A 72,089-nucleotide genomic window follows, 5' to 3' on the forward strand; every position below is an offset into this window, starting at 1 on the left:
ACTTACAACAGCGGCTTTGACTGGTGTAGTCATGCCCTTCGTCTTGCTGGTGTGACAGTCCTTGAAGATTTCCACAGCATTTGGTTCAGGTACTTTTTGGTGCTTGCGGGCTTTCCTCTGCATTTGGAACAAGTCAATATAGATCTGATAATATGGTACAATGAAAAGAGTGAAACAGCAGCTAATTACAAGAGCCTCGCAGTGTGCAATATAGCTACGAGATCCTGTCGTCTGTTGGAATTTCACTTTCGTACGGTTGGCCTTGTTCTTTGAACAGTTCACCTACAAGAAGATAGATTTGTGTGGCACATGCGTAAATAGGACTTCAACATGTGATCTGATCACATATATATAATGTACCTGATACTTCGGATCAGACCAGTGTTTAACGAGGCCTCTCCAGTCTTCATCCAATATATTTTCCACTGGAGATGTTTGGGCAAGTTCACTGTTAGCCTTGCCTTCAAAGTGAGTTTTCCTCAAGTTATACTGATACTGTCACAGAGCAGACTTGAAAACATGGGTGCAAGCTTGTCTGGTTGCATCATCTTGGCTATCCAACTTGAACCTCATCTATTGAAAATTATGGGAGTCTCATTAACAGCAACCTAGAAAGTATTGGACAGAGCAAGACGATATTACTAGTTTCCATACATAACCATACTTACAGATAAATGGTCGAGGAAGGTATTGAACTGGGTTTCGTCTTTGTCATTCCTGTACTGAATCCATGTTGGGAGGATACGTACATGACACCTAACGGCAACCGCTGCCTCTGATACTAACTTGGCTGACTCTGTAGCATCACGCGGCCTTTTTAAACCTGCCTCAAAACGAATCTCCATTCTTCCTCCTCTAGATTTAGTTAACCTATCGAGCATTATCCCTGATGTTTGTTTCCTCTTGCGCCTAGGTGCTAGTCCAACAACGAAAATAGGAAGTGTTAGTGTACATCAAACTGTGAGACTACATATAAAGAAGCACGCAACTGTAACTTGACTCCAGCAACTACCTTCTTGCTATTGAAGCTCACAAAGTTCATCTGATCTGACCAACTCATCTTGTGTCAAGAGTGCTTCGGAAGTAGTGTTAGGTGGCAAGGGAGCTTGGGAACGTGCTGCTAGCTGAGTTGACCAACGAGTAAATCATGCAGCTGGTGGTACTGTGGAAGGTGTTGCAACAACTAGGGCTGTCTCTGCTTGTTTGGTGGCAGCTATTTGTTTCTGTTTGGCTTGTTCTGCAGCTTGTGTAGCACGGGATACCCTCTCGGTACAATTTTCCGCTGGACTTTGACCTTCTATTGCACCATCAGTACTAGCAGAATCTGCAGGATTGTTCCGTTTCCCTTTCCCTATCGTTCTGTGTTGCTTCCTCTTTCTCTATGCCATGTTAAGTCAAGCCGGCAAGAAAAACGAATAACAATTTAGTTCTTCAGAACATATGTACTTTGATGTAACAACATGGTGTGATAGACAGATATAGTATGTTCTAGAAACAGGAACACGTGTCTTAGTCACAAGTATAATGTGTAAAGTAAGCAGATGAAATTCAACAAAATTAGAAGCAATACAAGCTAGACATCATACATAACATGCAACCACGTATAACAGTGCCATGTTAGAGGGAGCACCTGTGATGGTGCACTAGGGGAGACGTGCTCATCACCAACACAGCTATGTTGAGTGTCTATTCATGTGTCTTGGAAATCATCTTGGGGGGATGGAGGAGTAGAATCTATAGAGGCCCTCCGTTTGGAAGGAACACCTTCATCCGCTGCCTTGCTAACTTCCTTCCGCTTTATTGATTTTGAATTGTCAAGTAAAACCGACAAGAAAAAGCAATAAAATTCACTCTTCAGAACTCATTCGTGCATGATACTGACAATCACTACTTTGATGTAAGGCAAACACATGATTCCAGGACGGAATAATACGAAAAACAGGACGGCATGGCATATTCACAACTGTTTGTGTAAACTAAGCAGAAACCATTTCAACAAATAAGAAGCAATGCAAGCTAGACACCACATGAAAGATGCAACCAATATGACTCTGCCAAGTTAAAAGCGTCCCATCATAAATGGCACTTCAACAAATTAGAAGCAGCGCATGCTATAAATCATATGAAAGATGCAACTAATATCACACTGCATATACTGAAGGTGTCTCGTCATATTGATTTATGCGGGATACAAAAAAACAATAGTTTTATGTGAGGACATGCTTAATAGACAGATGTACTATGTACTAAAAACAGGAAGGCATGTCACATTAACAGGTATAATGTATAAACTAAGCAGAATAGCACATGCAATTTAACCAGATTAGAAGAATTACAATCTAGACACCATATGCAACATGCAACCACATATCACGCTGCCAAGTTAGAGCAAGCACCTGCGATGCTAGTGTAGGGGAAATGCGGTAATCAACTATAGAGCTACGTTCACTATCTTCATCTAGCCTTGCTGTTTCTTGAGAATCGTGTGGGGAGGCTGGCGCTGCATTCTTTAAATGAGAATCTTTTATCACAGTAGTCCACTGGCCTGACTGCCTCATCATAAGTGATTGATGAGGGATACACAAGAATATTAGTTTGATGTAAGAACATGGTTAATAGACAGATGTACTAGTATGTACCAAAACTAGGAAGGCGTGTCATATTCAAAGGTATAGTGTGTAAGCTAAGCAGATGCACTTTAACCAAATTGGAAGCAATACAAGCTAGACATCCGGCTGGAGTGGTGAGCATGATCATCTAGGACATGAGAGCCTAGTGGGAGGTGGGCTGCTTTGCCACCATCGTGGCTTTTTAGTTGGCTTCCAGATGATGCATCTCTGTGCTGGGCTTGTCACTGGCTCGGCCAGTGCCCTGACTAGCTATTTGTCTTCTGGTGCTCCTGGGATGGTGGTTCATGTAAAAAAATATCTTTCCTTATCTTGATAAAGACCGACTTCGGCCTTTCGAATACAAGCTAGACACCATATGCAACATGCAACCACATATGACACCGTGAAGTTAAAGCAAGAACCTGGGATGGTGGTTCACGGCGAGTGAGATCATCAACTCCAGAGCTACGTTCCCCGTCTCCATCTGCTGACACTACACCCTTTAAAGTCTTGAAACGTGTCTGGCATAGCCGCGTACCACTCTGGAGCGACTTCTCTCTTCTCTTTTCTGCTTCTGTCAAGGCAGGGTCTGAAATACCCTTCCATAAAAACACAATAGTGAGAGTATGGGTGAAGTGTGTGCAGAACTAGTGCACTGTAAAAGTAGCAGATAGCAGGTGGTTGAAAAATAAATGACAGGAGACTTATGATAGCTCTACAACATTGCATGGCAAGAAAAATTAGATTCTACTCCGTATGATTTTGTAATATATGAGCATAGGAAATGCAGGTACTCCTCCAGCACACCACCACTTGTGGTCCTATCAAGATAGCAGTCGACTGAAAATAAATAGGTCAGTCGATATTTTTTATGAACCGTCCGATCTATAAGGAACGGGCAGATGGCCTTCGTCTACCTCCCGCCAGTCACTGTTGACGATCTTTCTCGAACCGGCAGCGACCATCGGCCCAGACCCCTGCCTCCGCCGCCCCGCCCTCCCCTCGACCTCACACCACCGCTGTGCTTGGTAGCGCCCCCAGGCCATCCCTTTAATCCTGGCCGACCTCCAGATCGGGCGCCAGCAGCTCTAGGCCCCACACGCCCCTAAGATAAACACCGAGGCGCTGCTTCCCCGGCGTAATAGGCGGACTAGCGCCTGTTATGCCAGGGAATGCTTCCGTTAATTGGGAATCGACTGACCAGGAATTGAAATCCAGGGGGGCGACGGACCTCTAGATAAGATGAAATAGTATATGAGGAGAAACCTTGTGCATCGCGAGTAACTAGGAACATCTAGTATTAAGAAGAAGCGGTCAACTAGTGTCTTCTGTGGGATGAATACCGTGCAAGCAGACACATAAGATTTGCACGAATAAGGGAAGAGGAGTACCATTTTCGGTTGCCGGTGTGGTTGCCTCCACATGTCGCGCCGATCTTCTTCTTTTTGCCGGGGAAACCGATGTTTTGGAGGAGGGTGCAGGCTTGGACGAACCCATGACCAAATTGTTGATTGTGTTGCCGTGGCCGTATGTCGGCGGAGGGGAAGAAGATCCGAGGCGGCGAAGGACGGCGTAGCAGGAACAACTCCGGTGCGGTGGACGGTGGCGAAGTTGGAGCGGCAGCGGTGAGGCGCAGGACAGCGTGGTTGAACTGGCTCGGGTACGGATGGCTCAGCCTCGGCTTCAACTACTAGCCGTGGAGGGCGTTGCGGTTGAGGTTGCGGTGGACGACGACGTCAGGGTATCGGCTCCGGCGTGATGGAGGAGGGCGGCGGTTGATGGGTGGGATGGGGTGGCGGACGGAGGACGCCGGGGTTTCACGGCTGGTGGAGAGGTAGTTTTGGCGCCCACGGAGTACGAATGGGGAATCGGACGGGGGGCGGGGGAGCTAAGGGAGAACCATGTTTTGGTCTGGGACGCGCTTGTTTTTGGCTTTTTTGAACAGATGGGACACGCTTGTTTGAAATTTGGGGAAAGAACAAACTTTACCCCCCTCTTAAATTTCGGACCTACTGCGGGTCGGGGTAGGATGGTAATCCCAGGTGTCCCAAATAGTGGGCGGGAGTGATTTCGGCCGCGCGCATCTGTGCTTAGGCGGCCATTGTGTATGAATGTTTTTCAGAAGCGGTTGCGTGGCGTCTAGATGAAGCTACAAACCTACCCCGGTTTAGACCTTTGGACATCGGGCCGGTAGGTTTCACGGGTCGGAGTTAGAAAAGTAATTTCCTTCTACTACCAAACATTGGTCTCACGCGGTTTTGGGCGAGTAGATGCTCTTTTGGCGCTTCGTTTGAAATTTTTAAACAGAAGCATTCACGTTTAGAGTACTCTTGAACTTTGAGGATTGACCTAAATAGACAACGTTAAATTTGACCTTGTATGTTTGAAAACCTCATTAAACTATACACTTCTTTTTGAAATTTTGACACTTGAAAATCCTATAACTACAATTATTTTGGAATGGAGGAGCTAAATTTGAATCTATTTTGTACACGACTATATATGCTATTATGTACAAAATCAGAGCAAAGATTGGTGCCCCCATAACTTAGGTATGATTTAGAAATTCCATGATATCGAATTCGAATAATTGAATGGACTTCATGTTGAATTCGATTTTTATAAACCACCTTAAGTTGAACTCAAATGTATGCTAGTTCATAGCTAGCTATTTATAATGTTCATTGTGTAACTTTGGTATGTATAATGTGCTTTACACACTCAACATGAACTATACTCATGTTTATATTTGATTGCTAAAGCGATGCATTGTCTGGAGTTCAAAATACTAACTATGTGGATCAATTATGTCAAATAATAACATAGACATGCTCAAATTCGATAGAATCTAGATGTCTAATGGATCAATGACCGTTCCTTACACGAATTGCAAATATCATGATCCCATCCTAATATTTGGATACAATTTATATCTTAAATCAATTTGTACATCAGTCTTTTACGTGTAGTTTCACTCTCCATCGGTGGTCTCTCACACATGCTCACACACTCTCTCCTGAGGTGTCTTTCTCGCAGACATCCTCTCGATATAACCCTCCCTCCCTCTCGTAACCATTTACGACTATTTTCACTAACCTTCATCACAAGCACTCTTCCTCTCACAAGCATACACACACACAATCCCCATCGACCCTTTCTATATACATATACCTGCCTACGTGTCTCCTGTACGCACATTATCTTTAGGCCTGTCTCTCATGCATTGTCTCACACCTCCCTTCCTAATCGACGACTATGATTCTAGCAGAGCATTCTGTAGAATGCCCCTTAAAGTTAGGTTGGATGAATAGTAATATCAGAGATAGGGGGTTACCATAGTCCGATAACCCAGGGTTACAAATCCTACCTGGCTTTGTCAGTGGACACAGAGTCCTTCACAATTCTGCTATCATTGTCTTGTACGACAAGTCATCCATGGGTCTCCCTAAATGTGTCACGGGCCGACCAATGTGGCGCAGGACGGAACCGAACCAAGGGCCTCACCAATGCCCCTAGGTCTCGTTATCTTCTCACACCCACACATACCAACACAGACACCACACAAAAAAAATCTCCTCGTGCCTCTATACCCTCCCCCCTTGCATATACAAACTCAACGGAATCTCTCACCGTGACATCATATTAGTCTCTCTCTCTAGACCTCTCTCATTTCTCGTGCTATCTCTCCCACGCCCCCTCCCCTCGTCGGCCCCTCTATACATGCCCCTCTCTAATACGTAATACACACACATACCTCTCTAGGCCCTGCCAAATACATCAACTACACATTCACACATGTTACATCACGTACCCCATTGATCTAAAAAGCCCTCTCTTCACGTTTATTTCGCATACAACATTCCTTTTGAATAAAGTGTGGCCAAAAAATTATTTTAGAATTTCTACATATATACAACATTACAAAGTTATATGGAGGAGTATGAACGTTAATTTGCATTGTATGGTGCCCACAATGATTTTTATTCCGCACTGTGAATTTTTATATGTTTATACTATATATGAAGTTAGTCATAATAAAGAGAAATGAAGAGCATATCTCTCCGCATCGCATACACCCCCTCTACACCCCTTTCACGTACGCACACAAACTATCTCCACATCCTCTAAAAGAAAGCCCCCAGCACATTCACGCATGTTTCATCTTTCTCTCGCGATATATACAGTGACGATCATTGTATTTGGAGGAAAGCACGATACGTACATTGGACTTCAGAATCCACCCATTACGGTCACCATTTACGTTTTGTGGTTATTATACAGTCACGGGCTCACCGTACAGCTCTGTATTTGCTCAAGACACGACTAGTTGACCAGTTAAACGCTCCACGTTGCACCTCTAGTGTTGCATCACATTATCTCACTACCATTGGGCCCACCTGTCGGCTTGTATCTTCTCTTCTACACTCTTATAAAAGACAGAGTTGGTGATGATGGTGTGCCTGCCATCCTGCAACATAGGCCGTCCGATTTATATCTGGCGGATAGGAAGGAAACTATGGCAATTTTGCAAAAAAGGTACCCACACACCTCTCCACATTTGCAAATAAGGCCTTCCCTCATTCATCCTTTTCTCTCACAAGATAAACTAGTCATACAAATGCATCTTGATGTTACGTGAAACGCACGGGCATCTTGCTAGTAAGAATGAAAACAAATGACAAAAAAATATTGGACGGTGGTTCGAAGTCATGACCGCAGGCACAGCGGACAAGCTGGCCTTGTATTGGTATGTTGAGCCGTCTGTTTTAAGACACAGGAGCTGGTGTGGTGATTATACACACACGCATGCATGCACACAAACTGCATGCACGCAACACTCACACGAACACATGCAGCCACGCACGCACGCAACACTCACACGTACACACGCAGCCACGCACACACGCAACACTCACACGCACACATGCACGCATGCATGCACACACCACACGACCAACACACACTCTCACGCTCAAGTGCTCAACCTACACGTGCATGCGCACACATCAGGCCCTGACAGACACATACACAACCAGGTGATTCCCGCGCACGGGTTGGAGTCTTGTCGCGCCTGGGTAAATTTGTGTTTATCTGACCTTTTTCCTATGTGAACTAACATGTGGGACCCACAAGTTACATGGTCAGTTTAACTAGTCAACATGGTGCCACGCAGACTATTTGGCCGGTCAACAGAGTGCAATCCGATGTTGAACGGTGAGCAAGTGACCGTATAATCACCGCAAAATGTATATAGTGGCCGTAATGAGCGTATTCTGAAGTTCGGTGACCGTATTACGCTTTTCTCTCTTTAGGCCCTCCAAAACTACATCTCTACACATTCTCGCATGTTACATCTAACAACTATGCAATACAGCACTACTACTACACTCTAACATAATAAATCATATGTGTTTTTAGTTTTACTAGATATCATATTGTTACTTAATTATCCAGTTTGCATACATTAAAATTGCCTTTGAAATGTATGGCCAGTATCATCTACCGCGCGGGAAAAATCCCGCCCTTTCCTATTTAATCGGGTTTGTATCGATGGATAGTGCGAAACAGCAAAACTATAGTACTATACAGTACAAGTGATAGTTCACGGGGCCGCCGTGTCGTGTACTCCTCCATCGTAAGAGTGGAGCGCTCGCTTTCATAAATGTTCTAGTCCCGTTCGCCGACATGTGGGACATCATGCTACCGGGTCCACATGCCATACCGAAATACAGTGCAGAGCAGCAGGGGTGAAGCACCTTAGTCATGGCGCCGGTGTAGTAATGAGCAATGAGGCGTCAAATCACAAAGTTGCACCTTTCCCGCAGTTAAGTTGGAGGGACGAAGTAATAATGCTAAAAAAAGAAGTTGGAGGGACGAAGCAACCATCATTTCACTCGTTGCTGAATCCGCTTCTCCCTCATCTTCTTCAAGTTTTTTTTATAAGATCTTCTTCAAGTTAACCACGTGTTGCTTCTGCCGTTGTTCTGCCTCATGTGGGACGTGGATCGGCTTGGTAAAGCACTGACACATGGGACCTCATGTTAGCAAACCGCCAGGCCAACGTCCTCTAAAAATAAGAAACCTCCCCCGCCATCCGCGCGGCAAAATCACCTCCTTTTTACTAATCTTGATTCTATAATTTTTTAGATCAATATAACTGAGATTTGTATAGATAGCACACACGAGAAAAACCAAGTGGTACGGTTAAGGGCATCCACAATGTGTAGCCAAATGTGAAAATAGCTTTTGGCATCAATGGGAACCATTGTGGACGATGCTACCAAAGCCAAAAAGATGGAACCGAAGCTCCCTGATTGATTGATTGATTGATTGATTGATTGAAGGAATAGAAAAATGCAACGTCTCTCCTCTTACTCCCGTGCTTGGACACATGTACAGTATAGAGCACAGAGTCTACTCCCCTGTCCCTTCTATCACAAATCACAAAGCATTGAGGCGTCAAATCACAAAGCACGGACGAAGCAACCATCATTTCACTCTTCGCTGACTCCGCTTCTCCATCATCTTCTTCGAGAAACCACCTCACCGCACTAACCTGGACGGACGACGCTATTGTGTACTAGTAGAACTAGTACATTTACGCATCCTTTGATTCAATGGACTTCCTGGATGCAAATAAGGCGGTTGTTTCAGCTTGTAGGCGGCACTTGCGTCTGGTGGTCTCCCTCAACGGTGTTCTCCGTCGAATGCACTTCGCCAAACCACAACGTTCGAGATATCATGGACGTCACCGCAATGGGGAAGGAAGTCAAATAGTTACTACCTCCATCTTTTTGTACACAATGCCAGTATATCGAAATTACAATTTGCAAAAGGCCACTAACACTAATCGAGGCAAAATTGATGGGGCTTGCCTCGTACTAGGAACCAAGGACATTAATATACCCTTGCATGCATGCGGAAGTAAGAAGGTTGCTTTGCATGGCGCTGCATTAATCAAGCGATGAGGAGTGAGATGGTTAGCTCTTTGGGCTTTCGAGAAAAAATATGCATTAATTGACACGTCAAACGAGGATTTGTATCGATTAATCCCGCAAAGGAAAACCCCGCCTTTCTTTATTAACACCAGTACTCCTAGTACGTACGTACTTATCCTGTTTGGATCTAGGCCTTGCATTGCCATACTTCGCCACACATTTTTGCCAAGCTTGCCTAAAGTTTTCAAAATGAAAAGGAGGTACACTTGCGCACGGCTGTCACGGTCGCATCGCACCCTCACACGGTCGCTCCGCACCCTCACACAGTCGCTCCTGCACGCCGCAAACCCAACCAAGGGAACACACCCTCACTGACACGTGCTACCGCATGTGAACAAACCAAACTCAGCCATCCTACCGCTGAAACATAATTTTCGTTCATACAGTATGTTTATCCAACCGCATGTTTGGGAGGATCCATACGGCCCGTGCGGTGGTCTGTTGGGGAAGAAGAATAGGTGAGGAAGAAGGGTTAGGAGATGTAGGATATTCATCCAACAGCCTGAAATGGTAGACTGGCCCAAATGATGAAAGTCAGGCGACTTGCATAACAATATATGTTTTTACACAGCAAAAGATCCCTAAAAACAACAACATAAAGAAAAACTATCACTGCTCGCGGAACGAGAAGGCCTCGTCTTTTTTGGCTGCCGGCGCGAACCAGCCGTAGCTGCCGACGTGTGTCTCCGCACCGTGGTTGTCCTCGGCCTCCATCTACTCGTTCAAGCGGTGTGTGCAGGCGCTTTGCACGGACGAGAGCACCGCCCGGATCAAGTCGAGGACGCCCGGTTCCGCCTGCAGGAGGGTCTCGATGGCAGCGGCATCCGCGCGCTCCGCGTCGAGTTAAGCCTCCGTCGCCCGGTTCAAGTCGAGGACGTCCGATTCTGCCTGTAGGAGGGCTTTGATGGCAGCGGCATCTGCGCGCTCCGCGTCGAGTTGAGCCTCCGCCGCCCGGTTCAAGTCGAGGACGTCTGGTTCCGCCTACAGGAGGGCCTCCATGGCAGCGGCATCCGCGCGCTCCACCTCAAGTTGAGCCTCCGCCGCCCGGTTCACGTCCATGACATTCGGTTCCACCTGCAGGAGAGCCTCGATGGCAGCGGCATGCGCGCACTCCGCGTCGAGTTGAGCCTCTGCCTCCCAGTCCTCCTTTAGTATCGCCAGGTTGAACCGTTGGTCCGCCTGCACCATGGGGGACCCGGACGCTGGCACGAAGTCGATGTCCATCGTCTGATAGCCATTGGGGGCCTTCTGTGTCGCGACCTCCGCCATGAACATTGGATCGGCTTCGTCCTCCTCATAGCTTGGCTCCAGAGAACTCGGGGATTGGCCCGCCGCAAAGCGAGCTTGGGAACGGAGGTATGTGGCGCCGACCGCCGCCGCGATTTCTGCGCGACGCTCCAGCGTCAGCATCTTGTAGTACGTGATCTTGCGGCGCACCATGGCTTTCCAACCAACTAGGGGACGCTTGATGCGGGCTATGGGATCGAAAGGTGGGGGATGGGCTGGAGAGGAGCTGTGGTTTTGGGGCAGTGGCTGGCGTAGGCCGAGCAGCGAAGGCTCTGGTGTGAATAGTGGTTCCGGTGACGACCGGTCAATCGGTTTTGACTGTACATCGCCCTTGTCGCGTTCGCGTTGCACCCCGGCACGCTGGACCCTCCACGTCGCTCACCGAATGGAACACGCTTCATCTTGCGTTTTCGCTCGCTTGTGGGACCACAGTTGTGAGCAAACCGACGTCACTCCCCCTCCCCCGCCCGCTTTATGCGGAGTAAATAAAAACAGAGGGAGTATACTACGGATGAGGATCCCCTAACGTGGCCGAACCCATTGAGTAACTGACATGCGGGGCCTAGCAAGCATGGGGTCTGCCAATAAGTGAACGAAAGGGAGGGTAAGGCAGGGATACCTACGTCAGAGGATCCTCTTCCACTACTACTCCCTCCTTCCATCTACAGGGCCTAATGCGTTTTTCGAGGCTAACTTTGACCAAATGTTAGAGTAATAATATATGACATGCAACTTACACAAAGCATACGGTCAAATTCGTATATGAAAGGAGCTTCCAATGATATAATTTTCACATTATACATCTCATGTACTATTAATCTTGTCAATAGTCAAAGGCGGTTTTGAAAAAGGCATTAGAGCATGGTTAATAATATAACCAGCCGATGGCTATAAGGAACTGCCATGTCATCTATAGCCATCATCTATATGCACTCATACAGTAGTGGGGGCTATTTCCCACAAAAATATAAGGTTGGCTACTGTATTAGTACTTTTTTCCATCTCCTCTCTATCTCTTTCTTCATATTTATTGTATTTAACTAGGAATGCGTATATAGCTAGGCCCTTGCATGAGAGCTCACTCCCTTTACTTTTTCACCTCTCTCTCCTCCACATAGGCCCTATATAAATGGAAGGAGGGAGTACGATGAGCACTGCATACTCTACTAGAGATGTTGTCAGTACTCCACTAGTACTATTGGACAGGGAGCTTAAAAAAGTTACTATTGGACTGGCTATACGTGGCGAAATCCTAGTAGGAAGAGCATGCGCGAGAACAAGCACATTCACATGGTTGAAAACAATTTGGAAACCATGTCTGTTTGAATACAAATCTAGGAGTACGTAGGAATCTAACAATATTGTTTGGGCGTTGTTGAATGTTGATACTTTTTTCTGTAAGTTTGATCAAAGTAGAGATACTTTGACTACACATAAAACTTATATGTAAACTACTAGAAAGGATCGGAGGGAGTATATTGTACGTTCAAGAGCGAAACGAACATTGAATACCCTTTATATATGATTTGTGGATGCTATGATCACCGGTTCAAAATTTTGAATCTGCCTTATGTATCACACATGCACCCACTCGTTCTCTCTCGATTTCATCTTGGGGTCCGGAGATCGATTGTAAGAGGACTAGGGTGGGTACAATACATTCATTTCGCTTATGAACGTATAATATAATCCCTCTGATCCCCACAGACCCCCCTGCCGGTCATTTCTATCATAGAAACAGACCAAACCTTTATCTCCTTGCACGACATGCAAATTGATCTCTCGACATCAATCGATCTCGTCAAGATGTGTCGGGGCATGAACCGAATGGGATGTCAAAACTAAGACGGGAAGTGACACGTAGTGGAGGCAAAGTGAAACTTTAAACGAACCGTTTGTTTGTATGCATGTCGGACAAATTACAACATTGGTAATACAAGCATGGTCTAGGCCCACATCCGAATGATATTCAACGGAATGTTCAAATGAGGCATGCGGGAGCGACACACTCATTGTCGCTTTACACGGTGGGTTTCAGTGTGCCGAGGGTGGCCTTAGCGCTATGGCACAACCAGCGGATCAACACCCGGCTTGTCGAGGATGCACGGGGCACCGAAGTGCGCGCGTGCCGCGACACGTCCATGGAGTGGTGTAGCGCGGCCAACTGCATCCCCAGGACCTGAGGCCATGTCGGGTCGTCTTGCTTTTTCGATGACATGTGCGGTCGCATGTGAGCAAAGGGCATCTCCAACGTTGCCACGACCGTAGCTGACTACCCTGGCACACCAAAAACCCTCGTCCCTCGCGCCGTCGCGCGGTGCGTTCGCAGTTGGCGCCAGCTGCCCGCATTCATGTCGTCCGTCCGGATGCCGTCGTTAAGAGGCTCGGTGCCCGAGGAACCAACTCCGGCGACTTAATGACGCACTCGGACGCTTGGCCTCACCGGAATGCGCTACTTAAAGCGGCAACGCCCAGCTAACCTCCACACCATAGCGCATCGTCCTGCTACCTGGCACCACATCCGCCATGACCGCGAGCACGAACGCTCTGCGGGAGAGCTTGTCTTCGGGGATGAAGCTCGAGGTCGCCACCCTCGCTCAAGTCGCCGCTCGCGACGCAATAGCGGCGTAGCCGGACGCGGGCGCGACCGCACAAGCGGTGCCCACGCTGGCGGCCGACGACGGGAGCACCGTCAGCCACGCGTCCTACTTGCCGCCGTCCAACATCCGGCACCGCCGAGGTCGGGGACTCCTCCGAGGATGAGTAGGGCATGGGAGGCGGCGAGGCATGGTGTGCCAACTGGCCAGTCCATCTCCCGTGCTCTACTCTTCCTCGCCGGAGACCGCACCTTCACTTCACGGGTCTTGAACCCCGCCCCCGTACATGGAGATCGCAGATGGAGGACGTCGGTCGCCGTAGTAGAATAGGTTTAGGGTCGGGTTTCTTTTATTTTTCTATCCTATAAAAGTTCGAAATGTAATGAAAATCTGCCGTGTTTGCATTAATCTCGGCCGGTGTATACAAACATTCACAATAATATAGTATATTGTAGGAGTACTAGCAAGATGCCCGTGCATTGCACGGAACATCAAGATCTTGTGGGAGAAAAGGATGAACGAGGGAAGGCCTTATCTGCAAATGTGGAGAGGAGTGCGGGTAAATCGTCATAGTTTCCTTCCTATCCGTTAGATATAGATCGGACGGCCTATGTTGCAGGATGGCATGCACACCATCATCACCAACTCTGCTTTTTATTGAACCGAGACAAAGCTAACATGCGAAGTAAAATAAACATATAGTCTACATACACAATTTAGCTTAGGCACTCCAATAGTACGTCCACTACACATTCGCGCATTTCACATCTTTCTACATCTACGGGAACCTACAAAAGGGTTAACGTAAATTGCCTATCTCTCTCCTCCTTGATTTTCATGGTGGTGGGCCCCTCCCTCCCCCCAATCTACAATCAACAGCTCACACGTTTCACATTACGTTAATTACGTAACTGGGATTACGTAGGTGTAGCATTACTCGTTCTAAAAAACCAAACTAAGCCAACCGCCCAGCATATCGCGCGGGAAAAGACTCGGCCGCGCCGTTTTAGTCGAGATTACCGGATTACTAGTAGTAGTATCGATGGATCGCGTGAAGCACCAAGTTTTTTCTTATTTAGGGGGCGAAGCACCTAGTTTATTAAAAGGAAAAAAGGTGGTACACTCACAGCACCCCTGTCGCGATCACATTGCACCCCACACACGTTCGGTCCTGCACACGGCTCACGCAAACGGAACGCGCTTCGGCTTGCCTCTTAACTGACACGTGGGACTGCACTTGGAGAACCTGACCATGCGCCAAACTCCCCCCGCCCCCCGCCCACCGCGCGAACCCCCCCCCCCCCCCAATAAAATTCCCCCAAATCCCAAATTCAACCGCCCTTCGGCCAACTAGCCAATAATATTCCCCAAACCCCCCTCCCCCACGCCCCCTCCACTCCATTCGCTCCGCCAAAGCCGCCCTCCCCGCCGCACCGATACGTCGGCACCACGGTTCGTCGAGGGGACGCACGGCGATCCTCTCGCTCCCATAGTACGCTCTCGTAGACTGTCGTCCTGTGGCCGCGCCACCACAGGTGGCGACATTCTTGTGGAGGCGCACGGTGGTCAGCGCCGCCACCACTGGCGACGTTCATGTGGAGACGCACGGCGGTCAGCTTCTCCCATGGTACGCGCATTCTAGACTAAGGCCCCGTGCATGTCGGTGTAGCGCTGAATGTTAGCTGATAGACGCTGTTAATCTCACAGTTTGCCGAAGTAGTTTACAGTCAATATGCTCTGCTTAAGAGGCTTCCTTGCCCTGTTCTGCACTCAATCTGCTTAGCTAGGATGGCATGCCAAGCCCGATTAGTTGCTAAAATATCCTGCCATATATTTATTGTGACGTAGATTGCCATGGTCTAGTACCCAATCTGTTAGGTGAAATAGCTGTACACCGTTTTATACTCGATCTTTGTTGCTGGGATGGCCTTCGATAGTTTGATGGCTGTGTGCTTGGCCTCATTGACTGCTGAAACAGCCTGCCATAATTTAGCACTCAAATTTGTTTGCTGAATTAGCTTTACATATATCTCGTTACTTAGATCTGCTTGTCCAAATATCTTGCCATAGCTTTAGACATCGACCTAGGTATTTTTTTCTGGACTTCATAAAAAAGCATATATGTTTTTCCTGTAATATCTAGTAGAAGAACTAATTTGTATGTCTAATGGATGGAAAGGACTTGGATAACTTCTGCTCGAAGATTCTCCGCTGCATATGTCGAGGGGGTTGAAAACTTCATGAACTTTATCAGAGCTGAGTACGATGGTCCAAAATCAGATGTGCTCTACCCGTGTAGCAGTTGTATGAATTCGGTTACAAGACCCCAGTCAACTATGCAAAATCATCTACACTTGTATGGGATGTCGGTCACATATACTAGGTGGGTTCATCATGGTGAAGCTGTGAACGTCAATGTTACTGACTACGTGGAAGCAGCAGATCACCATCTTGATCTGCCTGATGCTCAGGTGGAAGAGGAGGAGGAGGTGGTGGTGGTGGCGGAGCCAGTGAGTTTGACCAACATTGAAACAATGCTACGAAATGCTCGTGCATTTCGTGAACTTTAACCTGCAGAAGAAAAACGATGGGCCCGCATATTGGAACAATGCAACGTGGCTGTCACCCCAGGAAATAAGCTGTCAGTATTCTCAGCTATGGTCACCTTTCTTCAGGTGAAGACATCTGAGCGGATGACCAACAAATCATTCGATGCGATGTGGGCTGCTTTCAGCAAATCTTTCCCAGATGCGTCTGAGCTGCCACACACCTACAGTAAAATGAAGAATTTCCTCCGTGCAGTTGGAATTGGATATGATATGATCCATGTTTGTAAGAATAATTTTGTTCTGTTCTGGAAGGATTACGCCAACTTAAGTGAATGCCCGAAATGCAAATCATCAAGATGGAAAGATGGCGATGCTGTGAAGAGGGTTCCTCATAATGTTCTGAGACATTTTCCAATTACACCAAGATTGCAGAGGTTGTTTCATGATGCTGAAACAAGAGAGGATGTACTGTGGCATTCTAGGAACCAGGAGTATAGAGATCAGAATGTAAAGAGCCGTCCATCTCATGGTAGTGAGTGGAAAAGCTTCAATCAGAAACACAAAAAGTTTGCTGCTGGCCTGAGAAACATTAGACTGGCTTAGCTTCAAATGGATTTAACCCATTTGGCCACCAGAGCGCCACATATAGCATGTGGCCAGTGCTTGTTATCCCTTACAACATGCCTCCAAATGTCTGCACCAAAGAATCAAACTACATGATAGCCTTGCTCATCCCAGGTCCAAAATGTCCTGGAAAGGATTTTGATTTATTCATGGAGCCTCTTGTGGAGGAACTTCAACAGCTATGGAAGGGTATGCTCACTCGAGACCTATATAGCAGCCCACCAGCTGATTTCTTTCTGCGTACTGTTATAATTTGGTGCATCCATGATTATCTGGCTTTGAGCACTATGTCAGGGCGAACGACACATGGTTACAATGCATGTGTTCACTGTGACAGGAATCCGCTGTCATACGCAATACTTAGCAAGATCTGTTACATTGGACACCGCCACTTCCTTGCCAAGGACAAGCCGCGTCCTACAAAATACCGAAGATATGTGTTCAATGCAAAGCATGAAAACCATGATGCGCCAAAGAGGCTCACCGCCGATGAGTTGCAAGTGGAATTAGAGAAGGTCAGGCATATTACACCAGGAAACCATCCTGGTAATGGTAGCGTGAAAAGGAAGCGTGGCAAGGCAGATGAGAGATTATTGTTTACCCGCAGGTCCACTTTGTGGGACTTGGAGTATTGGAAAGATTTGGATCTGCGGCATAATCTTGATGTGATGCACATCGAGAAAAATATATGTGACAACATTGTCGGCACACTACTTTGTTGGAAATATGCCCTAGAGGCAATAATAAAATGGTTATTATTATATTTCCTTGTTCATGATAATTGTCTATTGTTCATGCTATAATTGTATTAACCGGAAACCGTAATACATGTGTGAATACATAGACCACAACATGTCCCTAGTGAGCCTCTAGTTGACTAGCTCATTAATCAATAGATGGTTACGGTTTCCTGACCATGGACATTGGATGTCATTGATAACGGGATCACATCATTAGGAGAATGATGTGATGGACAAGACCCAATCCTAAGCATAGCACAAGATCGTGTAGTTCGTTTGCTAGAGCTTTTCTAATTTCATGTATCATTTCCTTAGACCGTGAGATTGTGCAACTCCCGGATACCGTAGGAGTGATTTGGGTGTATCAAACGTCACAACGTAACTGGGTGACTATAAAGGTGCACTACAGGTATCTCCGAAAGTGTCTGTTGGGTTGGCACGAATTGACACTGGGATTTGTCACTCCGTATGATGGAGAGGTATCTCTGGGCCCACTCGGTAATGCATCATCATAATGAGCTCAATGTGACTAAGGAGTTAGCCACGGGATCATGCGTTACGGAACGAGTAAAGAGACTTGCCGGTAACGAGATTGAACGAGGTATGGGGATACCGACGATCAAATCTCGGGCAAGTAACATACCGATAGACAAACGGAATTGAATACGGGATTGATTGAATCCCCGACATCGTGGTTCATCCGATGAGATCATCGTGGAACATGTGGGAGCCAACATGGGTATCTAGATCCAGCTGTTGGTTATTGGCCGAAGAACGTCTCGGTCATGTCTGCATGGTTCCCGAACCCGTAGGGTCTACACACTTAAGGTTCGGTGACGCTAGAGTTGTTATGGGAAATAGTATGTGGTTACCGACGGTTGTTCGGAGTCCCGGATGAGATCCCGGACATGACGAGGAACTCCGGAATGGTCTGGAGGTGAAGATCGATATATTGGGCGATGGGTATTGGAGTCCGGAATTGTTCTGGGAGTACCGGGTGACGACCAGCGTGACCGAAAGGTGTTTCGGAGGCCCCGGCAAGCGTTGGGGGGCCTTATGGGCCAAGGGGAGGGGCCCATCAGCCCACTAAAGGGCTGTGCACCCCTCCCACCCCATGTCACGTAACGTGGAGAGGTGGGGGCGCCTCCCCTAGGGCAGCCACCCCTCCCAGCTTGGGGGCAGGTTTCCTAGGGGTGGGGGCGCCCAAACCCATCTAGGGTTTCCCTGTGGCCGCCACCCCTCCCCTAGGGAACCCTAGGGCACCTCCTCCACCCCCCTTACCCCTATATATAGTGAGGGAGAGAGAGGGCAGCCGCACCCCTTCCCCTTGCGCAGCCCTCTCCTCCTCCAACTCCTCCTCCTCCGTAGTGCTTAGCGAAGCTCTGCCGGAGAACCACGAGCTCCATCGCCACCACGTCGTCGTGCTACTGGAGTTCTCCCTCAACTTCTCCTCTCCCCTTGCTGGATCAAGAAGGAGGAGATGTCCCCGGGCTGTACGTGTGTTGAACGCGGAGGCGCCGTCCGTTCGGCGCTAGATCGGATCTTCCGCGATTTGAATCGCCGCGAGTAGGACTCCATCAACTGCGTTCTTGTAACGCTTCCGCTTAGCAATCTTCAAGGGTATGAAGATGCACTCCCTCACTCTCGTTGCTAGAATCTCCTAGATTGATCTTGGTGACACGTAGGAAAATTTTGAATTATTACTACGTTCCCCAACAGTGGCATCATGAGCTAGGTCTATGGTAGTTTCTATGCACGAGTAGAACACAAGTTGTTGTGGGCGTCGATTTTGTAAATTTACTCGCCGTTACTAGTTTTATATTGATTCGGCGGCATCATGGGATGAAGCGGCCCGGACGAACCTTACACGTACGCTTACAAGAGACAGGTTCCACCGACTAACATGCACTAGTTGCATAAGGTGGCTAGCGGGTGTCTGTCTCTCCCACTTTAGTCGGATCGGATTCAATGAAAAGGGTCCTTATGAAGGGTAAATAGAAATTGGCATATCACGTTGTGGTTTTGGCGTAGGTAAGAAACGTTCTTGCTAGAAACCCATAGCAGCCACGTAAAACATGCAACAACAATTAGAGGACGTCTAACTTGTTTTTGCAGGGTATGCTATGTGATGTGATATGGCCAAAAGGATGTGATGAATGATATATGTGATGTATGAGATTGATCATGTTCTTGTAATAGGAATCACGACTTGCATGTCGATGAGGATGACAACCGGCAGGAGCCATAGGAGTTGTCTTAATTTATTGTATGACCTGCGTGTCACTGAAAACGCCATGTAATTACTTTACTTTATTGCTAACCGTTAGCCATAGTAGTAGAAGTAAACAGTTGGCGAGACAACTTCATGAAGACACGATGATGGAGATCATGGTGTCATGCCGGTAACGAAGGTGATCATGCCGCGCCTCGAAGATGGAGATCAAAGGCGCAAGATGATATTGGCCATATCATGTCACTTTATGATTTGCATGTGATGTTTTTCATGTTTAAATCTTATTTGCTTAGAATGATGGTAGCATAAATAAAATGATCCCTCACTAAAATTTCAAGAAAAGTGTTCCCCCTAATTGTGCACCGTTGCGAAGGTTCGTTGTTTCGAAGCACCACGTGATGATCGGGTGTGATAGATTCTAACGTTCGCATACAACGGGTGTAAGCCAGATTTACACATGCGAAACACTTAGGTTGACTTGACGAGCCTAGCATGTACAGACATGGCCTCGGAACACAAGAGACCGAAAGGTCAAACATGAGTCGTATAGTAGATGCGATCAACATGGAGATGTTCACCGTTGATGACTAGTCCGTCTCACGTGATGATCGGACATGGCCTAGTCGATTCGGATCTTGTATCACTTAGATGACTGGAGGGATGTCTATCTGAGTGGGAGTTCATTAAATAATTTGATTAGATGAAGTTAATTATCATGAACCTAGTCTAAATTGTCTTTGCAAATTGTGTTGTGGATTAATAGCTCGCGCTTTAGCTCCTTATTTTTAATACGTTCCTAGAGAAAGACTAAGTTGAAAGATATTGTAAGCAATTGTGCGGATTAGGGTCGTAGTCCGAGGATTGTCCTCACTGCTACACAGAAGGCTTCTGTCCTTGATGCACCGCTCGGTGTGCCAACCCCTCTAGCGTCGTCTGTGGATGTTGTGAACATCTGGCAGACATGTTCTGATGACTACTTGATAGTTTGGTGCGCCATGCTTTACGGCTTAGAATCAGGGCTCCAAAGGCGTTTTGAATGCCAAGGAACATATGAGATGTTCCAAGATCTGAAATTGGTATTTCAAGCTCATGCCCGTGTTGAGAGGTTTGAGACCTCTGACAAGATCTTTGCCTACAAGATGGAGGAGAATAGCTCAACCAGTGAGCATGTGCTCAGAATGTCTGGGTACTTCAATCGCTTGAATCAAGTGGGAGATGATCTTCCAGATAAGAGAGTGATTGACAAAGTTCTCCAGTCACTATCACCAAGCTACTAGAGTTTCGTGATGAACTATGACATGCAAGGGAAGATGATCCCGGAGCTGTTCGTCATGCTTAAGGCCATGAAGGTAGAAATCAAGAAGGAGCATCAAGTGTTGATGGTTAACAAGACCACTGGTTTCAAGAAGGGCAAGGGCAACAAGGGAAACTTCATGAATGGCAAGCCAGTTGCCGCTCCAGTGAAGAAACCCAAGAACCCAAACCCGAGACGAAGTGCTTCTATTCGGGGGAACGGTCACTGGTAGCGGAACTGCCTCAAATACTTGGTAGATAAGAAGGCTGGCAACTTCAACAAAAGTATATTTGATATATGTGTTATTGATGTGTACCTTAATAGTATTCCTAGTAGCACATGGGTATTAGATACCGGTTCAGTTGCTAATATTGGTAACATGAAACAAAAGCTACGGAATAAACAGAGACTAGCTAAGGGCGAGGTGACGATGTGTGTTGGAAGTGTTTCCAAGGATGATATGATCACCATCGCACGCTCCCTCTACCTTCGGAATTAGTATTGAACCCAGATAAATGTTGTTTGCATTGGTGTCTGCGTTGAGCATGAACATGATTAGATCATGTTTATTGCAATACGGTTATTCATTTAAGTCAGAGAATAATGGTTATTCTGTTTACATGAATAATACCTTCTATGGTCATGCACCCAATGTGAATGGTTTATTGAATCTCGGTCGTAGTGATACACATGTTCATAACATTGATGCCAAAAGATGTAGAGTTGATAATGATAGTACCACTTTCTTGTGGCACTGCCGCTTAGGTCATATTGGTGTAAAGCGCATGAAGAACCTCCATGCTAATGGACTTTTGAAGTCACTTGATTTTGAATCACCTCACACATGCGAACCATGCCTCATAGGCAAGATGACTAAAACCCTGTTTTCTGGAACAATGGAACGGGGAAGTGACTTGTTGGAAATCACACATGCTGATGTGTGCGGTCTGATGAGTGTTGACGCACGCAGTGGATATCGTTATTTTATCACCTTCATCGATGAATTGAGTAGATATGGGTATATTTACTTAATGAAGCATAAGTCTGAAACGTTTGGAAAGTTCAAGCAATTTCAGAGTGAAGTTGAGAATCATCATAACAAGAAGATCAAGTTCCTATGATCTGATCTAGGGAAAAGTATCTGAGTTATGAGTTTGGCAATCACTAAAGACTAGGTGGAATAGTTTCACAGTTGACACCACCTGAAACACCATAGCGTAATGGTGTGTCCGAGCATCGTAATCGCACCCTATTGGATATGGTGCGATCTAAGATGTCTCTTACCGATCTACCGCTATCATTTTGGGGTTATGCATTAGAGACAATTACATTCACTTTAAATAGGGCACCATCTAAGTCCGTGGAGACGACACCGTATGAACTATGGTTTGGAAAGAAACCTAAGTTGTTGTTTCTTAAGGTTTGGGGCTACGAAGCTTATGTCGATAGGCTTTGGCCAGAAAAGCTCGAACCCAAAGCGGAAAATTGTGTCTTCATAGAATACCCAAACAAGACGATTGGGTATACCTTCTATCTCAGATCTGAGGGCAAATTGTTTGTCGCTATGAATAGGTCCTTTCTCGAGAAAGAGTTTCTCTCGAAAGAATTGAGTGGGAGGGAGATAGAACTTGATGAGGTTGTTGAACCTTCACTTCAATCAGAGAGTAGCGTAGCACAGAAAGATGTTTCTGTGGCACTTGCCTCGGTTGAAGAGAAAGCTAATGATGATGATCATGGAGCTTCAGATCAAGTTACTATCAAACCTCGTAGGTCGACAAGGGTGTGTACAACTTCTGAGTGGAAACCCTGTCTTAAAGGTCATGTTGTTGGACAACGATGAACCTATGAGCTATGGAGAAGCGATGGTGGGCCTAAACTCCAACAAATGGCTGAAAGCCATGAAATCCGAGATAGAATCCATGTATGAGAACAAAGTATGGACTTTGGTGGACTTGCCCGATGATCGGCAAGCCATTGAGAATAAATGGATCTTTAAGAAGAAGATAGACGCTGATGGTAATGTCACCATTTATGAAGCTCGACTTGTCTCAAAGAAGTTTCCGACAAGTTCAAGGAGTTGACTGTGATGAGACTTTCTCAATCATAGTGATACTAAAGTCTATTAAAATCATGTTAGCAGTTGCTGCATTTTCATTTACGAAATCTGGCGGATGGATGTCAAAACAAAGTTTCCTTGACAGTTTCCATAAGGAAAGGATGTATGTGATACAACCAGAAGGTTTTGTCAATCCTAAGGATGCTAAAAGGTATGCAAACTCCAGCGATCCTTCTATGTACTGGAGCAAGCATCTCGGAGTTGGAACATACGCTTTGATGAGGTGATCAAAGTTTTTGGGTTTATACAAAGTTTGCAAGAAACTTGTATTTGCAAGAAAGTGAGTGGGAGCACTACGACATTTCTGATAAGTATATGTGGATGACATATTGTTGATCAGAAATGATGTAGAATTTCTAGAAAGCATAAAGGGTTGTTTGAATGGAGTTTTTCAAAGGAAGACCTGTGTAAAACTGCTTACATGTTGGGTATCAAGATCTATAGAGATAGATCAAGATGCCTGATAAGACTTTCACAGAGCACATACCTTGACATGATTTTGAAGGAGTTCAAAATGGATCGGTCAAAGAAGGAGTTCTTGCCTGAGTTGTAAGGTGTGAAGTTAAGACTTGAAGCTCGACCACGGAAGAAGAAAGAGAAAGGACGAAGGTCGTCCCCTATGCCTTGGCAATAGGCTCTATTCGATATGCCATGCTGTGTACCACACCTGAGATATGCCTTGCCACGAGTCTGGCAAAGGGGGGGGTACAAAAGTGATCCGGGAATGGATCATTAGACAGCGGTCAAAATTGTCCTTAGAGGAATAAGGAAATGTTTCTCGGTTTTGGAGGTGATAAAGAGTTTGGCATAAAGGGTTACGTCGATGCAAGATTTAACACCTATCCGGATGACTCTGAGTAGCAAACCGGATACGTATAGTGGAGCAACCATTTGGAATAGCTCCAAGTGGAGCATGGTAGCAACATCTGCAATATGAAATAGAGATTTGCGAAGTACACACGGATCTGAATGATGCAGACCCGTTGACTAAAAAACCTCTCTCACAAGCATAACATGATGAAACCCCAGAACTCATTGAGTCTTAATCACATGGTGATGTGAACTAGATTATTGACTCTAGTAAACTCTTTGGGTGTCAGTCACATGGCGATGTGAACTATGGGTGTTCGATTCATCACAATGTAACTAGATTGTTGACTCTAGTGCAAGTGGGAGACTGTTGGAAATATGCCCTAGAGGCAATAATAAAATGGTTATTATTATATTTCCTTGTTAATGATAATTTTCTATTATTCATGCTATAATTGTATTAACCGGAAACCGTAATACATGTGTGAATACATAGACCACAACATGTCCCTAGTGAGCCTCTAGTTGAATAGCTCGTTAATCAATAGATGGTTATGGTTTCCTGACCATGGACATTGGATGTCATTGATAACGGGATCACATCATTAGGAGAATGATGTGATGGACAAGACCCAATCCTAAGCATAGCACAAGATCGCATAGTTCATTTGCTAGAGCTTTTCTCATGTCAAGTATCATTTCCTTAGACCATGAGATTGTGCAACTCCCGGATACCATAGGAGTGCTTTGGGTGAATCAAACGTCACAACGTAACTGGGTGACTATAAAGGTGCACTACAGGTATCTCCGAAAGTGTCTGTTGGGTTGGCACGAATCGAGACTGGGATTTGTCACTCCGTATGACGGAGAGGTATCTCTGGGCCCACTCGGTAATGCATCATCATAATGAGCTCAATGTGACTAAGGAGTTAGCCACGGGTCATGCGTTACGGAACGAGTAAAGAGACTTGCCAGTAACGAGATTGAACGAGGTATGGGGATACCGATGATCGAATCTCGGGCAAGTAACATATCGATAGACAAAGGGAATTGAATACGGGATTGATTGAATCCCCGACATTGTGGTTCATCCGATGAGATCATCGTGGAACATGTGGGAGCCAACATGGGTATCCAGATCCCGCTGTTGGTTATTGGCCGAAGAACGTCTCGGTCATGTCTGCATGGTTCCCGAACCCGTAGGGTCTACACACTTAAGGTTCGGTGATGCTAGAGTTGTTATGGGAAATAGTATGTGGTTACCGAAGGTTGTTCGGAGTCCCGGATGAGATCCCGGACGTGACGAGGAACTCCGGAATGGTCCGGAGGTGAAGATCGATATATTGGACGAAGGGTATTGGAGTCCGGAATTGTTCTGGGAGTACCGGGTGACGACCAGCGTGACCGAAAGGTGTTTCGGAGGCCCCGGCAAGCATTGGGGGGCCTTATGGGCCAAGGGGCGGGGGCACATCAGCCAACTAAGGGGCTGTGTGCCCCTCCCACCCCATCTCCCCTAACGTGGAGAGGTGGGGGCGCCTCCCCTAGGACAGCCACCCCTCCCGGCTTGGGGGGCAAGTTTCCTAGGGGTGGGGGCGCCCAAACCCATCTAGGGTTTCCCTGTGGCCGCCACCCCTCCCCTAGGGAACCCTAGGGCGCCTCCTCCACCCCCTTACCCCTATATATAGTGAGGGAGAGAGAGGGCAGCCGCACTCATTCCCCTGGCGCAGCCCTCTCCTCCTCCAACTTCTCCTCCTCCTCCGTAGTGCTTAGCAAAGCTGTGCCGGAGAACCACGAGCTACATCGCCACCACGCCGTCGTGTTGCTGGAGTTCTCCCTCAACTTCTCCTCTCCCCTTGCTGGATCAAGAAGGAGGAGACGTCCCCAGGCTATACGTGTGTTGAACGTGGAGGCGCCGTCCGTTCGGCGCTAGATCGGATCTTCCGCGATTTGAATCACCGGGAGTACGACTCCATCGACCGTGTTCTTGTAACGCTTCCGCTTAGCGATCTTCAAGGGTATGAAGATGCACTCCCTCACTCTCATTGCTAGCATCTCCTAGATTGATCTTGGTGACACGTAGGAAAATTTTGAATTATTACTGCGTTCCCCAACATTCTTAATATTGAAGGCGAGACGAAAGATACCTTAAAATCTAGGATTGATTTGACACATCTGGGTATCAGAAAGGATTTGCAGGTGCAAGATGAAGGTAAACCACGGGATATGGCACCAGCTGTGTACGTCTTGGACAAGGTCAAAAGAAAAGAATTCTGCGAGGTCCTGTCACGTGTGAGATTCCCACATGGATTTGCTTCCAACCCTGAAAGGAGAGTCAGTGCAGATGGAAACAAGGTACAAGGGTTTAAAACTCATGACTGCCACGTCCTACTTCAAAGGGTTTTACCTGGTATCCTTCGAGGATTGGGTCGCCCTGACTTATACAGAGCAGTTGCAGAGTTGGGACACTTCTTCAGGGAACTCTGCAGTAGAACTATCAGGATAGATGCTTTGGAGCGTCTTAGAGACAAGATACCAACTATCCTATGCGACCTTGAGAAGATATATCCTCCAGCCTTCTTTGATGTGATGGTGCATTTGGCTGTTCATCTACCTGATGAGGCACTACTTAGAGGTCCAGTATAGTATGGCTGGATGTACCCTATTGAAAGGCGGCTAGGCACTTTCAAGGGCTATGTCAGGAATAGAGCTAGACCTGAGGGTTCCATTGCAGAGGCCTACATCGCTACAGAAGCGTTGACATTCTGCTCAAAATACATTGAAACAACTGATCAGCTTAGCAAAGAGGTGGGTGAAGACAATCCCGGTCTCAATGTTTTTGATTATTCTGTTCGAGTTACAGGGAAGAGTCAACAAGAGGACAAACCTAAAGATTTGGACAAAATGGTTTGGTATGTGTTGAATAACTGTCCTGAGATACTACCTTATATCAAGTAAGTGCTAAGTACTGCAGCTTATACATCGTAATCTACTAAACTTGCAGCACATTCTTATATATTTAGATGTTTGACGCGATCACTATGTTGTGCAGCATCTATAAAAACGAGTTACTGCCGCAAAATCCAAGACAAACTGGTTATGGCAGGATTTGCGAAATGGTTCAAGAGCCATGTAAGCTTTTGAATTGCACTGTCAGTTTTTTTAATATATTGAGTACATAAGATGATCAGCTTGTCTATTTTCTAAACATAGGTTAAGAAGATGCGGGAGGATGGGAAGGCAGTTGATGATGCCCTTTACGCACTAGCAATGGGTCCTGATACTCGGGTAAGACATTATGAATCTTGCGTTGTTGGAGATGTGCGCTACAACACCCTTGCATGCGACGAAGGCAGGAAGACACAAAACAGTGCCATCATCAGCACGCATACATACGGCAGAGTGACAACTGAAATGTATGCTAACATAATAGACATTGTTCAGTTGCAGTATATCTCTAGTTTCGAGGATCATCGGTGTGTGGTTCTGTTGTGCTGTCGTTGGTATAACCTGTTTTCCACGATCGCAAAACTCAGAGCTGATGATTATTTCAAATCCATCAATGTCAAGGCGGCGTACTAGACCAACGAGCCTTTTATTTTGGCAAATCAAGCAACATAGATATTTTTCTTGGAAGACACATTTGCACGTAGTGATGACAGGAGAGTATTGCAAAGGTTTGAGAAGAGGAATTCGTTTAATGAAGTTGCACAACAAGATGATGCTTACACCGCTCCTGATGTACAAGATTCCACAGATGTTCCAAATATCTTCGAGAACCATCACGTCAATGACGCTGGCGAAAAGATTGCATGTCGTGTTGTGGACATACAAGAGTTGATCAAGAAGAAGCCAACGTTCGAGGACATTGAGGATGAAGAAGAAGATGACACTCTAGGGAATTACGATTTAGACTGATACACATTGCGAAGATGTTGATGCTGCTGCTGCGGATGATGATTAGATTGCTTTTGTCATATTTGCCTGTCAGAAGACGTTTTTTATCTACTATGTGAAATTGTGTTTGCTATGACAACTGAAACCTGATGAACGTGTTGTTTAGTATTTTGCTGTGAGAACATCACTTGTTATTTATCTTGATTTGTGTTTGGTGATTGTATGACGAGTAAAACATAATGACATTGTTGTTTAGTTGTACTCATATTTGGCTGTGAAACTTGAATTTGATGACATAGTTTGCTGTTGGACTGCAATTTGCTCGACGTCTTCGAATGGGAACAAAGCTGACCCGATAGGACCTCTTCTAATTCATTTATTTATTACCAAAAGGGCCTCTGCTATTTATTTATTTTTGATCAAAAGGGGATACCCCCCCCCCAATTTCCGTTAATAGAAATCATTAGATGTTCACAACACTACGCCCAGCTTGCTACACAGGTTTCATTCATTACTAGTTTCAGCAAAGTGCTGATGTCATAGCCACTGAATACATCACGAGTGCTACATACACTTCAAATAAAGAGACAACCATCCTACAGAGCACACCGATTTTTCCCATTATCTTCACAAGCTCTTTCATCTCCTCATTGCTGTCAAGGCCGTTCAGCAGCTGTTGCTTGGCCATGATCAGAGGAACTGCATCTTTAACCTTCTGCTCTGCATCTTCCTCTTCTATCGTTCCTTCAGTTACTTGTCCAACACCCCAACCTGTTGGTATTGGGATTCGTCATCTAACCAAATAATCAACATAGTTGCATTCCCCCACATCAGCAACTTCCCAGAAATACAAATCACACGAATCTTCCCTTTTCTGCACGAATCAAATTGGAAGATCATCAACCAAACTATTAAAAAAATCAGCAACTGAAAGCAGCAGAACAACACTTAAACATATTATTACCCCATGATTCGGGCATTTGTAGTAGACTCGGCCAGGGTTGAGGATTGTGGTTGACACGTGATGGATGAATCTGCGTGATTTGCAGCAGTGGCACCACACCAACGGCAGCGGGTTGCGATGAGCAACCGGCTGCGGTGGGTGTGCCGGCGGTGGTGTGATGAGACCCACAGGCGATGATACGGGTGGCCACATGGCGCATATCTGGTTTTGCCTGCTGAAGAGCAGGCGGACGAGCAGCCAGCGGACATGGTTGCTACGGCCAGAGCTTCTGATGCTAGGCAGAGTAAGTACAGAAGAGGAGAAGCGAACGTTGGATATGTCAGTTTCATTACTTGCAGAGTAGCATAGCACCATATATAGTCATAGTCTAGGTTTGGATTCGAACCAGCTACAGGAGCACGTCTCTCTTTTTTCTAAAACTCAGTAACATCTCTTCACTGGTACACTAGCTTGTTCTGTACGCCTTCTCAAGACTTTGATTGTCTTTCTTTTTTTGCGAGGAAGGAAGGAGTGGAAAATTGAGAGTTCCTGGGACTCGAACCCAAGGCATCTCGATTGAATACCAAGGGTGCTAGTCACTTATGTGGCAAACGTTCCCTGGGAGGAGGAGGGCAGACAAACGCATTTTCCTCGCAGTTTTAATTGCGACGCAAGATCGAACGGTCGCAGTTTCGGGAATGTTACCAGGCGAACGAGCCCGGTTTTTCTTTTCTTCCTATATATAAAAAAGTATGCTACTTGGTGTCGGCTTAGTCAACAAACGATTGTGCCAACCTTGACCATTGGATTGACATTCAACGTCTGTCGTGTTTCTTCAGTCTCTTCTTCCTCCAGCCGCCAAAGCCAAACCAGCGCCGGTGGGACGCCTGCTCCCGCCTCCCACGGCTGGCTGTGCTGCCGCGCACGCATCGTGGCCACATCGCACCCTAAAACTCTCCGCAGCTTCCCCGGCTCCTGTTCGTTCCCGTCCGAGGCCTCACCATCGTCCTCCGCCTTGGTTTGCTCGCTGCGGCGCCGCCCTCCGGTGTTGTCAACAAACGAGAGGAATAAGGAGATGACTGTGCATGGTGAGGATGACAGTAGGGACCCAGCAGCGCGCAGTAATTTTGTTTTTTCAGGATGGAGAAGGGAACTAGGTTGTGCGGGAGCTCTGGCCCGTCTAGCCCAGGCTTTTATTTCATATGTTTAGCACATGACCAGCCCAGTTTGTTTTTTCCTTTCTGAAAATGGCTAGCCCAGCTATTTTGTTCTTTGCAGATAACCAACATAGGCCTACTTGCTTTACTACGCCCTGCTAGGCCGGAAATCTTTCAAGACAAGGAGGGATGCATTTTGCCCAGAAAATGGGCTATAAGTAGTAAGAAATGGGCTATAAGTAATAATAAATGGGCTGTAAAATGAAAAAATTACAGCAAACAGGCAATTAGTTCCAAAATACTTTTTTCTTTTGGATTTTGATATTTTAAATTTCATTGTTTTTGTGCGGGTAAAATTTCATTGGATTTAAACTAAGGTATGTTTAGTTTTTAAATTAATTTGAATCTGGCTAGAAATTTCTGGCTGTATGCTATTTGGGACAGATTTGGAGGCTAACTTGTGGGTCTACTAGGTTGACGTGTACGAAAGGATTTGTCAACTTAGTCCACAAACGATTCTAGCAGCAGTGACCGTTGGATGGTAATCCAACGGCCGTGCTGCTTCTTCAATATTTGATCTTCTTGCTCCAGCCGCACAAACCAGCGCCGGTGGGACTGCCTGCTCCCACCTACCGTGGCCAGCTGTGCTGCCGCACAGGCCGCACCGCCCCACCCTACTCCATTGTTGGCCAGGCCATTCCTCTACTCACCCACACCTCCTTTTATTTTCCGGCGACGGCAGCCGGACCAGTAAACCCTCGTACTCCCCACCGCGTGGGCAACCACTGCCGAGTCTTCCCCGGCTCCGTGTCATTCCCTTCCTAGGCCTCGCCGTCGTCCACCGCCCTGGTGCTCTCGGCGCGGCGTGGTCAACGTGGTCAACGAACGACATCCATCAGACGTGGACTGTACGTGGAGAGGTTGACAGCTGGGTCCACGGCCGCACATAAGGAAATGCCTCCTTATTACGCGCAAAATAATGATTCCTCCACCTGACATCTGGGACCCACCGGAAGGGCCTCTGTATTTCGCGAAGAAAACATTCCCCCCGCTGACAGGTCGGACCCACCAGCTATATCTTCGCACGCAAGGAAGTGCATCCTTATTACGCACAAAAAATGAATACTCCCCCTGCTAGCTTTTTTTTGAGACAATCAACGAAGCTAGAGGAGTTGCACACCCTCTTTGCTTCACCAACGAGGTAATGGAGCACGAATTTCCAGACGGGTTTAAACCCATCAACATCGCATCATACGATGGAACAACAGATCCCGCAGTATGGATTGAGGATTACCTCCTCCATATCCACCTGGCTCGCGGAGACGACCTTCATGCCATTAAATACCTACCTCTCAAGCTTAATGGGCCAGCGCGGTACTGGCTAAACAGTTTGCCAAAAAATTCTATTGGCAGCTGGGAAGATTTGGAAGACGCCTTTCGTGACAACTTCCAAGGAACATCTCTCCGGCCATCAGATGCCGATGACTTAAGTCATATTGTCCAATAGCCCGGCGAGTCAGCCAGGGAACTCTGGACTAGGTTCTTAGTCAAAAAGAACCAAAGTGTCGACTGTCCGGACGCGGAAGCCCTTGCGGCCTTCAAATATAGCGTCCGGGACGAATGGCTAGCACGTCACCTCGGCCAGGAAGGACCTAAATCCATGACACCCCTTACCGCTCTAATGACTCACTTTTGTGCGGGAGAAAACAACTGGCTCCCTCGTAAAAGCAACAACGCCAGCGACCCGGGCACTTCCGAAATCCGAGACGGCAACGGCAAGCCACGACTAAACGAACACAACAGTCGCAGCAATGATGAAAGATTACGCGACACAGCGGTCAATGCCGGATTTCAAAATCCGAAAACCGGTCAACGGAAGAAGCCATTCAAGGCAAACCAGGATGGACCGTCCACCCTCGACAGGATATTGGACCGACCTTGTCAGATTCACGGTCACCCTGATAAGCCAGCTAATCACACCAACAGAAACTGTTGGGTCTTTAAGCAGGCAGGCAAGCTTAACACCGAACACAATGGGAGGAGGCCACCAGGCGATAAGGACGACAGAGCGGCTCGCCAGCCGAACACCAGGGGCCAGAAACAGTTTCCCTCCGAAGTTCGACCACTCCCGGAACGGAAATAGCAGTTCAGCTTCCGCCACCCACCCGCTATACCAGCAAGATTCACACCACGCATACATCACTGTGCGCTCAAGATACCATGGGCACCGGCGGAAGCACAATACGGGCAACCCTGCAAACATTCCCATAATGTTTTTTATCGGTTTTCCATATTTTCCTTTATTATCTCTTAAAAACAGGTGACCATCAGGACAACATCTAATCGAACTCTATCAGAGTTCGGATCCGTACACTCATCTAAGGGGCCACTTCCGTTAAGGACTCCCCTCCCCGAGGACGGGCGGCGCAGACGTGCGACAGGAGGTCCAAAACAGCTTTTTTGTAGACCGCACTCTTTATTTTGAGCCTGTACCATGCCCTTTTCCTCCGTTCCCCACCCCGAGCATGTCAAATAGCCGGGTTGTGGTTTTTCTCTTCTTTATATATATATGAATCTATCATTGGCTTATTGCTCCACTATCAGTAAACTTCATCCGAACTAATCTCCCATACTCTTTCTACAACGAGTACGCCCGTAACGGCGGTGTTACAAGACGCACCTCGGCATAACTTGCCAGGGGCTCGGTATGGGAACAAATGAGTCGCCAATAAAAGTCCGAACAGCTCTATAGCGTACTTCGGCGTCGCAAGTTTGGCATTATATGCATCAGCTCCGAATCATTGTCTTTGGTCAATAGTTGGGTTGCCCGGCTCCTGTGCTTGCTACCCTACGTTCCGCTCTATCGGCTAGGGTAGTAAAGGGAGAACTACTGCGATTGTGCCCTGGCTTTGACCGGATGAGCACCTCAGTAGAGAAAGCCGAAAACTGACTGTCGTGATGCGGCGAGAGCTGGTCAACCACTTGACGACTTATTCGAATCTTTAGCGATTCTCCGTGTTACATGAAGGATCTTTTTCAGATCAAAACATGTAAGGCACAATATTACGATACGCCGCATACATACCAGGGGCTATGTCGTAGCCCCACCATAAAACTCCTATGGCTAAGTGAAAGTGTTAACGCCCTATAGTTCGATTGCCTGGTTCGCCGCATTATCACCTCCTTTATGGACCAAGACGTTGGATAAATAGTGATTCAATGCTTTTCCGAACACCACCGTATTTCCTACGAGGGGGCTGAAGCCAATGACTGGAAAACATTCAAATTACATTAAAACGGCCACATAGGAGGAATACAAGCTTTCGAGCAAAAAATAGATTAACTATAAAGTTGTCTGTTACAACCCTTGCACACATCACTCGAATATTATGTCTTTCGAGCATTGACCCTCTATCAAGCGGGCGGCCTCTAGGACGTCTCCAAAATGATGCTCCGGTTCCGGACGGTCCTTGCCTTTGGGTGGACTCTTCGTCGCAACATCGATGGCCTTCATCTTCCCCCAGAATGTCTTGACTTGGGCGAAGGCCATCCATGCACCTTCAATGCACGCCGACCGCTTCACAGCGTCGATACGCGGCACCGCGTCAGCGAGCCTCTGCACCAGGCCGAAGTAACTACTCGGAACAGGTTCAGTCGGCCACAAATGGACTAAGACGTTCTTCATGGCAGCGCCGGATATCCTATGCAGCTCGGCCCACTGGGACATCTATTCATTCAGCAAAAGAGGCCGCTTCGACGCGCCAAATTGTGACCAGAAAAGCTTCTCCGTTGCATACCCCTCTTGCGCCGGATAAAACTGCGCTGCATCGGAAGAACTCTTTGGCAAGTCTAAATAATTGTCCGGAGAACTCCATACTTGGTTAAGCTGAGCATAGTTCGGATCGCCGAACTTAGCCTGTAGCAAAAAGGGCTTGCCAGCCACAATCTCCCCAGCTTGCCGGATCTCCTCACGGGCTGCTCTGGACTCAGACCGCGCTTCCCTCGCCTCTCGTAAGGCCTTGTCAAGTTCAGCTGTTTTGGCTTCATTTTCCTTCTCAAGAAGTTTACAGCGGCCAGCCGCATTCTCTAACTCGCGCGCCATGGTGGACATTGCCTCCTTGTCTTGGCGCCGCGCAGCTTGTTCGGCTTTTAACTCAGCCAATGCCTTTTCGGCAGCAGCATCACTAAACCGGGCCTGCTCCTTGACCCGGGCCAGCTTCACCCGAAGGGCTTCCACGGCAGCGGCACCATCTACATTCATGCACATTTCATGTAAAACTCTTTTTCAGAGTCAGGCTTAAATTACAAGCACATTGGTGTAAGGAATGCTCGAAATACATACCTTGCGAGTCGTCAAGACGCCTATTGATCAATGCAATATCATCCTCCGCAATATCCAGCTTTCGCTGCAGTTCGGCCACTTCCGTATTGCGAGTAGTGGCACGAGGGGCGGTAGCCTGCATTCCAAATTCAATCAAGATCAGTACCTGAGCATATCTTTTTGATCCTCCGATTGCTTCCTTCGGAAGGCAATCCGTGTCTCAGGGGCTACTGCATACACAACAGGTGCATTCTATCAATGTCATTCAATTGGCAACATTACATCACAAACCTCAAAACCTCTTAGAAGGCTCGTAAAGGCCTCGTTCAACCCGCTCTTCGCGGAGACAACTTTTTCGACCACCGTAACCATTAAGGCACGGTGCTCTTCCAAAACGGACGCTCGTCGCAGCATGTCCGTCAGCGTCTCCGGCACTCCTGGGTATTCGGACACCGCCGCCGGAGCATGACACTCCTTTGAAGGAATCCGCTCACCCGCCTCCGGAGTCGTCTCTGGCTGTAAACCGGATAGTTCGGGGCCGTCATTCTTGATCCCCGAACCCTGAGTGACAGAGATACCACCTTCGGGAACTCCTTCCTCGTTTCTGGCGCTACTTGCCGGTTGGGAGGAGCCCTCCGGGACAACACCTCAAGATCATCCGCCCTATTGGGCGCGGAGGCCGGAGAAGGCATGTCACTCTCCATCATCTCCGGCAGAAGGTCTCTCGAGGAGGAGGACAATTGAGAAACACCAGGCATTAACCTGCGAGGACGTACATATGTCGGAGGATTACTTCAGTAATAAGAAAGGAATGAGGTATGGTTAAAGTACCCTATGTCACTTACGGTCTGGCCGGAGGTTCATCCTCATCATCAAGCTCTACATCGACATCGCTCGCCTGACCCAAGCCGCCCGACGATAGCGTTCTTCCTTTCTTGGAAGGTTTCCCCTCCTGATCTCCAGAAGCGGCCCTCTTGTTGCTATGGAAGGCCCCCTCTACACCTTGGCCCCTGGGCAGAAGGGTTTCGGTTTCCCCGAACACAACGTCTGAATCGTCCTCAGGGCGGACATCTCCTTTGGGCTCCCCGCTCTCACCCCCTCTGCAGACACCTTGTACGGTGTCGGAGTTAACATCCGCGTCAGCAGGGCGGACGCGGGGTCTTCGAGAAGGGGCGCCGGACACCAGATCAGCACCGCTTTCTTTATCCAGTCCTGTATAAGGATGGGTCATTCAGTATCTTGTCAAGAGATGCTTGAATGAAAGGTGTTTGGAGATTGAATACTTACCGGAGTATCCGGATGATTGCAGTCAAGGCCAACATCTTCAGTGGTGTCCGGCCATTGCTCTCGCTCCCCGAAATATAATCTCCACATCCCTTCGTGCGTAGCACCGAAGAAGTGCTGAAGAGTCCGTCGCCCTTTTGGATTAAACTCCCACATACGGAGAGGCCGCCGCTGACATGGCAGGGTCCGGCGGACTAGCATTACTTGAACAATGTTCACAAGTTCGATGCCCTTCACGGTAAGGCATCGAATGCGACTTTGCAGAGTCTGCACCTCACCGGCGGACCCCCAGTCTAATCCCTTATTGATCCATGAAGCGAGCTGAGTTGGAGGGCCGAGTCAGAACGCGGGCGTAGCTGCCCACTTGGAGCCCCGCGGCTCGTTGACATAAAACCACCCCTGCTGCCATAGCTCGGAAGGCTCGGCGAAAGATCCTTCAAACCAAACCGCGCTGGCAAGCTTGCGTATTATGACGCTGCCGCACTCTGCCCGCTCCTCCTCTGTCACCCGCGGCCTCACGTCGAAAGTCTTGAGCCACAAACCAAAGTGCGGAGGAATCCAGAGGAAGGCCTCACACGTGACGATGAATGCCGAGATGAGAAGGATAGAGTCTGGGGCCAGATCGTGAAAATCTAGCCCATAGTAGAACATGAGCCCCCGGACGAAGGGGTTAAGCGCGAACCCTAACCCATAGAGGAAGTGGGACACAAATACTACCCTCTCGCTGGATTTGGCGGTGGGAATAATCTGCCCCTCGGCAGGAAGCCGATGAAGGATTTCTGGGGTCAGGTACCTCGCTACGTGGAGCTTCGCAATATCCTCCTCCGTGATGGTAGAGGCCACCCACCGGCCTGAACGGCTGGACCCGGACATGATTGGGGCTGGTGGTGATTGGAACTCGAGGGCTAGAACTCGAGGTGGCTGGGGTTGAGGAAGAAGCAAGCACGGAAGAAGAAGACAAGTCTGGGTCCCTATATGAAGGCCCAAAATATCGAGCGTCCCCTCTTGGGTCTTGAAACTTACCTATCTCCAAAGAGTTGTACCCAGGGGACGGTTGGGTTACCCATACCTGCATTATTGAAAATCCCGCAAATAAAGGGGACATGATCTCTGCTTTGACAAGACGTGCCAATAAAACCACTTCCCAAGATGTGGGGCGACGGGCTAGCCAACGGTTGGAAATAATAACCGGGCAGGCGTGATACAATGTCATAAACAGTTGTCAGCAGATTGGACTCGTGGATTATTGTATTTTCTGCAAATTATATACACAGGTCCGGATACTATCATCACATCCAACGACTACCTTGGGGTTTGAAAGAAGGGGAACCCGCCTTGCAATGACGAAGACAATCTGCGCGCCGAACTCCTCGTCATTGAAGCTAGGTTCAGGGGCTACTGAGGGAGTCCTGGACTAAGGGGTCCTCGGGCGTCCGGCTTGTTATCCATGGGCCGGACTGATGGGCTGTGAAGACACGAAGACCGAAGACTATACCCGTGTCCGGATTGGACTCTACTTGGCGTGGAAGGCAAGCTAGGCGACCCATTATGAAGATTTCCTCCTATGTAACCGACCTCATCTAACCCTAGATCTCTCCGGTGTCTATATAAACCGGAGAGCATAGTCCGGATAGGACAGATTCATTACCATATTCACATAGGCTAGACTTCTAGGGTTTAACCATTACGATCTCGTGGTAGATCAACTCTTGTAACACTCATATTCATCAAGATCAATCAAGCAGGAAGTAGGGTATTACCTCCATAGAGAGGGCCCGAACCTGGGTAAACATCGTGTCCCCCGTCTCCTGTTACCATCGGTCCTAGACGCATAGTTCGGGACCCCCTACCCGAGATCCGCCGGTTTTGACACCGACAGGCATCCACTGCCGCATCTTCCCCGGGTCTGCGTCGTCCCCTTCCTAGGCCTTGCCGTCGTCCACCGCCCTGGTGCTCTCGGCGCGGCATGGTCAACATGGTCAAGGAACGACTTCGATCAAAAGAGTACTGTATGTGGAGAGGCTAACAGCTGGGTCCATGGCCGCAGCAAGGAAGTGCCTCCTTATTACGCGGAAAATAATGATTCCTCCACCTGACAGCAGGGACCCACCGGACAGGCCACCGTATTTCATAAAAAAACGTTTCCCCCTGAGTGCTGGGACCCACCAGCTACATCTTCACACGCAAGGAAGTGCGTCCATATTACGGGAAAAAAATGATTCGCCCCCCTGACTGCTGGGACGCACCAGCTACATCTTCGCACGCAAGAAAGTGCCTGACAGTCGGGACCCACCCAGTCGAAGCGTACGTAGCGTTGTCATTCTGGTCACGAACGTGTACGTACATACTGGTCGATCGGTCTGTCTGGAGGCTGCAGCGATGAACCGTGGCCGTGTAAGGAAGGGCATGTGTAGTAGTAGAGGCGCGCACGTGTGGTAGTAGAGGCGCGCACGTAGCATGTACACGTACGTACAGCGGCCAGGGTGCAAGAAAGTAAATACGGCCACGTACGTACATACGGGCGGGGTCTCGAACGCCTACTCACGCATATGTACGGCCAGGGCTCGTGTACATGGCTGTGGCTGGGTCGGAATGGAGAAACTGCGTCGCGTGTTCATGGGGAGGCAACTGAATGCGTCGTGTTCATCAGGAGGCAACGGAACGCGTGCTGTTCATCGGGAGCCAACCGGCTTGGATGGAACAGGCGATGGAAAAGAGGCCTGGTGTACCGCAGAACAGAGGAAACGGCCTTGTGTTCGACCGGCCATGGTGGAAATGGGATCCTGTTCATCGGGAGGGGTCTGGCCTACCGCAAAATGGAGGAAACGGACCTCCTACGGTCGAAACGGGGTTCCTATTGATCGGGAGGGCTGTGGCGTACCGCAAAACGGAGGAAACGGACTTGTGTTGGAGCGCTGCGGTCGAAACGGGGGTCCTGTTCATCAGGAGGGGTGTGGCGTACCACAAAACGTGACTCCACGGGATACTGTTCATCTCCACCGTCGACCTCCTCCAGCCTCCACGGGATCCTGTTCATCCACCGTCGACCTCCTCTAGCCTCCACCTGCGACTGTTCATCCACGAGCTCCTGTTCATCCAGCCTCCACCGCGCGCTCCTCCACCGGCTACTGTTCAACCAGCCCTCTCCACGGGGGTCCTGTTCAACAACCCCTCCACGGGCTACTGTTCATCCAGCCCTCCACTGGCTACTGTTCAACCAGCCCTCCACCGGCTACTGTTCAACCAGCCCTCCACAGGGTCTTGTTCATCCAGCCCTCCACGGGGTCCTGTTCATCCACCGGCTCGATCGATCGGGGTACTGTTCATCCAGCGGCAACGACCTCTACTACCACGGGTTCCTGTTCATCCAACCCCCACCAGGAACTGTTCATCCAAACCCCCCAACAACGCTCACTGTTCATCCAGAGCCAGCGTCGATCGGCTTCAGTTAGCAGCAGTAGCGAAGGAATCGCTCGATCGGGTTTAGTTAACAGCCATCGATCGATCGCTCCGGTTCAGTAACGCGTAGCCTGTAGTGCAATCGCTCGGGTTCAGTTAGAGCCCAACGCCTCGCTCGGGTTCAGTTAGAGTGCAACGCCTCACACACGCGCGCGTACGTACGCGAGAAATGTGCATCGCTCGGCCCCCGACCACCCACCGTAACCCGGAACTCCCCCGATATTTTCCTCGCCCTCGCTTTTACCACGGTTTTCTCCGTCATGGACGGCCCAAAGAATGTCATGCACCTGTGTCTCTGGCCCGCCCAGGACGAAAAGCCCATTTTCTGTCATGATTTTTGGTCATAGAAGTAGGAGCCCACCACATCAATGATGATACCGGATTTTGTCACAATTTTCGTCATAGAAGTGTCATAAGTATGACAGAAAAAAAATTCGTTCGACCCAAAATGTCACGGATGTGTCTTTTTTTTGTAGTGCCATTGGATGTCTTCTGGTCCATAAAAATTCCACAAAAAGTTTCGCGGTGTTTGGACTCCGTTTGATATTGATTTCCTGCAATGTAAAAAACAAGCAAAAAACAGCAACTGGCACTGGGCACTGGGTCAATAGGTTAGTCCCAAAAAATGATATAAAGTTGTTATAAAATGATTGTAAAACATCCAAGAATGATAATATAACAGCATGAATACTTCATAAATTATAGATACGTTGGAGACGTATTAGCATCCCCAAGCTTAAGTCCTTCTCGTCCTCGAGTAGGTGAATGATAAAAGAAATAATTTATAAAGTGTGAATGCTAGCAAAGTGAATAAGTTTTATCAATGATAATTTCAATCACTTCTCCTACCATCATAACAGCAATTCTTTCTCATAAAACTCATCATGTGTAGCGATCCGACCTCAAACGGTCAAATCTCTGTGCATAAGTGTCATCCCTGGATCGGTAATGCTAACACACACAGTACTTGAAGGATTTATAATAGAGTGCAATCACATACTTATTACATCGAATGTCTCAAAATAGAACATATTACAATAATATGGCTTAAGGCCATCTAACTAAGATAACTGCGAAAGCATCGAAGGTAAATGAGTCCATCAACTCCAACGGCATAGCTGAGTGCATGACAACGACCTAAGCGCACCTTACTCTTCGTCTGAAAAGTCTGCAACATAATACGTTGCAGCCCGAAAATGGGTCAGCACATGGAATATGCTGGCAAAATAACACTGTAGAGCAATGAACAAGATAACAGCTATATCTACATGCATATATGGCTGGTGGAGGCTCTATGGTTAACATTTTTGCGTAAAGCCAATTTTTTCCTACTGCAAAGGAATTTATTTTATTTAACTATAAAGTTGGTTGAAAACATTGAGAATGGAAACCCCATCTCAATCCCAAATTAGTAATCAATAAACCAACAAATTATTTGAGTAAAGCGATGAGATCATCATAATAATTCAAGCACCAGATACTCAAGATGTCCATAACCGGGGACACGGCTAACCATGATTAGTTTGTACACTCTGCAGAGGTTTGCACACTTTTCCCCACAAGACTTGATCTCCTCCTTTGGATTTCTCGCACTACAGGGTGTTTGAGAAATGGATGACTGAGACACAGTCTTTCAGAAGCATTAACTCTTTCAACGAGTAAACCGTACCACCTACATCCCCTACATCTGCTAGTTTACCACTGAAAGAGGTCACACAACATACTCAACTATGCCAGAGCCCATAATGGCTTGTGGCTGCACATGGAAGTTTCTAGCATGAATAATCTTATGATCCCTTTGAGCGTGGGTGGCGAACCATAGGATGATCACACGGATTCCCCGGGATCTCCTTGGACAACACTGGATTCCCAGGTGCCCACAAACAATCCACCCAGATGTGTATTAAAGTAGCCACCTTAAATAAACCCTTAGTTCATAATAATCTCTCACATCTGTCATGAATCACTCAAACCAAACCATGTCTACGAGCATAGCATAGCAGTGTAAGCATAACGTAGAAGTAACTCCCAGGGATTGAAATAAAGGACAATAGGTTCTACCTCATCATCTACTTCCCAATACCCACATGTTAAACAGTTCCTACTCATGCAATGTTTGAGGGTTGAAACTAATGCATAAAACTGGGAAATAAGGGATATGATCAAAGTGTTACTTGCCTTGCTGACGATCTGAAAACCCTAGTGACTCGTAGTAGCACGCTTCGCACTCCAGAAATTCAATCGCAATCAAACAATAGCATACTTAAGCAATCAAGCATAAATGCAAGGGTAAAACTCAAATAAAAATATCCCAACTGAAAGTTCAACTGAAGAGCTTCGATTTGCAAAAAGAATCAATCGATTCGGAGCTACGAAACTCAAACTACGATCAAAAGAAGTTCAAATTCAAATCTGCTTGAAACCAAATTTTAAATTTGTGAAAACCATGTTCAAGTTGATTAACTGGAAAGAGGGGTTCAAGATGAAGATTTTGGCGTTGGTTTCACTGGATTTGGACGAACGGTTAAAAAGTTACGAGGGTTTGAAGATCAGGGGCTAATCTGCGATAAAAATAATCGCGGATAGGTCCCTGGCCGAAAATAAAATAAAAAGAAAAACGCTATCGAACGTTCACTAACAGAGACAAATGAATGAAAACGTTCGCGAACAGAGACGTTCGGGTGAACGTTCGCTAAATAGAACCGATCGGAAAAACTGAGAAAACCCAAACCCTAAAATAAAATCGATCTAGATCTAAAACCGAAAAAAACGGTGGCGGTTTTTACCGGTTCATGACGAAAACCGGTGAGTCAACGGCGGCGGGATCCCGGCGAGGCGGCGGCTCCGGCGGCGGCGCGAGCGGCGGCGGCGTCGGCGAGCGGGCGGAGCTAGCGGACGGCGGAGAGCGACGCGGCAGGCAGCGGGGTGCTGCTGCTGCTTGGGGCGGCGGCGGCTGATGGGGAGGAGGCGGCGGGCCTCGGCCCTATTTAATGTCCTGGGGGGCTTCGACTTGGAGGAGGGGACGTCGGGTCAGGGTCGGCCTCGGGAGGCGTGCCCCGGCCAGATTCGTCCGGCGGCGGCGGCGCGGACTCCTCACGTGGGAGGGAGGCGGAGGCGGCGGCGACTTGGGCCGGCTAGGCTGGGCGCGGTTCAGTTCGGTCGGCCCGAAAAGATTTTTTTTTAATAAAATTCCGCCGAAGAAAAAATTTAATAAATTTTTAAAAATTGTAAAAATGCCAAAAACAATTTTCACCATATAAATGAAATATTTAGAACAAAGTGAACATTTTTCTGGCCTAAGATGCAATTTTCAAAAATGCATTTTTTTCTAATTCAAATAAAATAGCAATAAAAATCCAAATAAGACATATATTTGATTTTAAAAAATTTCCCCCAATATTCCTCTTTTTTTTAAGAAGTCATATTATCTTCTCTCTTTTATTTTTTTGAATATTAGAAATATTTGGAGAGAAAATTTATTAAAAACAAATTGATCCTCTTTTCAAATTTGAGAGAAATTTCAAATATGAAAATAAATGAAATCCCCAACTCTGTCCTTGCGTCCTTGAGTTGCTTAAGATTCCTAGGATCACAACCAAAATGCAGATACAATATGATATGCATATGATGACCTATGTATAACATCCAAATTGAAAATTGGGATGTTACAAACCTACCCCCTTAAGATGAATCTCGCCCTCGAGATTCGGGTTGGCTACAAAATAGGTGTGGGTGGTCTTTCCGTAGATCTTCTTCTCGTTCCCAGGTGGCTTCATCCTCGGTATGGTGGCTCCACTGAACTTTGCAAAACTTGATAACCTTGCTGCATGTAACTCGGCTGGCAAACTTGAGAATCTTGACGGGTTTGTCCTTGTAGGTCAGATCACCCTCCAACTGAATTGCTTCCAGGGGCACTGTATCTCTTAGAGGAATATCGGCCATCTCTACATGGCACTTCTTCAACTGGGAAACGTGAAACACATCATGAACTCCTGCCAGTCCTTCGGGTAACTCCAATTTGTAGGACACTTCTCCCATATGCTCCAAAACTCGGTATGGTCCTACAAATCTCAGGGCTAACTTTCCCTTAACTCCAAATCGTTTAACTCCTCACAATGGTGACACACGAAGATATGCTCTGCCTCTTATTTCGTAGATTACCTCCTTGCGTTTTGTATCCGCATAACTCTTCTGCCTGGACTGAGCTACCCTCAGTCTGTCTTGAATTAACTTGACCTTCTCTTCAGACTCCTTAATTAAATCTAGTCCAAATAACTGACGGTCTCCAACTTCATCCCACATTAACGGTGTCCTGCACCTTCTTCCATACAGAGCTTCGAAAGGTGCCATATTCAAACTAGCTTGATAATTGTGGTTGTACGAGAACTCTACATAGGGCAAATTATCATTCCAACTAGATCCATAATCTAGCGCACAGGCTCTTAGCATGTCCTCCAGAATCTGATTGACTCTCTCGGTCTGTCCATCTGTCATTGGATGAAAGGCTGTACTGAACTCTAGCCTAGTACCCAAAGTCTGGTGCAGCTGATTCCAAAACTTCAAGGTAAACTGTGTCCCTCTATCTGATATGATGGTCCTCGGAACTCCATGCAGACATACGATCCTGGTCATATATATCTTGGCCAACTTCGCGCTTGTATACGTGGTTTCACCTGGATAAAGTGAGCCACCTTGGTCAAGCGATCAACTACTACCCAGATAGAATCATATCCTGATTGGGTCCTGGGTAATCCGGTGATGAAATCCATGCTAAGCTTGTCCCACTTCCATTCGGGTATCGGCATAGGCTGTAATAATCCTGCTGGCTTCTGATGTTCTGCCTTCACTCTCTGACATACATCACATACGACTACATACTCGGCAATATCCTTCTTCATACCTATCCACCAGAAACGCTCCTTTAAATCCAAATACATCTTGGTGTTTCCGGGGTGAATCGAGTATGGTGAGTCATGAGCCTCCTGAAGTATTAACTTCCTGATCTCCGCATTATTGGGCACATAAACCCGATCCTCAAACCATAAAGTTTCATGCTCATCCTCACGAAAACCTTTGGCTTTTCCTTTGCTCATCTTCTCCTTTATCTCGGCAATCTCCTTATCATCCTTCTAAGCTTCTCGAATCTTCCCCAATAATGTAGACTGAACTTCCATTGCTGCAACAAAACCTCTTGGAACTATCTCCAAACGAAGTTCCTTGAGATCATCAACTAACTCTTGCGGTAATCCTCCGCTTACGAGGGTATTGACATAACTCTTCCGGCTCAAAGCGTATGCTACGACATTGGCCTTTCCTGGATGATAATGCAACTTCATATCATAATCCTTTATAAGCTCCAACCATCTCCTCTGCCTGAGATTTAGCTCCTTCTGAGTGAAAATGTACTTCAAACTCTTATGATCCGTGTACACATCACAACGGTTTCCAATAAGAAAATGTCTCCAGGTCTTGAGTGCATGCACTACGGCTGCTAACTCCAAATCATGCGTGGCATAATTCAACTCATGCGGTCGAAGCTGACGTGAGGCATATGAATCAACTCTTCTGTCTTGCATAAGTACTCCTCCAAGTCCTTGGCGAGAAGCGTCGCCAATACACATGGAAATCCTTGCGTATGTCCGGAAGAATCAGCACTGGGGCTGTAACCAAACGTTTCTTCAACTCCTGAAAACTGGCCTCACATTCTTCGGTCCACTTAAACTTGGTGTCCTTCTTCAATAACTCCGTCATGGGCTTCGCAATCTTGGAAAAATTCTCAATGAATCTCCGGTAATATCCCGCGAGTCCAAGAAAACTGCGGATCTCTCCTACTGAGGTGGGTGACAACCAATCAGTGACTGACTGAACCTTGGTAGGGTCTACTGCTATACCCTCTCCTGATATAACATGCCCAAGAAATCCAACTTCCTTCAACCAAAACTCACACTTGCTGAACTTGGCATATAGTTGATGTTCCCTGAGCTTCTCGAGAACTAAACGCAAATGCTCCTTATGCTCCTCTTCATTCTTCGAGTATACCAAAATATCATCAATGAACACCACAACGAACTTATCCAAGAACTCCATGAACACCTTATTCATCATACTCATGAAATAGGCGGAGGCATTAGTTAATCCAAATTACATGACCGTGTACTCATACAGCCTGTACCTTGTGGTGAAAGCTGTCTTAGGTATATCCTATTCTCGGATCTTTAGCTGGTGGTATCCTGATCGTAGATCGATCTTGGAAAATACTTTAGCTCCTTGCAGCTGGTCAAACAAATCATTGATCATCGGTAGTGGGTACTTGTTCTTGATTGTTACTTCATTCAATGCACGATAATCAACAACAATTCTCAAAGATCCATCCTTCTTCTCAACCAAGAGCACTGGGGCTCCCCACGGTGACGAACTTCGTCGAATGTAACCTTTCTCCAATAACTCCTTAGTCTGCTTCTTAATTTCCTCCAGATCATTTGCGGGCATCTGGTATGGCCTCTTTGATATTGGTCCGGTGCCTGGCAACAGCTCTATCAAAAACTCAATGTCTCGATCCGGCGGCATGCCTGGTAGTTCCTCTGGAAATACATCCGGGTAATCCTTCACTACAGGCACTTCCTCCTGAACAACTCCTGAGAGGGAATTCACTTGGGTTCTCCTCGGCGCATGCCTGGATACATACTTAATCCTTTTTCCCTCAGGGGTGGTGAGAAGTATCGACTTACTAGCATAGTCAATGTTTCCTCCATGCTTTGATAGCCAATCCATGCCTAGTATTATATCCAATCCTTGTGACTCCAAAATTATTAGGTCGGAGGGGAAAACATGGCTACCAATGGTTAAGGGTAACCGATCACACCATCGGCTGTCCATATACTCTGCTCCTGGCGAGCTTACTAACATGAGTGACCTAAGGGCTAGGGTTGGCAATTTAAACTTATCCACAAATCCCCTTGATATGTATGAATGCGATGCACCAATATCAAAAAGAACAAGAGCGGTAAACGACTTAACCAAAAACTTACCAATCACTACGTCAGGCTGATCTTCAACCTCCTCCACGTTGATGTGGTTCACCTGACCTCTGGTGAAGGGATTGGGCTTCTTCCCAGAGCTTCCATTGTCGTTTCCATTCTTCAACTCAGAACAATCGTTGGCGTAGTGCCCAGTCTTCCCGCACTTGTAACAGGTGACATGACTCAGATCCTTCTTAGCAGGTGTTTCCGGGATGGAACGGTTCTGGTTGCTGCTTGCTCCATTTCCATTTCCATTCTTGGGGCTACTGTGGTTATGTGAACTTCCTCCATTGTGAGTGTGGCCTCCAAGGTTATGGTGGGTGTATCCTCCCGAGTTCGGGGTAAAGCGACGCTTCTGCTGAGCTCCAGAATTATACTTCCCCTGTGCATACTTCCTTTTGCGGCTCTCTATCTGCTGCTCCTTCCCTTCAATCATAAGAGCCCTGTCTATCAACTCCTGGTAATTGGTGAATGTTGCCACCATCAACTGCATACTCAGCTCATCATTCAGCCCTTCCATAAACTTCTCCTGCTTCACGGCATTTGTGGCCACATCATCCGGGGCATAACGAGCTAACTTGCTGAACTCATCCACGTACTGCCCCACAGTACGATTTCCCTGGCGTAAGTTGCGTAACTTACGCGTCTTCATGCTCATAGCTCCAGTTGAGACATGAGCTGTGCGGAACGCTTGCTGAAACTGATCCCATGTGACATTGGCTATGGGAAAAGTGGTTGTGTAATTCTCCCACCATGAGGCTGCGGGTCCATCCAGTTGGTGTGCGGCGAAACGCACCTTCTCAGCATCTGTGCAACCTGCGGTGGTCAGCTCCCATCCAATCCTACGGAGCCAATCATCTGCAACGATCGTCTCAGTGCTACTGGAAAACACCGGCGAATTCAACCTCAGAAAACGGGCTATGTTGCAACTGGAGGGGGTGGCGGCGGGTTGTTGTTGTTGTTGTTGCCTTGGTTCTGAACTAGTAGCTGCATCAAGGCATTCTGCTATTGGATCAACTGAGTGAGCTCCGGTGGGAAGAAAAATCCGGGATCACGTCTCGGAGGCATCTGATGGGTTTAGAGTGGAGAGACTAGAATAGAGTGAGGTCCCCATATGCACATGAAACAAACACATTGATATCACACTACTCAATTCAAACAAGGGCATACAAACGATCTAACTACCGTTACAAAATACTCGGACTACTACTATATACATGGGGGAATACTACTGATAATATGGTGGTCAACTAGAAATTTTGATCGGTGGAAGACTCCATGATATCTGCTCCACCTTCGTCTTCGTAATCATCATCACTACTGTCGGGGTCGGAGTCGGTGTCGTCGATGATGATGTAGTCCTCGGGATGTATAAGTGCATCTAGTGCCCCTTAGTGATTTTGGTGTATTGAAGACTTATAGGTTAAGGGACTAATGTGTTTGTGAGTGTACACAGGTCTATAAGTCTATGAGGAGTTTGATATTTACAGAGAAAGTCGACCCCTAAAAATGAATGTTTTCGACTGAAGACTTTGGATTTCTGAAGACTTTGAAAGTAAAGAAATTGGTGTGAACTTGAAGACTTGGATTTCATGCGAGGAACATGAAGCGTGAATACTTTTGTTTTCGTAGTTTCATTTTCTCTTTCTTGAGTCATAGGACACACAGTACTGTTAAAGGGGGTCAAGTAAATACTAAGGAAAAATTTCCAAGTGATGCTCAACTCAAAATCCTACACCTACCAATAATTTCGAGTGAAGCCATTGGAAATCTCATACAGTTCAGTCAATTTCTTCAGTGACAGAGACGAAGTTCTTCTGGTCTCTGAGGAATTTTTTCTGGCTGAGGAGTTAGGAATTCGCCAGTGCGGATTGCCTACAAGTGAGGAACATGGTAGCCCTGAGGAATTTGATAGTCAAATTTCCGACCGTTGCTGTGCTATGCGCCACTGTCCCAAAATATCTACCCACCTAACGGTCATATCATTGAAGGGCATTTATGTCTTATCATGTCGGGCTGCTCCCTAGGCTATAAATAGCCGCCCCCTACAACCACTAGCTGGTTGGCTGCTCCGAGAGAAACTGACACTTTTCATTTGAGAGCATCCCATCCTCCAAGGATTTTGAGCGAAAATCATCAAGTGAGGAAACCCAAACACCTACAAACCCAAAGTGATTGAGCAGCACTGAAGAGATTGATCATGCGTGGATCCGACGCTTGTTACCTTTGAAGACTGTGCATCTTCCAGATGGTTAGGCGTCATGGTCTAGAGCATCTAAGAGGAAATTGTGGATCGCCGAGTGACCGAGTTTGTGAAGGTTTGGAAGTCACCTGAAGACTTACCACGAGTGATTGGGCGAGGTCTGTGTGAGCTTAGCTCAAGGAGAATACGGTGAGGACTGTGTGTCCGGGACTGTGTGTAACGCCCACGATGCGGCTATATCTCCCACGTGTCGAGGCACGACTTAGAGGCATAACCGCATAGTGGTTTTGTCGCAAGAAGGGTCATCTTCACACAATCCCATGTAATGAACAAGAATGGGATAAAGAGTTGGCTTACAATCGCCACTTCACACAATACATAAATATAATTCATACATCATCAAGAATACACACATATAGACCGACTACGGTCAAAATCCATATGAAAATAAGACAACCCCAAATGCTAGGTCCCCGATCGTCCCAACTGGGCTCCACTACTGATCATCAGGAAAAGACACATAGTAACGACCACGTTCCTCGTCGAACTCCCACTTGAGATCGACCCCATCATCAGCACTGGCATCATCGGCACCTGCAACTGTTTTGGTAGAATCTGTGAGTCACAAGGACTCAGCAATCTCACACCCGCGAGATCAAGACTATTTAAGCTTATAGGAAAGGATGGTGTAATGAGGTGGAGCTGCAGCAGGCAATAAGCATATATGGTGGCTAACAAACGCAAGAGAGAGCGAGAAGAGAAGCAGCGGAACGGTCGTCATCTAGCAATGACCAAGAAGTGATCCTGAACTCCTACTTACGTCATTCATAACTCAGGCCGTGTTCACTTCCCGGACTCCGTCGAGAAGAGACCATCACGGCTACACACACGGTTGATGTATTTTAACTGGGTCAAGTGACAAGTTCTCTACAACCGGACATTAACAAATTCCCATCTGCCTCATAACCGCGGGCACGGCTTTTGAAAGATAATACCCTGCAGGGGTGTCCCAACTTAGCCCATCATAAGCTCTCACGGTCAATGAAGGATAAACCTTCTCCCGGAAAAACCCGATCAGTCTCGGAATCCCGGTTTACAAGACATTTCGACCATGGTAAAACAAGACCAGCAAAACCGCCCGAATGTGCCGACAAATCCCGATAGGAGCTGCACATATCTCGTTCTCAGGGCACATCGGATGAACACTACGTACAACTAAAACCAATCCTCAAGTTTCCCCAAGGTGGCGCTGCAAGTGGCTCTAGTTTGGACCAGCACTCAGAGGAACACTGGCCCGGGGGTTTAAATAAAGATGACCCTCGGGCTCACGAAAACCCGGGGGAAAAGGCTTAGGCGGCAAATGGTAAAACCAAAGTTGGGCCTTACTGGAGGAGTTTTATTCAAGGCGAACTGTCAAGGGGTCCCATAAATCACCCAACCACGTAAGGAACGCAAACTCAAGGAACATAATCCCGGTATAACAGAAACTAGGGCGGCAAGAGTGGAACAAAACACCAGGCATAAGGCCGAGCCTTCCACCCTTTACCAAATATATATAGATGCATTAATTACATAAGAGATATTGTGATATCCCAACATATCCATGTTCCAACATGGAACCAACTTCAACTTCACCTGCAACTAGCAACGCTATAAGAAGGGCTGAGCAAAAGCGGTAACTTAGCCAAACAACGGTTTGCTAGGAAAGGATGGTTAGAGGCTGACATGGCAATATGGGAGACATGATATAGCAAGCGATAGGTAGCGCAGCATGGCAATAGAGCGAACAACTAGCAAAGCAAAGATAGAAGTGATTTCGAGGGGTGGTCATCTTGCCTGCAAGGTTCTCAGAGTTGTCGAAAGCTTGATCCTCGTAAGCGTACTCAAAAGGTTCCTCGTTCACGAACTCGTCTCCTGGCTCTACCCAAGACAAGAACACAAACAAACGGAACCACAATCAACCACGAGAAATGCACAAGCAACATGATGCAAAACAGGTATGATATGCGATGCATATGCGTGCTCCGGAAGGAAAATGATGAACAAGGCAGTAACTTGGCAAAACAAGTATGCCACTGGAAATATGAGATGATTTCGGTCGAAATTGATATAAAGATCACCGGAAACGGATGTACGGTTTGCAAATGGCAAGCAAAACAAGAATGACACGAATTTGCGATTAACAGCATGATAGCACTTAAAATCCAACAAGTAACAATGCTACAGCACTCCAACATAGCAACAAAGCATATGACAGTAATCTACAGGAGATGCTTGACAAAAGATGAACACTGAGCTACGGCTATATCACAAAATATCAAGCTCAAACAAGCATGGCAAATGTGCAAACGATAACAGGTTCACAGACTTCGTGAAATTACTGGACATGTCTGAAACAGCATCAGGTAGCAATGTTCAGAGCACGAAATCAACATGCTACAGGAACTTAACGTGGCAAAACAAGGCATGGAAGTATTCTAATAAATGCATATGACAAAAGTCCCTTACTGACCATGAGCCAAAAAGGACCAGAAGATATGATGGCAAGCATGTGACATAGCAAGTTTCGTTATCAGGTTTCAGACTTAGCAGAAAACTGAGCATGGCAGAAACAACAATATGAAGGCATGTTGGTGAGCTTGTTGCACTCACCACAAAGCAATGCATGACAAATCAAGCATACCTACAGCAAGATGGCATGTTTATGAAGCTAACCATGGCAAGAGCAAAAGCATAGCATGTATGGATCAACTACAATAAGCTTGGCAAAATTGAATAACACGTAAACAATCTGACAGAAATATTTTATAGCAAAAGTAGAGCAAGATTGAGTCATGCTATGGCACTCCATAATTGTAAACAAGGGCAGGAATGGATCAATTACAACTATATCTACAAAACATCCTTACTGAACATCTCCAAAATATGCATGGATCTCTCTGTAGCATCAAGTTTACATGGCAACAAAATATCAGCAGACAGACTTGGAGAAAATACCGTCTCTGAAATCAGAAACATTACGGGGTCTAGTTTGCATGCTTGTTCTAGTCACCACAGAGATCACAAAAATACATGGCATATACCCTTGGAAAGATGGCATGGCATACAACAAAACACATGTAGAGCTCATGCCGATAAGATGCACAGATTTAATGATACAAAAATGACAAATCTCCAAGTTATGAAAAGAACCAGCAGATAACAGCAACTAGCACTCTTGCAACAGAGATTTGGGCATCAAGATGGCCTCTAATGAACATGGTGCAATTGAACAAAATGTAGAGCATCACGAGGCGAACAATTTGACATACTACACGCACAAAACGGAGCTACATGCAAGGAGTTATGCACTGATGAACGGGGACACTTCATGTGAAAACGCAAAGACTTGGGAATTTTCGGGGTGAGGAAAAAGTCAACGCACGTACAGTGGATCTGGATCGAGGGCTGATCGGGCTCGGGGCTCCCGTGGCGGCGCGGGCGGCTCGCTGGAGAGGCCGGCCGGCGGGAGAGGAGAAGGGCGAGGGAGGCGAGCCCGGAGGAAGGACGGCGCGGCGTCGGGGCCCCGCGGGCACGGGCGGCGACCGGAGTGTGGCGGCGGAGCTTCGCGCGGCCGCTGGGCCGGCGATGGCGGCGGCGGCGGCCGGTCGGCGGCGGCAGGGAGGCCGCGGCGGCGCGAGGAGAAGGGCGCCGGCTCGGGCTCGCGGGCCGGGAGGGCTCCCCACGGGCTCGGGCGGGCCGGCGGCGATGGCGAAGGCGGCGGCGACACGTGGCGGCGGCGGGGAAGACGGACGTGTTCGTCGGTGGACGATTTTGTCCGGCGGCGCGGAGGGACGAGGTTAGGGTTTGGACTGCGTTCGTTTTTCGGGAGGGTCACATATAAATAGGTAGAGGGAGCTAAGAGACTCCAAATGAGGTGCGGTTTTCGCCCACACGATCGTGATCGAACGACCTAGAGCATGGAAGAGAGTTTGGTGGGTTTTGGGCTGGTTTTTAGAGTGGGTTTTTCTGCACACACAAATGGACTTTGCAGATGCCCGGTTAACCGTTGGAGTACCAAACGACCTCCAAATGGAACGAAACTTGACCGGTGGTCTCCGGGTGGTATACCAAGGCCACTTGACAAGCCTCGGTCCATTCCGAGAACGTTTGACACCCTCTCACGAAAGAAAACAAGAGGGGTGCACCGGAGGAGATGGGAGCGCCGGATTGCAAAACGGACAACGGGGAAAATGCTCGGATGCATGAGACGAACACGTATGCAAATGCAATGCACATGATGACATGATATGAAATGCATGACATGAACAAAATGCAAAACGAAAGACAAAACCCGACCACGGAAGGAATATCATAGCACATAGCCGAAAATGGCAAGAGTTGGAGTTACAAATATGGAAAGTTACATCCAGGGTGTTACACTGTGTGTCCTCAGGTTTAAATGCCTAGCCGCTCCAACCAGACGTACAACTGTCACAGCAGTTGGAACTGGTCTACCAAATCATTGTCTTCACCAAGCCTACTAGTTCTATTTCCACAACTTTTTCATTTCCTCATACTGTGTTGTGTGCTTGTCCATAATTGTTCGAAGACTTTGACTAAAGACTTTCTCAATTTCCTCAGTTCAATTTCTTCAGTCTGTTTGTCTTCATCCTATTTATCCTATGTTTACGCTTTCTATACTCTGTGCGTGTTTTCATTTCATCATGATGACCATGCTTATGTTCTGTTATGTTTGCATCTAAGTACTTATTCTGCTGCAAGTAGTTCTTCGCTAAGGAATTTCCTCACCCTGAAATTCCTGAGTGAAAAATTCATAAAAATTGCCTATTCACCCCCCTCTAGTCGACTTAACGCACTTCAATTGGTATCAGAGCAAGGTACTCCCTTGTTCTGTGTGATTTTGGTTTAACCGCCTGGAGTTTTAGTTATGTCGATCGCAGGAATGAAGACCGTGTTATGCCCCATCTTTGACGGTCACGATTATCCCAAGTGGAAGGCCATGATGAAGAAGCACCTCATGGCGATGAACAGCAAGTTGTGGACCATCACTGAGATTGGTCTTACTGATCTGTGCAAGATGGCGGAAGTTGATGACATTCGCAAGTACACTCTTCTCAACCTCACGGCGAAGGACGTCATTTGCTCCTATCTATCTCAAAATCAGTTCAGGAATATCATGCATCTCAGCCATGCGAAGCTTATCTGGGACCGACTCTCTGAGGTCTATGAAGGTCATCGAACTCGTCATGATCCTTGGTTGGAGGATTTCAAGGAATCACTCAAAGCTATGACATTTGAACCAGAATCATCATCCTCTACATCATGCCTTATGGCAAAAGGTGCTAAGGTAACTGAATGCTACCTATCCGAATCCAGTGATGATGAAGCTGGTGATGAATTTGGACCCAGTTATGTCAAACTTGCTTCCCTTGCCACTAAACAACAAAGAGCTTTGGAAAAAGTTCAATACATGCTAGGTAAGAGTGACGATATGTTGGGTGAAGAAATGGATCAGTCGAAAGCTTTGGCTGAAAGTCTTCAGAGACTTCAGTCTAAGTTTGACAACCTTCAAAGTTATCATAACACTCTCTTGTCTGATCATGAGAAGCTTTCTTATGAATCTCTTCAAAGAAAGCAAGATCTTGAAAAGCTAAAGGTGAGTTATGAAGATCTTCAGAAGGAGCACGATTCATTACTAGCTCAACAAATCAGCACTGCTTAGGAAGAATTTATTCCTCCATGTTTGAAGTGCATTGAACGTGAATCTGCAAATTCTTCACCTGAATGTTCAAATGCTTCAAATGTTACCAATTCTTCACCTGCCTCTGCTATCACTAATTCCTCATCTGAGGACATTGCTAGTATCACTGATGATGCAAGGCTGAAGGAATTGTATATGATAGGCATGTACAAAAGTCTCAAAGGGCATCGGGATCTTTGTGATGTGCTTAAAAAGCAGATCCTCAACAGGAACCCTAGGAAAGAGGGTATTGCCTTTGAGAGGAAACTCAATACCGATGGGACATACTGGAAGCCTGAGCAGTATCCCAAAACCTCATGGGTTGCTACAAAGGGACCTCCAGTAGATCCATCTACTTTATCTGGATTTACATGTGAATCTCCTCATTCTTCTGATGAGTCATTTGACTCCAACTATAAACTGTTCAAAAATCATAATGGTGAAGTATTTGCTAGATATGTTGGCACTAACTGCAGGAACGGTTCCCCTATGAAGAAAATCTGGGTTCCCAAAAGGTGCCTTGAAAGTCTTTAGGTGAATGTCATCATGACACCACCTGTGAAGAATAGGAACCCCAGATCAAATTCTTCATATGGACCAAATTCATCATATGGATTCAAGTCCTCATACGGACCAAATTCCTCACGTGGATCAAATTCCTCAAAAGGATCAAAGTACTCATATGAACATCATCGTGCTAACACTTCTGTTTCGCAGGGAGGATTTAAGGGCTATGAATATGAGCATTATTCTTCTAACCATTATGTTCATAAGTCCTTGAAGAACTTCTCTGCTTTGTCATATGCTTACCCTAACTCCTCTTATGTGAAACGAAGTGGGATGGCTTCTATGTCACCTTTCTCTTATGGAGCTCGCAGAATGATGAACTCTTTGCCACCCCTTCAGATGTGGGTGGTGAAGAAAAAGAACTAATCTCTTATGCAGGGTCAGGTCTCCAGACATGCTTAAACGTCTGAAGAATTTGCTGGAGACCTGAAAATTGCCTGAAAGGACGCAGTCTAATCATGAAGAAATGAATCCTCATTTCTCACGTCCTCCTACTGCTTTATCTGTTCTATTGCTTGATGAAATCGATCTAATGAAATTGATGTCATATTCTTCACTGATGAAGTATATGAGTTCGTAAGTTGCACTAATTCATCTGCAGGATGATCAACCCAAAGCCACTGAGTGGGTCCTCGATAGTGGATGTACGAATCACATGACTGGTGACAAGAATCTATTGATGGATGTTCCCTTATCTCCATCGCATCTGAAGCATATCATCTTCACTGACAAAGGCAAAAAGCAAGGTATTGGGTCAAGGTAAGGTTGCGATCTCAAAGGATCGACACATGGACAAAGTCATGCTTATCGAGTCCTTAGGATACAACCTCATGTCAGTCTTAATGCTTTGTGATCTTGATATGGTTGTTATCTTTGGCAAGTATCATTGCGTTGTGATCATGGAAGCTAACAATTCCAAAGTCTTCAAAGGCTTTAGGAGAGGAGATCTGTATATTGTTGATTTCTCTACAGGACCACAACCGGCTATATGTCTACTTGCAAAAGCTTCAGAAGGATGGCTATGGCATCGACGACTAGGTCATGCTGGCATCAGGAACTTGCACATGCTCGCGAAGAAGAAGCATGTCATTGGCATTGAGAATGTCAAATTCCTCAAGGATCACTTGTGCGGAGCCTGTGAAGCTGGAAAATGACAAAGGCCAAGCATCCAGCGAAGACTATCATGAATACCACTCGACCATTTGAATTGCTTCACATGGATCTCTTTGGTCCTAACCATTACTTTGCATTCACTAATGAAGCATCTCTATATGGCTTTGTTATCGTTGATCATTACTCTCGTTACACATGGGTACATATTGTCACTTACAAACGTGAAGTGTAGGAAATCTTCAAACGATTTTCCTCGAGGGCTTCAACCAACTTTGGTGTGAAGATCAAGCACATCAGAAATGACAATGGAACTGAGTTCAAGAATACCGGTCTTGATGACTATCTTGATGAACTTGGTATTACTCATGAGTTATCTACTCCTTATACTCCTCAGCAGAATGGCGTCATGGAGCGCAAGAACAGGACTCTTGTTGAGATGGCTCGCACTATGCTTGATGAATACAAGACACCTCGTCATTTCTGGATTGAGGCAATTGATACTGTGTGCCACATCATCAACAGGGTATATCTTCACAAATTCTTCAAGAATTCTGCATATGAACTCCTCACTGACAAGAAACCGAATGTGAGTTATTTCAAAGTCTTCGGTGCTAAATGTTGGATTAGAGATCCTCATCACAATTCTAAATTTGCACCGAAAGCACATGAAGGTTTTATGCTTGGTTACGGAAAGGACTCGCACACCTACAGGGTCTTCAACAACGTTCACCACAAAGTTGTTGAAACTATAGATGTGCAGTTCGATAAAACTAATGGCTCACAAAGAGAGCACCTACCTCCTGTGCTAGATGAAAAATCACCTGAGGAATCCATCAAGTTCAAGGCTATTGAGGATGTCATTCCTACCGAAGATTCTGCTAAAGAAGTCATTCCAGAACATGAAGAACATCATGTTGATGCACCTGAGGAAAATGTTGCTGAAGAAAATGCTGATCAAATTCCTCAACGACTACCAGCTCATCCTCGCATTGCAAATGAAGTGCAGATTGAGAAAATCATCAGCGACATCAACATACCAGGTCCTCTCACACGCTCAAGAGCTTCACATTTGTCTAACTTTTGTGGGCACTTTGCTTTCGTCTCTATCATAGAGCCCACTAAGGTAGATGAAGCATTTCTTCAGCCTGAGTGGATTCAAGCTATGTAAGAGGAATTACATCAATTCGAGCTCAACAACGTCTGGGAACTGGTCAAATGTCTAGATCCTCGCAAGCACAATATCATTGGCACAAAGTGGATCTACCGCAACAAGCAAGATGAAAATGGCCTTGTGGTGAGTAATAAGGCACGGCTTGTAGCTCAAGGCTACACACAGGTTGAAGGAATTGATTTCGATGAAACTTTTGCACCTGATGCTAGACTCGAGGCTATTCGCATATTACTTGCTTATGCTAACCATCATAATATCATCTTATATCAAATGGATGTGAAAAGTGCATTCCTCAATGGTAAGCTTGAGGAAGAAGTATATGTTGCTCAACCCCCAGGTTTTGAAGATCCAAAGCATCCTGACAAAGTCTTCAGACTCAATAAGGCCCTCTATGGCCTCAAGCAGGCCCCTCGGGCGTGGTATGATACTTTGAAGGAATTCCTCATGAAGAAAGGCTTCAAACCCGATTCACTTGACCCAACTCTTTTCACTAAATCTTATGATGGTGAATTGTTTGTGTGCCAAATATATGTTGATGATATCATTTTTGGTTGTACTGACCAGCGTTACAGTGATGAATTTGCCTATATGATGAGTGAAGAATATCAAATGTCTATGATGGGAGAATTTAAATTCTTCTTAGGTCTTCAAATTCGTCAACAGCGCAATGGCATATTCATATCTCAGGAGAAATACCTCAAGGATGTACTGAGGAAATTCGGCATGCAAGATTGCAAAGGCGTCAAAATCCCTATGCCCACAAATGGCCATCTATGCACTGATGAAAATGGTATTGACTTTGATCAAAAGCTATACCGCTCCATGATTGGTTCTCTATTGTATTTATGTGCATCTAGGCCAGATATTATGCTTAGTGTTTGCATGTGTGCCCGATTTCAAGCTACACCGAAGGAATCACACCATAAGGCTGTGAAACATATTCTTCGATATCTAGCTCACACAACAACACTTGGATTATGGTATCCCAAGGGCTCGGCTTTTGATCGCATTGGATATTCAGACTCTGACTATGCTGGTGATCGTGTGGACCGCAAGTCAACATCAGGCACATGCCATTTTCTCGGACAATCCTTGGTCTGTTGGTCCTCGAAGAAACAGAACTGCGTATCACTGTCTACTGCTGAAGCTGAGTACATTGCTGCTGGTTCTTACTGTGCTCAATTGCTGTGGATGAAGCAAACCCTCAAGGACTACGACGTCAACATGAAGAATGCGCCTCTCTACTGTGACAATGAGAGTGCCATAAAGATTGCTCACAACCCAGTTCGGCACTCGAAGACAAAGCACATTCAGATTCGTCATCATTTTCTTCGTGATCATGTGTTGAAGGGCGACATCTCTATTGAGCATGTGAAGACTGAAGAACAGCTAGTCGATATCTTCACAAATCCCTTGGATGAGAAGAGATTTAGCAAGTTGAGGTGTGAGCTAAATATCCTAGAATCTTCGAATGTCCTTTGAAAAGGACACACATCCTAACACTTATGCAAAATTGATGACTTAGATGTGCAACACACGAAGAAACATTTTTCTTCAATCAGTGAAGACTAACACTCTAAGTGTGAAGAAATTAACGAAGAATTTGATTCTCAGAACCCTACGACAATTGTACGCGGTGTCTGAAATCATCATTCTTATACGGTGGGTCACGCCACCACCAAAAGTTGAAAATCTTCAATTTGAATTTTTCTTCAATTTTTGAAATTCCTCAGTTGTTCAGTTTCTTCAACTTTCAGATGTCTTCACTCTTTCCGTTGTTGTTCTTCATTGGCTATATATACATATATGAGTTTTTGTCCTCTACAGCATTCACGTATTGCTATTTCTTCAAGTTGTTTGTTTCTTCTAAGTGAATGTGATCGGACCCCTTCCCCTCTATGCTAAACTCAACCCAGTCTATTCACAAATTCTTCAAGTGCGTTCTATTTGAAACTCGTTCAAAATCTTCACTGTGTCCTTGTCAGCTGAAGATTTTGTGAACGAAACTTTAAAATTATCTTATCTGAATTTTCGGCTTTTGCCGCTCAAACCGTTCCACATTCCATGATGGACTTATCTATTCACCCACGACCTCGCATGACGTGGGTGACACATGTCACGCGAATGAGAAGGGTCAGGGGCACGTTCATCCAATTTCCTCGGGCGAGCAGTTTTTCACTTCGGCTATAAATACCCCCCTCACTTCCTCACCTTGTTTTTACTCCGCTCGACCTCGCTCCCTCGCTCGAGCTCTCAAAACCTAGTGTTGCCGCTACTTTCATTGTCGCCGGTGAGGAAGAGCTTCACTACCTCGACCTCGTCGTCGTCGTAATCGCGCCGGCCGCGGATTTCTTCACTCCGCCGCCGCCGTAGCTGTCTTCCTCTGCCAAGTTAGGGCGTGGAAGATCTGAACTGACGAACTTTTAAATCTACACCTCACAGTTCGTCATGTTCTTCGTCAAGGGTAAAAAAAAGTTACTTTTACTGCCCTTGTTGATTCTGATGTTTTCTACAAAATCTTCAAAAGGTGTTTATTCTTCAAATCTTCACACACTAAACACCTCTCACAACATCTGTTCTTGATCTGTTTCCCTAAGCAACATTTTTCTTCAAGATTCCTCAGTTGTGTGGATTTTCAATCTATACAACTCTGGAACCTAAGTCAATGAACGCTTAGTGAAATTCCTCAAGACTCATCTGGTCAAATTCCTCAAACTTGTTCTATTTGCAAAAACTTCTGAGAACGCATATGACCTCTCCAAATTCTTCGCAACTATATTCTGTTCACAGGTACACATGTCCGTTGCTGAATCTCTAGGTTCTCATCAACTTAACTCATTTGTAGCGTTCCTCAAAGAAAAGTTGCACACCTCTTCAGAGAATTCTATTGTTCAAATTCCTCAGCTGAAGAAAATGGCTGACGGCAAGAAACCTCAGAAGGGAGGAAAGAAATTGGAAGTCAACACAGCGTTTGAAATCCCTGAGGATATATATGATGAATATTGCACTCCTGATGAGGCCAAACATGGCAAGGAGACCAAAAATGAGCGCAAAGTGCGCATCCAGAGGATAGAGAGGAGATGGGCCAGAGAATGGAGGGAATATCGCTATGTTACACCCAAGTACATGAAGAAATTCGCTGCACACCCTCCATGTTCAAGACCTCCATTGGCACCTGGCCAAGTGGCTGATCCCTCTAGCATCAGAAGAGGTGAAGAATTTCCAAAGGAATGGGCAAAGCGTCAAGCCAAGCTGGCCAAAGTGGCAAAAGAAGCGGTGAAGAAATTCAATGAAGATTCTGCTGCTGCTGCTGTTGAGGCCTCTGCAAACAAGCCTAAGAAGGCCATGCCAAAGAAGCCCACACACAAGCCCATGGCTTCTACATCAAAGTCCTCACAGCCAAGCTCATCTGCAATGCCCTCACGGCCCAGCTCCTCAGCAAAGTCCTCACGGCAAATTCCTCAAGCTGCACCAGCTCCTCCAAAGTCCTCAGCTCCTCCTTCCAAATCCTCAGCACCAGCGCATCTCGCCTTGTGCCAAAGGACAACAGGCATCTCTATTGCCTCAGGAGCCTCTGCAAGTTCTTCTACTCCTCTGCATTCTTCAACTGGCCCCACTCTGCTGAAGACTAAGGCCACTGCTGGACGAGGTTCTCGACCAAGTCCTCACAAGAAGCAGGTCGCCTTCCAAGTACCGTCTGATGACGATGAAGCTGGTGATGAAGAACTCGCTGAAATCATCAGAAACAGGCAGCACAGGGCCGCTAGAGCCAAAGGTAGTAATGTGCCATTGATGTTGGATCCAAAGTTGATCCTTGACTTCATCGACTTGTGGCATAAGGACCCCGACACACCTCTGCCTGAAATGAACCTCACTCCTGGTCAAAGTCATGTGTTGACTGCCTTCATTGATGAAGACAAATGGAAGTATGAACAGGGGAGGAAAGTGAAGAAAGCAAAGTACAAGAAAGAGCGCTTTCTGAAGCAAAATGTTTTGAATCTTTCACCTGAAGAACTTGTAGCTTGCAATTAGAGATCAAGAATCTAAATGATGAATTTGATCGCTACTATGTTGACTGGCTTGGCAAGTTCAGATTTGTGAAGTTAACTGAGAAACTCACCTCCAATGTTGCAGCCCCAACACAATGAGAAATTCCTCAGGCTGTGGCATCTGCTCAGCCTACAGAAGAACATGCCAGCAACGCTGATGAAAATCAGGCTGCTGATGAAACTGCTAGTACCAGGGCTGATGACTGCATTCCAGCTGCTGATGATACCGCCAGGGCAACCACTAGTGTTGCACCTGAAGAAATTGTCAGGCCAGCTGAAGCTTCAACCGCTGTGTCTGAAGAAACTGACCATGCCAGGGCAACTGCATCAGTTGTGCCTGAAGAAAATGAACAAATTTCCTCTGCTCCTCCTACACCTACACCAAGTCCAATTCTTCCTTCTGCATCAGATGCGAAGAAGACCAAGGCTGCGGAGCGTGCAGCAGTGAAGAAAAGGAAAGCATCAACTTCATCAGAATCTTCAGCTCCGAAGAAGATGAAGAAATTGACCAGCTCTTTTGAGAATCCAATTGATGTTGTTCCAGTCTCATTCATTCCATCAAAGGAACTCGTTCCCTTTGGTGAAGACTATGCGATCCCTAGTGGATCTGATGAAGATGTTCCTTCTGCTGCTACTTCAGAGCAGTTGGATGAAGAAATTGAAGTGGATACAATCCCTTCAACCCCAGTTGTCTCATCGCCCATGCCTCAGTTCACAGCTGAAGAGGCCGGCGTTGAAGAAATGAGTGAAGAAGATGAGGATGTGGACATTGGGAGCACAACACCTGTGATGAATGATGACTTTTGGGAAAGTCAGCACCCTAATTCTCCCTTGTTCACTCCTTTGCAACAAATTCCTCAGTCCCCAGTGCATACTGAAGTTCAAATGGGCTCTGAAGAACCTCACCCCACTCCGTCTATTCATGACGAGATTCCAGCCACCAGTGCTGATGAAATTGCTGCTGAAGAATTGAAGACCCAGGATGCCACTGAAGAAGAAACTGAAATTCCTCAGCCTGTGGATCCTGAGATTGCGATTCCTGAGGTTGTGATGCAATTGACTGACACTCCTTAGCCCAAGCCAAAGGATCCCTTCTCAAAGAAGCAAAACTTCAAGGCTGATGACTTCTTCCACGAGCACGTGTTCTTCACGGAGTACAACCCATATGACTCTTCTCGTCTTAGAAGGAAGCGTTTCTGGACTGCCAGCCAAGCCAACTTCTATTCTTCGCTGCTCTTCAACAAAGACAAAGTCTTCGACCATGAGCATATTCCTCACGTGGACATGGAATCACTGCCTTGCTTCTCGCCTGTCCTCAGTGTTCTTCATGACGCTGGACTGCTCAACTTCTGCACTGATATTGTTGATTGGAATGAAGAGCTAATTCTTCAGTTCTATGCAACGCTGCACATCACAGGAAATGCTGAAGATGTGAACTCTTGGGTGTTGGACTGGATGACAGAAAATACTCACTTCAAAGCACCGGCCTCTGAATTGCTTCATGCCCTGCCTGTTAGTCCTTCCCTTGAAGGTGCTCGTTGTATATACCATGAACCTGAGCTTACAGATCACTACATGCAAGTGTTGATGAAGCCGTTGAAGCCCAGTCAAGCCCCAAGGACCAAATTCCTCGTGAAGGAATTGCAGTATGTGCCTCGGACTGTCTATCGCATTCTGACGAAGAGATTGACTCCAATCAAAGGCCACGACTCGAATGATGAAGAAGTCGTTGGCATCATGAAGAATCTGCTTTTCAACATCATTCATGGCGATCCTGTCAACTACCATGATTTCTTCATGAGGACTCTGGCCAATGTTGCACTATCTCCATTTGAGCTGAAGCCTTACGCTCCTTGAATTATGAGATTCCCCAGAACAAGGTCTTCACTCAACTACAAGGCTGACTTTCAGAATCACCTCAGCTACTTGCCCCCCATTGAAGTCCTCAAACGGACATATTCTTCAACTTATGAAAAGGGCAAGGCCACTGCTGTTATTGATGAAGGCATTTGTCCATTGGATGGTCAATTCCGCAAAGCTGCATCTTACTCCACCAATGATGACTCTGTCACTCATGACTCTGCCGCCAATGCCTCAAAGCAAAATCCTCAAGGCACAGCTCCAAGGGTGATGACTGATCATGAGCTTCTCCTCAGTCTTCACCAGAAGGTCGATCGCAACCACAAATGGGTTAAGCGTTAGTTTGGTTCTATTCTTCACAACATGACTGCTACACACAATGCGGTGAAGAAAAACCATTACTACCTCCATGAAGTCTTCGGTCGCACCTGGGCTGTTCTGTCACATCTTTATGGTGAAGAAGATCTGAAGCAAATGGGTCTCAAGCAGGACTTTGACTGGTCTTGGCCACCCGCGAAGAAATTCAAGAAAGTCAAAGTTCCCTCCTTGGTGGCCAGCTCATATTCTTCATCACGCGACACGGATGAGCATGAAGATTTGGACGACACTGCGGCAGGCCCTACTACAACAACCGACCCCAACAACGCTGGCGCTCCTCCATCATCATGATATTCTTCAGGGGCGTCACTCCTCATTTTTCAATCCTTTTGGTCATTCGATGACGAAGGGGGAGAAATTTGAGTTAGTCTTCAAGCGGGTCGACATATATGGGCGTTTTTTTCTAAGTTACAACTCTCATTCTTTTGAAGACTTTGCTGGGTCGAGTTGTAAACTTAAACCCTATGGTGGTCTGATACTTTTGATGTGTTCTTCTGCATGCTTATTCCTCATATATGTTAATGCACGCATGCTGAATTACATCAGTCACCATATTTCATCATGCATTTCAAATTCTTCATATTATATGTCAAATGCATGCATGAATTACAAGATATAGGGGGAGATCTCCATGATTCTACTCTGCAACTGTGCATTTCTTCAAAAGCAAATTCCTCACTACGCACATCTTCAGGGGGAGTTCTTCTATATCTTGCTTCAAATTCCTCAATATCAGTAATTACACTTCATATGTTTTATCCCCGTTGAAAACTTAACCTATATTGTCACCAATCACCAAAAAGGGGGAGATTGTAAGTGCATCTAGTGCCCCTTAGTGATTTTGGTGTATTGAAGACTTATAGGTTAAGGGACTAATGTGTTTGTGAGTGTACACAGGTCTATAAGTCTATGAGGAGTTTGATATTTACAGAGAAAGTCGACCACTAAAAATGAATGTCTTCGACTGAAGACTTTGGATTTCTGAAGACTTTCTGAAGACTTTGAAAGTAAAGAAATTGGTGTGACCTTGAAGACTTGGATTTCATGCGAGGAACATGAAGCATGAAGACTTTTGTGTTCGTAGTTTCATTTTCTCTTTCTTGAGTCATAGGAAACACCGTACTGTTAAAGGGGGTCGAGGAAATACTAAGGAAAAATTTCCAAGTGATTCTCAACTCAAAATCCTACACCTACCAATCCTTTCGAGTGAAGCCATTGGAAATCTCATACAGTTCAGTCAATTTCTTCAGTGACAGAGACGAAGTTCTTCTGGTCTCTGAGGAATTTGTTCTGAGTGAGGAGTTAGGAATTTGCCAGTGCGGATTGCCTACAAGTGAGGAACATGACAGCCCTGAGGAATTTGATAGTCAAATTTCCGACCACTGTTGTGCTACGCGCTAGCTGTCCCAAAATATCTACCCACCTAACAGTCGTATCATTGAAGGGAATTTATGTCTTATCATGTCAGGCTGCTCCCTACGCTATAAATAGCCGCCCCCTACAACCACTAGCTGGTTGGCTGCTCCGAGAGAAGATCAGGGGCTAATCTGTGATAAAAATAATCGCGAATAGGTCCCTGGCCGAAAATAAAATAAAAAGAAAAACGCTATCGAACGAACTTTCGCTAAAAGAGACAAACGAATGAAAACGTTCGCGAACAGAGACGTTCGGGTAAATGTTCGCTTAATAGAGCCGATCGGAAAAATCGACAAAAACCGAGAAGACCCTAACCCTAAAATAAAACCGATCTAGATCTAAAACTGAAAAAACCTGCGGCGGTTTTTACCGGTTCACGACGAAAACGGCGGGTCAACGGCGGAGGGATCCCGGCGAGGCGGCGCGAGCGGCGGCGGCGTCGGCGAACGGGCGGCGCTAGCGGGCGGCGGCGAGCGGCGCGGCAGGCGGCGGGGTGCTGCTGCTACTACTTGGGGCGCTGGCGGCGGCTCGATGGGGAGGAGTTGGCGGGCCTCGACCCTATTTAAAGGCCCGGGGGGGCTTCGGCTTGGAGGAGGGGCGTCGGGTCGGGGTCGGCCTCGGGAGGCGTGCCCCGACCGGATTCGTCCAGCGGCGGTGGCGTGGACTCCTCGCGCGTGAGGGAAGAGGAGGCGGCGGTGACTTGGGCCGGCTGGGCTGGGTGCGTGTAGCGACCAGACCTCAAATGGCCTGTGCTGCTGTGCACCAGTGTCATCCCTGGATCAGTAATGCTGACATGCACAGTACAAATGGAGGATTTATACCAGAGTAGCAATCACACACTTATTACATCGAATATCTCCGAAGAGATTAAGTATGATAACATGGCTTAAGGCCATCTAACAACGATAACAGCGGAAGACTTGGAAGATAAGTGAGTCCATCAACTCCAGCGGCATCACTGAGTATAAGACCACGACCTAAGGCATCTTACTCATCGTCTGAAAAGTCTGCAACATGAAACGTTGCAGCCCGAAAACGGGTCAGCACATAGAATATGCTGGCAATGTAACACATAGAGAACAATGAACAATAATTATGCTATACTATATGCATTTATGGCTGGTGGAAAGCTCTATGGTTACAGTTTTGCGAAAAGCCAATTTTATCCTACTTCAAAGGAATAAATTTTATTTAACTATCATGGTGGTTGAAACATTGAGAAGGTACCTCCAACTCAATCCCAATTAAGTGTCATCATTAACCCAACAAAATTAATTAGAAGTATCACGGTGATGAGATTCAATCGATAATCCAGGTACTAGATACTCAAGTTGTACATAACCGGGGACACGGCTAACCATGATTAGTTTGTACACTCTACAGAGGTTTGCGCACTTTTCCCCACAAGACTCGATCGCCTCCGCTTGATTCTCGCACTGCATGGTGTTTGAGAAACGGATGACCGAGACACAGTCTTTCAGAAACAATCACTCTTTACTCTGGATGGACCGGTACACCTACTTTCCCCTACATCTGCTAGTCCACCTCTTCAAGAGATCCTGTAACCTGCTCAGCTATGCTAGAGCCCATAATAGCTTGTGGCTGCACACGGAAGTTTCTAGCATGAATAATCTTATGATCCCTTTGAGCCTGGGTGGCGGACCTTATACATACAGACAACACTGGGTTCTCCAGGTGCCTCAATCCACCCAGATGTGAGTTTTAGTTGCCACCTTAAGTTGAACCATTATTAACAATCTCACATCTGTCATGGAATTCACTCAAACCCAATCCACGTCTACGAGCATAGCATGGAAATAATAAAAGCAACGTAGAAGTAACTCCCAAGGGTTTGATAAAGAAACTGGTAATAGGTACTACCTCAACTACTCCCCAATACCCACAGTTTAATTAGATCCTAATCATGCAATGTTTGAGGAATAGATCTAATGCAATAAAAACTGGGTATGAACGGGGTATGATCAAAGTGTTACTTGCCTTGCTGATGATCCGCAAAACCTAGCGAGTCGAAGTAACAAGTGGCACACTCCGGGTACTCTATCGCAAATAAACAAGCATACAATCAGTACTCATCTAATGCACAGGTAAAACTCGAATGAAAGATCCAACCAGAAAGTTCAACTTAAGAACTCCGGTTTGCAAAAAGAATCAACTCGAAAGAAGCAACGAAAGTCAAACAGCGAAAGAAAGAAACTTCCTTTGCTAATCTGGATCTAGGTCAAATTTTACTGTAGCAAAAACTTGTTTGAGTAGGTTAAACGGAAAGAGAATTTCGAGACGAAACTCTAGGCGCTTGAATCGCCTGATTCCGATAAACGAGCGAGAAGTTAAACAGAATCGAAGATTCGATCAGAAATCGAATCTGAGAAAATCGCAGAAAAAATCCGACGAAAAAGAAAAACGGACGAACGGTTAAAGAACGGACGTTCGTTAACAGAGAAAAACCGACGAACGTGTTCGTTAAAACGAACGGTTCGGTGAACGCTCGTAAAATAATAAAACCGAAAAAAACCGATCTAGGGTTTTCTTTTTTTTAACGAAGGGGTTTTTTTACAGAAAACCGGCAACGACGGGAACGGGCGGCGGCAGTACCTCGACGGCGGGCTCCGGTGAGGGGCTCCGGCGGCGGGGCTTGGCGGCGGGGCTCGGGGAGGGGGTGCGAGGGCGGCGGCTCCGGCAGCTCCCGGCGGCGGCGGTGAGGCAAACGGCGGCGGCGGCGGGCGTGTTACGGCGGCAGCGATGAGGGGCCCCGGCGGCGGCTCGAGGTGAGGAAAGAGAGGGGGGCGGTATTTAAGGAGGGGGGGTGTGCGGCGGCTTGGGCAAGGGGGCACCCGAGGCGGCGGCGGCTCCCGTGCCCGGGACGGACTCCGGCGGCGAGCTCCCGTGCGGGAAGAGGAGAGGCGCGAGGCGGGCCGTCGGCTGGGCCTTTGGCCCAGTCGGCGCGCGGGCGGTTCTTTTTTTTTAAATAAGTTCCGCGGAAAATAATACGTAAAAAAATAAATAAATATCAGAAAAATATGAAATAAATTTTCCCCGTCTAGTTAGAAAATCTAGAATAGGGTGAACATTTTTTAAATCAAAAATAAATACTTTGAAAACATGCAATATTTTTAATGCAATAAAAATTGCAAATAAAATCCAAATAATGTTTTTAACATTTTTCCTCCAGTATTTCATTTGTTTTGGAGAAGTCATATTTTCTCCTCTCGTTTATTTAAAATGAAATATATTTTTTTCCGGAGAGAAAAATAATTAAAACCACAATCCTCGTTTGAAAAAATCAAATTCGAAAATTCGAGAAATCCCCAACTCTCTCCGAGGGTCCTTGAGTTGCTTAGGATTATCGAGGATTTGTCAAAATGCAACAAAACATGATATGCAATGATGATCTATGTATAACATTCCAAATTGAAAATTTGGGATGTTACAAACCTACCCCCCTTAAGATGAATCTCGCCCTCGAGATTCGGGTTGGCTAGAAAACAGGTGGGAGTGGTTTTTCCGTAGATCTTCCTCTCGCTCCCAGGTGGCTTCATCTTCTGTGTGGTGACTCCACTGAACTTTGCAAAACTTGATAACCTTGCTGCGGGTAACTCGGCTGGCATATTCGAGAATCTTAACCGGCTTCTCCTCATAGGTCAAATCACTTTCCAACTGAATTGCTTCCAGTGGCATAGTATCTCTCAGCGGTATCTCAGCCATTTCTGCGTGGCACTTCTTCAACTGAGAAACATGAAATACATCATGTACTCCAGACAATCCTTCGGGCAATTCCAACTTGTAAGCAACTTCTCCCATACGTTCCAATACTCTGTATGGTCCGATAAAACGGGGCACTAACTTTCCTTTAACTCCAAAACGCTTCACTCCTCGAAGTGGTGATACTCGAAGATACACTCTGTCTCCAACTTCGTGAACTGTCTCCTTTCGTTTAGAATCAGCATAACTCTTCTGCCTGGACTGGGCTACCTTGAGCCTATCGCGAATCAACCTCACTTTCTGTTCAGACTCCTTAATCAAATCTGGTCCAAACAACTCACGATCTCCAACTTCGTCCCATAACAACGGTGTTCTACACCTCCTTCCGTACAAAGCTTCGAAAGGGGCCATCTTCAAACTGGTTTTATAACTGTTGTTATATGAAAACTCCGCATATGGCAAATTGTCGTCCCAACTAGATCCATAATCTAGTGCACATGCTCTCAACATGTCCTCCAAATTCTGGTTGACTCTCTCGGTCTGTCCATCTGTCTGTGGGTGAAAAGCTGTACTAAATTCCAGCCTGGTTCCCAATGTTTCATGTAACTGCTTCCAAAACTTCGAGGTAAATTGGGTTCCTCTGTCTGATACAATGGTCCTCGGAACTCCATGCAAACATACGATCCTGGTCATGTATATCTTTGCCAACTTAGCACTGGTGTAAGTGGTCTTCACTGGAATGAAATGAGCCACTTTCGTCAAACGATCGACTACAACCCATATCGAGTCATAGCCTGAACGAGTCCTGGGTAATCCCGTGATAAAATCCATGCCTATTTTATCCCACTTCCATTCGGGTATCGGCAATGGCTGTAGCAATCCTGCTGGCTTCTGATGCTCTGCCTTCACTCTCTGACATACATCACAAACTGCTACATACTCCGCAATATCCTTTTTCATTCCGGTCCACCAGAAAGTATTCTTCAAATCCAAATACATCTTGGTATTCCCTGGGTGAATCGAGTACGGTGAATCATGGGCTTCTTGCAAAATCAACTTCCTGATCTCCGGATCATTTGGTACATATACGCGGTCCTCGAACCATAAGGTATCGTGCTCATCCTCACGAAATCCCTTGGCTTTTCCTTTGCTCATCTTCTCCTTTATCTCTTCAATCTCCTTGTCTGTTTTTTGAGCTTCCCTGATCCTTTCCATCAAGGTAGACTGAATATCCAATGACGCTAAATAGCCTCTAGGGACTATCTCCAAACATAGCTTGCGAAGGTCCTCGGCTAACTCCTGAGGTAAATCTCCTGTCATGAGGGTGTTGACATGACTCTTGCGGCTCAACGCGTCTGCTACTACGTTAGCCTTTCCAGGGTGATAATGCAATCTCATATCATAATCTTTAATGAGCTCCAACCATCTTCTCTGTCTGAGATTTAACTCCTTCTGCGTGAAAATGTACTTCAAACTCTTGTGATCCGTGTACACCTCACAATGGTTTCCGATGAGAAAATGTCTCCATGTTTTCAATGCATGCACCACGGCTGCTAATTCCAAATCATGCGTAGCATAATTCTTCTCATGGGGTTTAATTTGTCGTGAAGCATACGACACAACTCTTCCTTCCTGCATAAGCACTGCTCCAAGCCCTCGACGAGAAGCGTCGCAATAAACTTCATAATCCTTGCGTTGATCTGGCAGAATCAACACTGGTGAGGTAACCAATCGTTTCTTCAACTCTTGGAAACTAGCTTCTCATTCCTCAGTCCAATTGAATTTAGTGTCCTTCTTCAATAGCTCAGTCATGGGCTTAGCAATCTTTGAGAAATTCTCGATGAATCTCCGGTAGTATCCTGCAAGTCCAAGAAAACTCCGGATTTATCCAACTGTCGTGGGTGATTCTCAACTGGTCACTGTGTCAACCTTGGCAGGGTCTACTGCTATTCCTTCTCCAGAAATAACATGTCCAAGGAATCCAACTTCCTTCAACCAAAACTCACACTTACTGAACTTGGCATACAACTGATGTTCTCTGAGCTTCTCAAGTACCAATCGCAAATGCTCCTCATGCTCTTCTTCATCCTTGGAAAAGATTAAAATATCATCAATGAACACCACGACGAACTTATCCAAAAACTCCATAAACACTTTGTTCATCAGGTTCATGAAATAGGCCGGTGCGTTAGTCAGTCCAAATGACATAACGGTATACTCATACAATCCATATCTGGTGGTAAATGCCGTCTTGGGTATATCCTGCTCTCGAATCTTTAACTGATGGTATCCTGATCATAGATCGATCTTGGAAAATACTTTAGCTCCTTGCAAGCGGTCAAACAAATCATTGATCATCGGCAGTGAGTACTTGTTTTTGATGGTCACTTCATTCAATCCTCGGTAGTCAACAACCATCCTTAGTGATCCGTCTTTCTTCTCCACTAGAAGTACTGGTGATCCTCAAGGTGACGAACTTGGGCGAATATAGCCTTTATCCAGTAACTCCTTGATCTGCTTCTTAATTTCCTCCAAATCCTTTGCGGGCATCCTGTACGGTCTCTTAGATATTGGCCCTGTGCCTGGCAAAAGTTCAATCAAGAACTCAATGTCTCTATCTGGTGGCATGCCTGGCAACTCTTCTGGAAATACATCCGGATAATCCTTCACCACTGGTACTTCCTCCTGTACAACTCCTGATAAGGAATTCACTTGAGTCCTCTTCGGCATCTGCCGGGATACATGCTTGATCCTTTTTCCCTTTGGGGTGGTGAGCAAAATCGTCTTGCTGGCACAATCGATGTTTCCTCCATACAACGATAGCCAATCCATTCCCAAAATCACATCCAAACCTTGCGATTCCAAAACAATGAGGTCTGAGGGGAAAACATGCCTACCAATGGCCAATGGTATCTGAAAACATCCTTGGGTGGCCATATACTCTGCTCCTGGCGAGGTTACTAACATAGGGCTTTTGAGAACTTGGGTGGACATCTTAAACTTGTTTACGAATCCCCTTGATATGTATGAATGCGATGCACCAGTATCGAAAAGAACGGTTGCAGTAAATGACTTAACCAAAAACTTACCTATTACTGCATCAGGCTGAGCTTCAACCTCCTCCACGCTCACGTGGTTCACATGTCCTTTGTTGAACGGGTTCGGCTTCTTCCCAGAGCTTCCATTGCCATTTCCATTTTGGGCTTCGAGACAATCAGTAGCATAATGTCCCGGCTTTTGGCACTTGAAACAAGTAATGTGACTTAGATCTCTCTTGCTTGGGGTAGATGGGTTGGTGCGGTTCTGTCCGTTTCCTCCTCCATTCCCATTACCATTCTTGGAGCCATTATGGTTATGCGAACTACCTCCTCCATGGGTATGCTGAAACTGTCCTCCCGGCTTCGGGGTAAATCATGGCTTCTGCTGGGCTCCAGAATTGTACTTCCCTTGTCATACTTCCTCTTGCGGTTTTCAATCTGCTGATGCTTCCCTTCAATCATGAGAGCTCTATCTACCAGCTCCTGGTAGTTGTTGAAAGTTGCTACCATCAACTGCATACTCAGTTCATCATTCAATCCTTCCAGAAACTTCTCCTTCTTGGCTGCATCTGTAGCAACGTCATCTGGTGCATAACGTGCTAACTTACTGAATTCCTCCACATACTGGCCTACGGTGCGTCCTCCTTGGCGTAGGTTACGAAACTCACGCTTCTTCATAGCCATAGCTCCTGCTGAAACATGAGCTGTACGGAAAGCTTGCTGAAACTGGTCCCATGTGACAGTGTCAATAGGGTGCGTGGCTGTGTAATTCTCCCACCATGATGTTGTGGGTCCATCAAGCTGATGTGCGGCAAAACGCACTCTTTCCGCATCTATGCATCCTGCAGTGGTCAACTCCCTTCCAACTTTGCGGAGCCAATCATCTGCTACAATCGG

This window comes from Aegilops tauschii, chromosome 6, assembly GCF_002575655.3.
Source record: "Aegilops tauschii subsp. strangulata cultivar AL8/78 chromosome 6, Aet v6.0, whole genome shotgun sequence".
NCBI lineage: Eukaryota > Viridiplantae > Streptophyta > Magnoliopsida > Poales > Poaceae > Aegilops > Aegilops tauschii.